At 40.2% G+C, this 72089-nt stretch overlaps 3 protein-coding genes across 3 annotated transcripts in view; all 3 read right to left on the bottom strand.

The window, feature by feature from the left end:
* Nucleotides 1-10373, bottom strand: part of MYH15 (myosin heavy chain 15) — a gene marked incomplete at both ends in the record, with an annotated part of 43440 nt that extends 33067 nt beyond the window's left edge. The window contains 10 exons of the mRNA XM_079543589.1: nt 404-502; nt 597-660; nt 1768-1860; nt 2438-2458; nt 3778-3871; nt 4718-4745; nt 5998-6154; nt 8468-8611; nt 9109-9212; nt 10283-10373. Of these exons, the coding sequence (XP_079399715.1) occupies nt 404-502; nt 597-660; nt 1768-1860; nt 2438-2458; nt 3778-3871; nt 4718-4745; nt 5998-6154; nt 8468-8611; nt 9109-9212; nt 10283-10373 (895 nt within the window). The remainder of the gene's footprint in view (nt 1-403; nt 503-596; nt 661-1767; nt 1861-2437; nt 2459-3777; nt 3872-4717; nt 4746-5997; nt 6155-8467; nt 8612-9108; nt 9213-10282) is intronic.
* Nucleotides 10374-35907: 25534 nt separating this feature from the next.
* CIP2A (cellular inhibitor of PP2A) lies at nt 35908-60187 on the bottom strand (the record flags this gene model as incomplete). The annotated part of the gene is made up of 21 exons (XM_079549661.1): nt 35908-36078; nt 37068-37207; nt 37719-37801; nt 42163-42276; nt 43750-43946; nt 44985-45095; nt 45179-45253; nt 46744-46936; nt 47342-47460; nt 48320-48419; nt 49125-49271; nt 50296-50450; nt 50920-51147; nt 52005-52080; nt 52678-52823; nt 52972-53094; nt 54048-54144; nt 54703-54797; nt 56288-56400; nt 57501-57648; nt 60041-60187. The coding sequence occupies 21 exons, from the start codon at nt 60185-60187 to the stop codon at nt 35908-35910; spliced, it is 2778 nt and encodes a 925-aa protein (XP_079405787.1).
* Nucleotides 60188-61825: 1638 nt separating this feature from the next.
* On the bottom strand, nt 61826-68320 carry SH2D1B (SH2 domain containing 1B; the record flags this gene model as incomplete). The annotated part of the gene is made up of 4 exons (XM_079549742.1): nt 61826-61863; nt 62973-63141; nt 64536-64599; nt 68187-68320. The coding sequence occupies 4 exons, from the start codon at nt 68318-68320 to the stop codon at nt 61826-61828; spliced, it is 405 nt and encodes a 134-aa protein (XP_079405868.1).
* Nucleotides 68321-72089: the final 3769 nt, after the last annotated feature.

Genomic DNA, 72089 nt, shown 5'->3' with positions numbered 1-72089 from the left:
CTTGAAATGTCTCCCATAATTAATTAGGCCACATACAAGCTAAGAGGATCAGGGACTTGACCACACGCTGTCAGAGTAAGCTTATCAGATGTTTAATGTGGCAATATAGTGACATTTTAATGCTTTTTACAAGATGTGCTAGATGTGTTTCTAGAACACAAAAGTGTTACTTGAATGACCAGTGAAGGCTTTATTCAGAGCATTAGGAGATGGGTACCTGAATCAGTACACAACAGAAAGATTTCTTTTGTTGCTGCCATTGGAACACCACCTTTAGTAGAGCCCATCAGTGGAGGTTCAGATTTGAGAAGTGGAAGCTTAAGGGCCTTTCTGAACACAAGTTTACTCCCTGGCCTCTCTTCAGCCAGTCTATTCAGCTAAAAACTGGTTCTTAAATGCTTACCCAGTAACTCCGGTTTCTTTCCTGATAAGATCTGGTAGAAGATGTGATAGTCTCTCTCACCCGGTTGCTGAAAAATCACTCGGGATTTCTCCAGTAAATCTAGTTGCACAGTGAGAAATTCAGTGAGAAAAGTTCTTCAACTTTCATATGAGCAATTGTATTTTTTTAAAAGAGGAGAGAGTTTGGTGCTTACAGATCTCAATATCAGCAGATGACAGCTTGCCTGTGGTTCCAAAATGGATTCGAATAAATTTACCCTAATTCACACAGAAGAATATTTTAATTAGTGAATACGAAGAGGGAAACATTGCTACAAGAAAGCAATCATTTGGATCAAAGAATTAGCTTATGCTAACTCCTTGGCTTTGCACAGGCAGATTTCCAATAATACCAAACAATGATATAATAGTTTTCCAAGCCTTAGTCTATACATACAGCTAAATAATTGACTTGTGGGGAAAGGATAATTGCACATCTTTCGGACAGGCTGAGATATGGGAAAGCACATGTTTTCCAGCTTCATGTTGCAGCTTTGCAGGAATGTGGGACTTAGAACAGTAAGCCAATAAGCCTGGCTAGGACATACAGGCTCTAGCTCTTTCTCTCTTTTTTTTTTTTTTTTTTTTTTTTTGACTCTCCCTTATCTGCAATCCTGACTTTTATGCTCCACTCAGTCAGAATGGTGCTATGCTATTTACCCTGATTTGCCTGTTAATTTTGAATATTTATACCAAAAATTAATTTAAAACAAATCAAACTAGCTTTCACCTAATTTATCATGCTCAAAGACATCAGCTTTTCTGAAATTAATCTGCATTCCAGCTGGAAAACTTACAACAACTGTATAGCTTCCCATAGATGCTTACAATCTCCGATTCTCTACATGACCCTTTCCAATTTCAGTTTTAATCAGATTTCTTAGGGAAAAGATGGGCTACAAACTCAGGCTATCATCCTTCATGCAACATCTTTTGGACCTCTGAGTCAACATCAACCAAATGTAACAGAAGGGTACCCCAGCAAACTGATCTCCTGTAGGTCTAATGGAAACAAGGACAGAGGCCCGAGCTTATAACCATACTGAAGAATGAGCAGGGATAGCTTACTGTGACAAAAAGGTAGGTAATGTGGACCGAAGGTGGGAGAATTGTTATTTATGAGTGTCTGCAGAGTGGGAAGGTCTTGCTTTTTTCTCTTTATTCCCTTCAGTATCTTTTCCTAGTCAGGTTCTTCTTTGTTATTCCTTCCACGTGAAGAAAACCCAACCATTTTAGCAGACAAAATTAGAAGCAATTTATGAAAGGATTATGGCAAAGATGTTATTAACTGGCCATTGTTGAAAGCACATTAGGTTACGGACTTACAAAACGTGAGGAGTTGTCATTTCTCAGGGTTTTGGCGTTTCCAAAAGCTTCTAGGGCTGGGTTTGCTTGAATGATTTGATCTTCCAAGGTTCCCTAAAAATCAAGGTTGAAATACTCTTGAGAAACATAGAGCCCAAAAACTCAGCCTTGGCTTTCTTTACAGGCAGAAAGCGTCCTTACCACAATGGTTTAGCCACACCAAAGGGGTGGCACAGTGTGAGTGATCTAACAGCACAGCTAGGACTAGGAGTCCTTGAAAATCCTCAACAGTTCAGTTGCTGCTTTGCTTTAGGTTTTTATAATTTATGCCATCTGCACACGAATGGTATCACTATGTCTTTCTGTGTGCTGTGTATGGAGTCTCTGGGGACATGCATGTGAACACATAGAGGAGATGGGCTGCTGAAGATTATGACAAGTACTGCAGTGAAATGCAGTAGTTTTGAAAGCGCTCAGACCTTGTAATGCCTGGAATTTTGGGAGATGAGAAAAGCATTATCTTCTGCTTGCAAAAACTTTAGTTTGCAGAAGAAAATTGCAACTGCCTTGGCTTCAGGGAACGTTTCAGTAGGGGAACCATGCAGAGTGAAATTCTGAGGTTCGTGGAGCAGAATGATAGCTAAATAGTGATTCTGTATGGAAAAGATAAAATAGCAAGCTGATTACTTACCCCAGTTTTGGTAGCTGGTTGCTGTCAAAAGAAAAAAAAAAAAAAAGATTAAAAAAAAACCAGCATGGGAACAAGAAGGCAGGCATCACAGAAGATAAACATTAGAAATGTTAGATGTCCAGTTGGTGCCAACATACCGTTAGAGATTTCTGAAGCCTTACTTTGCATTCACCACACGTCACAAAATAGCCAAGTGCAGTTCCTACTCAGCTTGTTATTTTAACCCCTAACCCAAATGTCTGAGTGCCTTTACTTTAGAGCTGTTCGAGAAGAAAGCACAAGGCTGACTAAGTAGACTGAGAAAAGAAGCTGGGACCAGGTGAAAAGCACTCACAAAAAGATGTAAATGCAAACAGACAAGTTTTAGATAATAAATCATGCTGCACTAGAACTCTTGGATTATTAGAAGCAAAGGATGATGATAGCAAAGATAAAATGTTACCTCAGCTGACAAATTACAAGGAAAAATTATCCAGCTGTGATATCTGTTATTAACACATCTGTTTCATGAGCACACCACATTTCAGACACCATTATGAGCATCTAGATCATTGCACATAAAAGGCTGGCTCTGGACCACTTAATCATTTCCTAAAAGAGCTTTGCAGACCTCAGATGAATGCATATTAGATTTTGGTGACATGAGGTGAATGTACAAGACCGGCTAAAATTTTGGCCTATGGTTCATAGGAGTCAGTTAATTCACCACAAAGAACTTTGAGCCTTGAAGTGCAATGAAGCAGATAGTGAATAAGCTCATAGCAACACAAGATAAAATGCAATGTGAATGAACTATTCACTGTAACTTTAGCACTTTTAAGCAGAACAGCACTTATCCAAAAGGAAATATAGAAAAGCTGATTTCAATTCTTTTGTCAAAACACTCCTATTTTCATGGTCATAAAAGGCTTTTTAACAAAACAGACATTCTGGTGAAAGCTAAGCTTTTTTGAAGACTTTTCCAGGTGAAAAAAATCAATTTTTTGGTATCCCCAAATTTTAACCAGCTATAATACATTCAGAAACATTTAATACATAGAAAAATTAAACTCCCAGGAAAAGCAGCAGCAACAAGCATTAGCTCAGAATGAGACGTCGTTTTGCGGCTCCACATGCAGCATGGCAAATTTGGAAGAGAATTACTTTTCTATCTTCAGAACCATATGGTCTTGGTAATGTCATTTAGAAGCATCAGTATCTTTTCCCAACAAACACTTATCCTAACCATGCCTGCTGAGGTTTAGCACGTGGTCTAGTGGTCAGGATGCAGATTTACAATGTTAGTTGCACACGACATAAATCTTAGAAGCCCGAAATAAAACAGCTGCTGGCAGACTTACATTTTTTTTACCAGGTTCACCCAGGGCTGCCACTGTGGCAAAGTACTGGATGACCCTTTTTGTGTTGACAGTCTTGCCAGCACCAGATTCTCCGCTATGGGAAGAAGGAAGAGAACATTACTATTGTTCCACCAGCATGCCCTTACCCATCCATCATCCCATCAGCTCCATGTACTGCACAGGCTTTTCTTAGAGTCACCAACTGATTTTTGTAGTCTGCTCATTTCAATGAAAATCATGTCAGTGGCACATAATGCTTCATGAGACTGCGTTCAGAAATCTCATACAAATGCACATTTCTTTGAGATTTCATTAAGGGCATGAAATTTTGTTACAAACATCCACACTCGGTATCTGAGGCATACCTCTGTACAGCTAATGAGTTAAAAACCAAAGGAAAACTGCAGCACTTTGCCAGCATCATCCATAGCATCCAGAAGCATATGTGAACTGTGGAGAGAGACATACAGCTCTCCATCTTTCATGCTTGCCAGTAAAAGTAAAGTAAAACTTCTTTTCTGTTTTGGTCATCTTCCTCCCTACAGATATGTCAACTCAGTGCTCTTAACTATGTTTTGCAGCTAGAACAACTGTGTTGAGAAGGAGTCTCTTGAGCCTGAAAAGGGCAGATATCAAGGACAACCCTGGAAGAATTTCTTTAACTGCCTGTGGAGTTGCTACCATGCCCACTTGGAATGAACACTAAATGGGGATCAGAAACAGGTTGGCCTCCAGCAAAGGAAATCCTCAGCTACTCCTTTCCAATGAGACTCAAAGCAGACATCAGATATCCAAAGTGCTAATTATTGACTTGGATTAAGTTCCAGGCAATTTAGCGGAGCTTTCAAGGGTCAACTTGTATTTCAGGGGGATTTTTTTTTTTCTTTGAAGTTTTTTTGCAGCGATAGAGTCTCAAATCAGTCAAAAGAGAAGCACTTACGTGATCAGCATAGACTGATTTTCCCGATCTGTGGATGAGAAAAAATGAGACAAACTTAGTGGGCTCTACTTTTTGCTTATTACCCTTGCAAATCAGCACCAACTAATCCAGAAGCAGTCCTGAAAGAGAAGCATAGGATCACAAGAAATGGTGATGGAAAAGAAAAAATAAGCCCCATGTAGTCCAGCTTTGAGCAGTGCCAATTCTACCCTTGCCCTGAATCTCCCTCTTGTGTTTTATTCAAGTCAGCACTAAACATCTGAGTCATGAATATTTCCTTATGTCTGGGAAACAATAAAATAGAAAGTAATTTCCTGTCGGCAAAACATTCATTTCTTTACTCCAGTGTAGGTTTCTGCTCACAACTGACCCCTTTGCCCTGCAGTATGCACCAGCACAAGCAATTCTACTGCTTGTTAACTGACCCTTCCTCACTATGTATTCTTGTTTGGTTAGCTATGCTACTGAAATAAAGTCTTAAAGCCTTCTTTCTGGTAATGGGCCTGAGCAGAAACAAGCATTTATAAGAACAGTTTTCAATCAGTATGTTAACAATCTAGTTGAGCAAATACGAAATAATATCACCTTCCTGAACCATTGTATCTAAATTCCTCTTCTCTGTTTTAACTCCAGAGATCCTGACCAGCTGCACATTGGGCAGCCTGGCGATATTTCACTCTTATGCAACAAACAGAGCACCTCTCTGCAGCCACATACAGACCTCATCTGCCCCAGCACCTCCTATCCTCTTGCATTTACCATTTTATGAAAACCAGGGTGAGAGCAGCGTGACTCCAATTCTACTGGGACTTTCTCGGCAGACTCCCAGTGGAAGCACATCACTGCTGCCCCCTGCTGAAACCCCCCCCCCCTTTTTTTTTTTCAGTAATTTGAAAGCTGGGGTGAGATTTTGCAAGACAATCTGGAGCTGGTTGCTCACAGTAGGCTCTCAGCCACGAGGCAATCAGACAATGCTGATCCATAGCAGGTTCCTGGGTGCGACATGTGCACAGCACCCTTCATGGCTGCCCTTCATTAACCTTTCAATATTTGTATCTGATGAGCATCAGAATGAGCTCGCTGCTGCCAGAACCTGCACGATGGGCAGGGGAGAGAAAACACAGTAATTAATACAATTATGGATGCAGACTCCCAGGCTCCTGTTGCTTGTTGAGTATCTGCACATTTGTTGTGCACTGCTCTCTCTAACGGCCATCTGGTATCAGTCACGTCTGCTAAATAAAGCAAAACTAAATTTAAAAGCAAGGAGTGCCACTTACTACGCAGCATGTCGTGGTATGCGTTATCAGCAATGGAGAAGATGTGAGGAGGGGCTTCTGAGCGCCTCTTGCCTTTGTAGGCAGCAACAACCTCCGGCTTATAGACAGGCAGCCACTTGTAGGGGTTTATAGTCACGCAGAACAAGCCTGAGTAGGTCTAGAGAGGAAAAACAGACAAGGAAGAAGAACAGCATCTCAACAAATGAGAAAAAGAAATCTGAGTAAACCAAGCAGAAACTGGCGTTGCCAGCTTTTATCAGACTTGGAATTCTGATTGGAAGTTTTAGAAATTCATATCAAAGGCTGAAATAGCAGTCTGCTAAGTGACTTCCTATTGGCAATCAATGACATCACTATTACAGATATTAATCACAGAACGGCCTGGGTTGAAAAGGACCACAATGATCATCTGGTTTCAACCCCCCTGCTGTGTGCAGGGTCGCCAACCAGCAGACCAGGCTGCCCAGAGCCACATCCAGCCTGGCCTTGAATGCCTTCAGGGATGGGGCATCCACAGCCTCCTTGGGCAACCTGTTCCAGTGTGTCACCGCCCTCTGTGCAAAAAATTTCCTTCTAAACCTCCCCTAACTTAGTTTAAAACCATTCGCCCTTGTCCTATCACTATCCACCTTCAGAAACAGCTGTTCCCCTTCTTGTTTATATGCTTCCTTCAAGTACTGGAAGGCCAAAATGAGGTCTCCCTGAAGCCCTCTTTTCTCCATGCTAAACAAGGCCAGTTCCCCCAACCTTTCTTCATAGGAGGGGTGCTCCTGAACCGCTTTCCAGAGGGGGGAAAAAGTGTTTCTAAGGTGATGATCAGACAACCTGCCCCTTTGGCAGAGCAGAGGAACAGCAAGGAGATCTACATCTGATTTTATGCCTGGCTGCCCAGCAAGAGCTGCTTCCTCTTGAAAACAGTAATTATGAAATAAAAATCACAGTTTTTCTATTTGAATTCTATTCTTAGGAAGAGAAATCTGGGAGAAAGAACTATTCTTAGAGGAAGAAGTCTGAGAGAAGCAATCTGTCATTACCAACTTGCTGTGAGCACCCTAGGAACAATTTCAGTTGGTTGGTTCAAAGAGAAAACTTGGACCAGGTTGCCCAGAGAGGTGGTGGATGCCCCATCCCTGGACACTCTCAAGGTCAAGCTGCGTGGGGCTCTGATCAACCTGATCGAGCTGTAGGTGACCTGTTCATTGCAAGGGAATTGAACTAGATGACCTTAAAAGTGTCTTCCAACTCAAACCATTCTATGATTTTGTGTAAACTTCATAGCAATGCTCTCCAAAGCTGTGGAGCTTTTTCAGTGTTTGGAAAAAAAAAAGGAATTGGTAACCTATCTAAAGTAATCCATGTTTATAGTGATTCTTTGGGCTTCCTACATCAGCCCACAGAACACAGTTCCAATTGTAACTCTAGGGAATTAGTGTTAGCTGGTAACTTTTCAGGTACTCAGTCTGGGTCCAAGCATAAAACTTCACAGAAACCAGATACTATATTGGCATAAACACAATATGCGTGTAGATTATTGAGTTAACAAATCCAGGAGCCTTCTTCCCAAAATAGCATTTGGACCTACTTCAGAATGCCCCTGTATGAGTCCTCAGTCCTAATTTTTAAGAGAAAAAAATCCAACCTATAAATGGATTAAAGCAAGATGACAAATGTCATTTTCTCTATAACGATCTATAACGATTATAACGATCTGCAAGACATAGCTGTGTTTTAGGACACACATGTTCATACAGGGGTCATTAGATGAATCCTGAAACTGTATAACAATCATAATTTAAACTGGATTCAGTCCCCCCATGAAAACCACAGACCTGAATAAGGATTGGCTAGAAAATTTGTAGATTGCCCTGACTGACTTCAAACACAGTTGGATGCAGTGCACTGAAGGCAAAAGTTTGGTCCTGTAAAAACTGATGCTACCCAAACTTGTTCTGGTGATGACAGAAATTACGTTAATGATGCCATGGGAAAGATACAGAGTGAGGAATAAAGCCAGAGTAAAACAAGGCAGATGCCAGCTGACTGAAAATGAAAGGAAGAAAATTACAGAACTAAAGATAGAAAGGTTCCTAGTTAAAAGAAGTTATATGTGTGCTCTAAGCTTGAGGCATTGTTTCTTAACAAGGAAATTGCTATGCCTAATAATGTCATGTATTAATATTAGAAGTAGAAAAATAAAATTGGTTTCCCAAAGGCCTTGACTGCGGAAAATATGTTCTATGACACCCCTTTCCCGGGCAAACAAGGAAAAACAGAACTTGACATCATCTTATTCACTTTTGTTTGTCTATATTCATTCAAATCTACTGCAAGAAACTTCTTTCCTTTTTGAGCAATTGAACCCTCAGTTTTATGGCATATGCAAGTTATAAGCTGAACGTGAAGAGCCTGTGTTCAAACATCATAGCACTTGAAATGCATGTTTCCAAATACACAAAGCAGGGACCCTTACATAAATCATCCAGTTGCTGTAGCGCTTCCTCAGGTTGTACAACACAGATGCCTCATTCAGATGGGTCAGCATAGCCATGTCCTCAATCATGTCAAATTTGGGAGGGTTCATTGACTGCACATCATCTTCTTTTATAGTCATGGTCTGCGAAGACAGATAGAGTATAGCAGGTCTAGAAAACACTTAGAATTCCAATCGATTCCCCTCCTTAGAAGTAAATTTATTATCTCTCTTGGAGAAGGTCCTCCCACTCAATGTGGTCTAAGTAATTCCATTTGTTTTCACAGACGTAAACAGAAGCAGGGAAGGCTGAGATGCTACAGGTAAGGAGAGTGGTATGGCTGTGAAGCCATGAGATTAAGTGTGGAGGAGTTTTACCTTCTGCCTCCTCCTAGGATTCAAACCTGGCTTGAATGGTCGCACATCTCTGCTTGCAGTGCTTTGCAGAAGTTGATGTGCCATCAAACTCCTCTTTTTCTCTTGCTGTTTCTTATTTGTCATCAGCTACTGAGGCTTCCTGTTCACAAGCTATTTCACAGATGATGTGAACCAGGCAGCAGAGCTTAAACTGAGCCAGGTTTGTTCTGGGGCTTGCTGCTCAGCCCTCCTTAGTCATGGGTCAGACAAAAATGCTTCCATACCCGTCCATCTGTTGTCTCAACAGTCACTTTGCCACCGCTGCTTTCTGTAATTTCAGCTTCAACATAAGCTTTCTTCTCATCAGGAACCCAACATTTTTTTTTCCCTGTGAAGTTAGGGAGAAGAAAGGCTCACAGACTTGTGTAGAATAATAACAGCATGCTGAATTGGGATTGGTAGGGTTAGTTTTACCACACAAGCAGCACAAAACCTCAGGGACCACAGCCAATCATAGAGCTGAGGGAGCTGCGTGCCAAAACAGAAGGCACAGGGCTCACAAATGTTGTCTCTCCTTTGAAACCACCACTTGGCTTCCCTAGATCCTCCCAGCACAAGGTGTCACAATATTTCACAAATGCTGGCTGAGTCTCAGCCTCCAAGGGAAATTCATAATCACTAGCACTGATGTGCAGAAGGAGGAACCGAGATCCAAGCCCAAATGAAGCTGTTCGCTAAAAACTCACACCAAACATTGCTATCTGAATGAGGAATTCAGCCCATGTTATTTGCCTGCCAGCTATCAGATTTAACCTTATTCCTGATACTCTCCTGAAGTTTGTCTTGAAAAACAGCAACATTAATAACTCACGCTGAGTTACGACTGCTGCTTTTTAGAAGTTTGGAGTATGTGTTCTAGACTTCAGATGGCTCATTATAGCCACTACTCTCAACAGAGCATTGCTGTGGTTGGCATATTTGCTCTTACTACTACACCTCAGATCTCATGTAAATGCATTTTGTGAAAAATAACTCTTGGAAAACTAAAACCTAGTACTGGTTTGCCTATAAAATGTATAAATCAAGCAGATGGAGACATCTGTTCACATCACAGAAATCCTTGCATTATCAGAACATCAGTGCATGATGATTTTCTCTCAAATGGACAAAGATGAAGAAGCAATCTCTCTCTTATCAGTACCATACAAATACATCTTAATTCTAAAACTAGCCAATTCTTAGTACCAGTTGATAGACTGCTTCTCTTCAGCACTATCAGGGGCTTCTTGTAGTTCTGCAGGAAAAAGGATCACAAAGTTGGTTGCCAGCTACCTCAGAAAGCAGCAATAACAACAGGGCTTTGCATCCTGGTTTGTTCTGCATTTCCCAAATATATTATGGATGCAACCCTTATCTGGGTTAGCTGGCCACTGTCACCTAAACGGTACTGCAACTCACCATCGAAGGCAACAGTTTGTGCCATCATCAGCTCCTTCTCACTCTTTCGGAGAAAGGGAGCAGCCTCCCCGAATTCCGTCATGTCCATCATCTTGGCAAGGTTTTAAGGTTGTACAGCTCAAGGAGGAGAAAGAAAAGGACCTGGTCTACAAAAAGAAGAGAAAAAATTGTATTTCTTGGACCAGAATGTGGCAGGTGGCTGATTAAAATGGCCTAATTTGAAACGGCAATATCATCTGCAGATTTGTGGCTTTACTGCACCCTTAGCTAAACCCTTGTCCAGCTCAGTTTAAAGCCAGCCAGATCCTGCGTGGTTCAAAACTCTGATACTGGTTGCAGTTATCTCTACAGGAGAATTCAATCTTCTTATGGCATGAAAGTTGCTTTAAAGCAGCAGATGAAAGGCACCACTTGAAGCTGTGACTCTGAAAACCCCACACCAGACCACACCTCAGATCCTCCTGGGCAGCTGCTTACTTGAAATGCCAGCACAAGGCTCCAGGGACACAGCCCCATGCTCCTGGTGGAGAAAGCTGTTGCTGGAGCTGGGTACAGCTGGTGTCCCAGCAGTGCTGCTCTCAGATGGTGCCCTTCAGACTGGCAGAAACCCAGGGCTCACCCACTGTGAGTATCCCCGTGCAGCAGGGCAGGGCAGAGGGCAAACTGCAATGCTGGAACAATGGCTTTGAAGTTCTTCACATTAATCCGAGTTCATTACTCCATCTTAATGCCTACAATGCTTGTTTTCTCAGATAACACAGCCATGGTGTTTAGGGATTTCTTATTGTGAAAGAAAGGCCAGGGCATGCTCACATAAGTGCAACTGATCTGCTGGGTTTCTGAGCATTAAGGTGCTAACTGGTTATCCTATTCTTAATTCTATCATTTAGAGAGCATAGACAACTCAAATCAGTGATGCTTTATATGATGAAAATTTTGTAAGTACAAATCATCTTTAAGGAAAATTAGTCTAAGCAGCTCTATCCAGCTTTTTAGTAGGAGTTAATTTGATTCCTGTGTCCTTTCTTCAACAACTGCATCAATGAGTTGACATACACACACAGGTATGTATAAAAATGTACACACACACATATAGAAAATACTCAGGGTGATGCCCACAGAACATCCAGGGAGTTCCATTGCTAAAAGGTGTCCAACCCCTTCCAGCTCCATTCCCCAGTTTAAGAATTTTAGGAATTCTCTCTTTCAGTTCAAGATACTATTTAATTACTATCTGAAGCTTCATAAGTGACCCTCACATATTATCTTTTCCCTTACTCTATTTATTATCCAGAACAGCTGAAAAAGTTTCAAGAACCCTCTCAAGACAAACACTGCAGTCTTTTAAAATTTAATTCAATTACTTCTAAGAAATTGCTATACATCTAAAAGCTCTTCATCAACGAAGGCAGTTCTTTTTTCCACAGCATATTTCTCTTGAGGAGTGCAAAGACCTAAGACAGCAGAGCTATTTAATGTTTAACATCCATCCCTCTGCCCCTGCCACCCCTGCCACAGTGCAAGCTTAGGATCTTTGAGTTTGGGTCTACATAAGCACAAATGTCAGCAACTATTTTAACATCATCTGAAATGAGCAAAATTCCCTACTGGAAACAACTCAAAACTAGCATGGCAAAGTCCCTCTCCCATGGGAAGTGTGTTTAGCTCAGCTCTGATTGGGCACAGAAAGGATATCACACATCTAAACAGAAGAGCGTTAGAACTTTCCACATTAAATATGCAAAGATAAGAAGTGCCACTTCAGTCATTACCCCTAGGATTCAGGAGATATTCTTACATGTCCAAATATAATAATCCAGACCATTCCTGTGTAGACCCACCCCATTTGCAGACCACTTTGGGACAACTGTTCAGCTATACTTTCTGATACAATTTTGTCTTAATATATATTTAGGGCTTACCACTATGGCAAGCACTTTATAAAGCAGGGTGTAGCACAGTGCTGCTGCAGATGGGAGAGAATCCCTTTTTCTGCAGTAGTCTCATGTGTCAGGATTTAAGACAGAGCCCAAAGCCCACTGAAGCACTAAACAAGCCAATCCATTGAAAGATATGAGAAACTGGAAGTGCTTGGCTTATGGTCAAAGCATCATTTGCAAAAACGACTATAGTGAGGAAGGACAAGGCAGAGCAAAAGACATTCACTTTCCTTGGTAACGCCTACTCTCTTTAGAGGGTCAGAATTGTAACACAAAGCTAAGTGGCACACCCAGAAGTACCAATAATTTGGTGATGCATTCAAGCTTGGAAAGGAGGGACCTTGTCTTTCTCTACTGTGGCTGTTGGAAGAGCTACCACAGTGCTGGGAGCTCATCTGCCATAGCATCAAAAACCATCATTGTTTGCCTTCAAAGGGAAAATCAGTAAATCTCCAAGGGTGGGTCTAAAGAAGTCCTTGAAAAAACAGGCTGCTTAAAATTATGAACTACATAAGTCATCATCGTCTCTTGCAGATGACAGAGAAGACACAAACATGACTTGCAACTACTGGTCAACCAATCCACTCAGATACACGATTACAAGTGACTTGACACTGTCCTAAGTAGCTGACTAAATGAGTTCACTGGTGTCACAAAAGAAGCACCTATTTTCCATCCTATTATTCAAGCAGCAGCATCACAGGACAACCAACACAGTGCTATAGGTTTAGAGGTACAACTACTAATAAAACTTAAGCCCCGTGAAAAATGTATCGCACCGAAACTATGGCAAAGTGTTAGAGCACAGCTGGGCACACGCATTCAGAAGTGAGAGAGGTTGGTACTCACCCTGCAAAGCACACACAAAGTGTCACCGCTCTGCCTGGTCCAGACTTTATATACACCACCTCAAGGTCACCAGCGATGGCTTTATAAAGGCATTGGGCCTTTCCTTTATGCCTATATTTGTCTGTCGGATGAGGAGACAATGCCTGAGCAGGGAGCACGCGTGGCCAAGGGACAGAAGGAATGCCAGAGGGGGAGTGCTCTGCGCCTGCTGCCCCTTGTCGCTCCATTCCTGATCCATGACTTCATGGGAGAAAACTTCCCTGCCTTTCCACTGTGTTTGTACAGGAGCAAGGCTTGCTTCCCCGCATGCCTGAGGGTTTGATTAGTGTTGGCTTGGGGAGGGAGGAATCAAGGTCTGCACAGATGTAACTCGCCTAGGAAGTGAGAAGCAGAACTTCTTGTGCAAGAAGCAAGTGATTTTAAAGGGAATTTTGTAATGTGAGCCAAACAGCCTTCAAATAACAAAGCTAGGATATGCATTCTCAAATCCCAACCAAAAATCTTAAATCCCCTTGCTGGGCCTCAGAGAATAACAACTAAATCTGTTGGCTTAGGTTTGAAATAAACAGGTATTCTGCTGCTTATAAGAAAGGCAAGATGGAGAAGGTTTTTAAGAAAACATTGATTCTGCCTGGAAAGTGAACTACAGGTAATGAATAAAGTAAGCATCAATTTTAGTGAGTGCTTTGCTTCAGAAAACTTATTTATGAGACTGAATTTAGGTCTTCTTATTATCAACTCATTTTTCCTGTTAAACAAGTGCCGTAAGTAACACAGGTCTCCTTTCACCTTAGTACATAAAAAGCAAAATAACTGACACGTTCAAATCGATTTGCCTGTATCAGCATGGGTAGATATACAGGTTTCTTTTGATTCCAGCATAAACTGAATATAAAAGCTCAAAGGAAAAACAAATACTGTGGGCAATGCTTATTTTCCACAAGGGAATTAGGGTTCCATAAAACTCAATTCCAAGGAAGAGGGGAGAAGCAGGGAGGGAGCTTACCTACAGCTTCATTGAATTCTTAGATACCCACAGGAACAAATGGTTTTGTTTGTCACCAGGCAAGAAGAAAAATATTTGCATACCAAATCTGCTATTTTTAAAGCTGCTGCCTTGAGGACTGGGAGATGATGGGTTGCACAAAGTAATTACAGAAGAAATTGAGGGATTTGTGGATGTGATGGACTTAAAGACAGGAGACTCAGGATCTGAGTGCTTCAGTGACCTGGTATTTTTAGCGTTTGGGGAATGCAACCAAGAGGCAGAGAATAGCTACTGCTTCACTAGAGAAATGCCACCTTCAGAAGGATATAAGCTAAAGAGAGGGCCCTCTGCTAAAGCTCAGGATGAAGCTTTCAATCCTGAATTGATCTGTAAAAGCAACCCAAGCTTCAGCTGAAAATGAGCTGTGTGTCACACTCTGGCACTCGACTGGTGGTCAAGCTCTTCTCATTTTTGCCCTTAAATCAGCATCACTTCCCACCATGCTACTTTATAAGTACTCAGTGCTCTGTAGCATGGATGTATTTTGAGGTTGGATTCAACTGTTGTTTTTATACTTGACAACAAAGGAAACAGAGCTCACACTCCCAACTGAAGTGAAAAGTGAGTGACTCTGTAAAGATCAAGGAGACACTCCCAACCACGTAATTCAAAATGAAGTAAATTGCGTTCATCACCTGGATTCCAGGATACTTTTAACCTACTGTCAGGGCTAAGAATATGATTATTTCAAGCCACGAGCACATAGCACACTGCTGCTCTCTCCCTCTTGCTCCTTCCTAGCACTACCAGCAGTTTTACTTCTAAGCACAGTATTCCCATTACCACCTACTTCGCGTAGAAGGCATCTTTTACAAATACTCTGTTATCACTTACATGTTTTCTGTTCTGCAAACATTCAGCTTCTGTCAGCCCTGCATGAACACTGCAGTCTCTCTCCCACGCCTCCTTTGCTTTTCTGGGGCTGTAAACAGCTGTTTCTGTAGCTGATACCATTGCATTTTTAATGCATTTGTCACTTAAAAGGGACACAAGACAGCAGTGGGTCAAAATGTGATGAATTTATTTTCCTTGCTGACCTGGTGTGAGTTAGCCATGCACATGCTATTCCTGCCTTTCTGGAGTTTATTAGCTTTGTGTTAATAAGAAGCAGAATTGACAGTGTATTTCCCCTAGATTACATTTGTAGTGGTGACAACCAAAGACACTTGTCTCTCGCAGGAGCTACTTTTAGAAAGGTTAATGCTGGTCACTATTTCTAAGGAAGCAAGGGCCTTTGATAAGAAGTGCTTGTGACAAACCTATTTTTAATAACGCTGCATATTGGAAAAGAATGTAATAACATTTATCAGCTCCAGACACAGATAGTGTCAATAGCGTGGCCTTACACAGAAAAAGTGACACCGGGGATCCATAAAAGCCCAGTTATGAAACCCTTTCCATTTTATTAGAAAAAAAATCAACGAGTTTACTGTCTTATGATGAAACTGGCCTTTAGACAAGTGTCTAAAGCAGTGCAGTGCAATAACCTGTTACTCTTGAAGAGACGGATCAGTGAGATAGACGAAGAGGAATGCAAGATATAGCTGCTAGTAGAAAGCATCTCCTGAGCCGCTGTGCTCTGCACTGCTCTGTAAGCGAGCAGGAAGACTGTCCCTGAGAAACCATACCTAAAGTGATTATCATAGCTTTTTTGTGGTCATTGATCCTTGCTGCTGTTTCAAGGGTACACGGGAACAAATAAAAACTACCTAGGTACTCTTTGAAAAAACAAGTCATCCACACAAGAATGCTTCTGGTGGAAGGAAAACATGAGCACCACATCCAGCAGCACATCCAAGTCCATGCTGTACGGGCAGACACATTTTCTCTAGTGAAGAAACAGTTTAACTCTTCAAGCTGCTGAGACCCCAAAGAGGAATTAGAAGGAGAGATAAGCTTAATCTTAAAAATAGTTATGCTCCGCTACATCTCTAGAAGATGAGAAAATTGGCACTAGCCATTCCATTTAAAGTTTACGACTGCCAGATTTGGGTTATTGGAAGGGGAGATTTCATGGTTTGTGTATGCTTTTTTGCCCCTTCTACTGCAGTACATACTCAAGCAGTGGGCACAGATGTCTGCGTTCTAGGGAGGGAGCAGTAGATCATCCTGTTTCTTTCAGGATGATCATTTTAGGTAGTTTCCTCTGTTTAACTCTTTGCCTATAGTGACTGTGTGGTGCACAAGTTTGCCATCGGTCGTATAAAGGAAGTTTTTATGGAAAACGTCTTCTTCCATGCCACTGGACCAGGGGAAATTATTTCTGAGTCAGCCACAGAAATGCTTACGTGCCTTCTGAACCACTGAAACTCATGACCTATGGCTATCAGTATGCAGATCCCCGAGCCCGAGTATCTTCTCATGCTTTGAACTGATAGAAGCCACTAGCAGGGGACAAATGCAGGAAAATGCATGAGGCCAGCAGCTGGGTTGTGGAGCTTGGCTTGCTTCCCTGCTGGATGTGCAGCATCTGAGAGCTGTCACGGGTGCCTATCCCTGCTGACACGTGGCCATCACACTATCACTGGGATGTTTGAATAGGTCAGGGCTCTAATGGGGAGCACATCTCCTGGGAGCAACACTGGCGGCACTCAGAGTGAGGATTATTTAGTACTAATAAATCAGCACTGGCCTGCCTCATAGCCCCACGAAAAATAAGAGAGGTGAAAAGGGGAAGTGAGCCTCAGAATGTAATTGGCCTTAGTTCTTTGGCTGTAGAGATGTGCTGGGGAAGGGAAAGTCTACCACACGCCTTCCAGAAGTTGGCATTCCCTCTCCTTCCTCCAAAAAGTTTCCAACTGCCCAGTTTCCAACCTTCCCTGCAGTGAGGTCAGAGCCTGCACAATGGCATGGCTGCAGAACTGCTGTGCATCCTTTTACTGGCCTCCACACGCACCCATTGCTTTCATTTAGTTCTTTTCCCCAGTACCCTTTTACACTGCTCTGCGTTATTCTTAACCCTGGGGGAAGGCAAGGAGTTAAACGCCTCAATAACATACGGAATTAGTTCAGGTTAATCTTTTCAGTATTCATTAACTAAGCATTTATTTGCACAGCACGTCATTAGAATTCCTGTAGCCCACTCACCTGCTTTATTACGCACTACCGAAGCTTCTAGTCTGAAATGCTGTAGCCTTGATCAAGGGAGAAAAGAAAAAAAAAAAAAAAAAGAGTCATCAATTTCTCTCAAGGGCTGTATTAGGCAGCCCAAACAGGAAGCAGGGTGCTGCATTGGGCAGCCAGCCCGGGACTTTGATGCTTTCTCTCTGCTCTGCAAATTACATTTCCATGTCAATACGCAGCACTGCCCTCAGATACTTGGAGGCCTTCAGATACAACATATCCCAGCGCTCAGTGTCAACCTGCTGCAAGACAGCCTCCCTATGTCTTCTCTGTGCTGCAGCCTTAAGGATATAGGGCCTAGGTTAAGTGAGGTAGAGAAGGGCGTAGGTCTTGCTGGTTGCCCATTTTTGCTGCTGTTTATTTTTCAAAGGAGGTGAGGAGGAAAAGAAAGAAAACTTTTCTGCCTCTCTAGACACAAGTAATTTTTCAGTGTTTTGCTTCTGTAACTCTGCCTCTTAGCTCGACTCCTTGTCAAGGATTGTTTTCTATCTTGCTGCCATATTTATCTTATGCCAAAAGCAAACTATACAAAAAAAAAAAAAAAAAGCACCAACAGTTCAATCGGGGAAAGAATTGCTTTGCAGAGATACTTAACATTAGAAGAGCTGAGAAAATAGACCCTGTGTGATGGATGTGACACTAAATAGCAAGGAGCCACCGTGGGAAGCCAGCTGTGTGATTCCTCAGTATTTACATCCAATAAGCAAAGACAAGATGCTTTTTTCTTGCTGAACTGATCACCTCAGCTAGGAAGCAGCCAAAGATAGAAAAAACAAACCTGGGTTTTAAAAAAAAAAAAAACCTATTTCCAGAAACATTGCATCCTGCCATGGTCCAATGACTAAAATTGACAGACAAGAAACATCAAACACCTCCAAAAATGGACATACCATCCTTCTCTGTAGTGGCAACCACTGTTTGATGTGTATGTATAAATATATATACTTCAGTCTGTGTATATTCAAACACACACATATGCATGCATACTTATGTGAAAAAAAAGTTTATATTCCCACCTTTCTCCTCCCAACTGTGGTGTTCTACACTTACAGCTCAATGCTTGATAAAAGGGATTTTTTTCTGCAGAGATACGTACTGACATAGAGAACTGATCATAGAATCATAGAATGGTTTGGGTTGGAAGGTACCTTTAAGATCACCTAGTTCCAACCCCCTGCTATAGGCAGGGACACTTCCCTCTAGAACAGTTGCTCAAAGCCCCATCCATCCTGGCATTGAATGCCTCCAAGGAGGGGGCATTCACAGCCTCACTGGGCAACCTGTTCCTATGCCTCACCACCCTCACAGTAAAGAATTTCTTTCTATTGTCTAGTCTAAGTCTACTCTGTTATGATGCTAAATCTACCTGTTATGGTGGGGTAACAAAACATCAGCTGAAACTGCAGTGAGGTTACCAGGTTACGTGCCTTGCTCTTCAGCCATTCCTGTTGGAACAGAACTGATTTAAAATTCCTTTTTTTTTTTTTTTTTTTTTTTTTTTTTTAATTTAAACATGCATTATATCTTCAAAAGGAAAAAACGAAGGAGGTGGAAAAAAAAAAAAAAAAAAAAAAAAAAAAATCAAACGATGTACTTGAGATGTATTGCACAGAGCCAAGGTACCTGCCACACACACAGCTTTAGGCACTTCGGTATTGCAATGCTCCAGAAGAGAAAAGCGAAAGAAGAAAAGAAATACCACTTCTGGCAGAACGAGGTAAAGACTGACTGCTGTGAAAACACTGAGCAAGAATGGAACTTATGCCCTGCATCAGAGGGGACCTCTGAAGCCTTGCATTAAATACTATAGCTCAGTGGCATGGAAACACCAAACAACTCATTTGACAGGACCACCAGCCCAGCTGAGTAACTTGTTAAATTTTCATCAAAGTTCACCCAACAGGAAACCTCAGGCTTTGATCCAGCACATCCCACAGAAACATCTCACCAGCAGCTCACTCCATTCTAACCTATTTATTTGCCAAAAGATCAATTGGGAACAGCCTCAATTCATAGGGCTGCATCTGCACGGCCCCGTGTGCAAGGCTGTTGGTCTCACCTCTCCCAGTGCTGTCCTGTACCTCTGCCATTATCCCAGTAACAGTTCCTGCACAGCAACAGCTGACTGTTTTTATTGGTGTAGCAGAGAGAAATGTATATCATTTTTAAAATCGTCCCTGACATTTTTCAGAGAATCCAAACTTACAGCAGAAGGCTGAGCTGCAAAATCTGACACAGAATTTTAACAAAAATATCGGCTATTTTGGGGTATGAAAACATGTTATGGAAAAAAAAAAAAAAAAAGAAACTTTATAAGGTGGATTGTTCTGTCTCTTGCTTGTGAGGATGCTCTGGTTCTGCTGGAAACTCTGGTCCTTCTTGTCATGCTGCAGTTGGTAAACAGGGATTTTTCAGAGCAGAAAAACCCCACTTCACTAGTCACCTAAACATGCACCAGAAGAATGTTAGAGAAGGAATTGCAAGACAATTTCCATTGCATTTCCAGCATAATTTACACCTACACTCATCCTTTACTGACATGCCTTCATCCTTCACAATGAGTGATCCTTAGAATAATCATAGAGTCACAGAATGGCCTGGGTTGAAAAGGACCACAAAGATCATACAGTTTCAACCCCCCTGCTGTGTGCAGGGTTGCCAACCAGCAGACCAGGCTGCCCAGAGCCACATCCAGCCTGGCCTTGAATGCCTCCAGGGATGGGGCATCCACAGCCTCCTTGGGCAACCTGTTCCAGTGCGTCACCACCCTCTGTATGAAAAACTTCCTCCTAATATCTAACCTAAACCTCCCTTGTCTCAGTTTAAAAGCATCCCCCTTTGTCCTATCACTATCCACCCTCATAAACAGCCATTCCTCCTCCTGTTTATATGCTCCCTTCAAGTACTGGAAGGCCACATTGAGGTCTCCTTGGATGTCATGGTGATATGAAAATTATTGATTCTTTCTAGAAAAGAAAAGTTAATTGAAGCAAAGGTAAGGGCTGCATCCTGATTAGCAACAAGGTGTGTAGTTCCTGCTGCTGTCTCACTGTGGAGTTACAAAACTAATTGCCTCCATAGAAGATGGATTAAGCAAATCAACAGCAAAAAGCTGAAGAGCATGACAGCATGCTCAGGGAGCTGCAGTCTCCATGGTAAGACACTTCTGACCAAATGAGTTATCTCTTGGTCTAAAGAGAAGTGTCTTTAACAGTGTAAAAGCAAATGGCAAGCCACTCTTGCCAGACTAGTTTATTCTGAATCAGGGAGAAAATCAAGATGTGAAAGGCAGACTTTACATTTTGAAAGGATAAGGAGCAACAGCACTGAGTGGCACTGTTGTTCAAAATAGAATAGGCAAATACAGTCAAATATAATAGCAAACCCATTATAATTCAAGCTACAGCACATTAAAATTTGACTCACTGTACACTGAATACACAGACTTGAATTGTAGCTACTTGCAGTGATCTCAACATTATAATGAATACACTTGAACTACGTCCAGTTTTCTATTGCCACACTGGGGGGTGTGGGCTTGGAATGATTGAAAAAAAAAAAAAAAAAAAAAAGCACAACAAAAACACAAACATTCAAATTGGAATGCAAGTTGAATTTATTTCAAGAAGAGAAGGAATCAGAAGGCAGATGTGGATCCCTTCCACTTAGCTAATGAAACACTGAGTCTGAGCCCATCGGTAAGCACCAGCTTTGTCCCATGGCCATTGAATGCAAACAGGTCTAACTGATTTGAACACAGGGCACGTGTAGAGTTCAAAGAGGAAAGAAAACATTAACCAGAAAGGAAGCAGTCCTTCAGACTGCAGCTTCAATATGCGTTTTAGCGAGCATTACAGGCTATAAAAAAAGTTTGAAAGAGCACTTTTGTACCATGTAAAAAAGAAAGGTTGCAAAAGGGTAAATGGTACAAAACCCTCTGCTCTCTTTCCATTCCCCATCTCGCAGCCTGTTTGTTAGCAGTAACAACATGCGACATATCACACAGGGCTCTGCTGAGATGAGCTCCAGACCTCTGACACTAAATCACTGATAAAGTCATAATGTGGAGGGGGAAAAAAAAAGGCTAAGTCTCTTCACAATAACCAAGCCTTGGTAGCAAGTAATGGCTGCCTTAATCCAGCTGTCTCCATTAAATGTCTCCCACCACTGTTATCACAACCAGAGGTGAAAAAGGCATTAGCAAAGGCAAGATATTTTTGCTCAGCACTCTCTGAATAGAGTTTTGTCTGCCTCACAGTTTCCAACTCAGCAACTGAAGGACAAGAAGAGAGTGCCTGTGCACCAGGGCATGCAGGAGGACTATCAGCCAGCTGTGAGAGCCACAAAGAGCCAAACAGTAATCATTCAGCTTTGCCTTTACATATGAAAACCCTTTAATTTTTCTTAGCATCATCTCCTCATTCTCCCTGCCTTAAGGCAAACAAGGAATCTGTTTGTGATCTCTCTCCACACCATTCTCTTTTTTGGAGCTGATGGAAAAGGATGGCAGAAGGACAGCAGTGTGGGATGTCAGCACTTGTGGCTTTGCGTGTAGAAAATAAAAGGCAACCCTATAAGGGCAATGAATGATAATTAGCAGACATCATTTCATTCTTACTCCTCCTTTATTCATTACTGTCTTCAGAGACTCCCACTTTCTCCCTCAAAATAAAACCCTCTTCGAAACAACAGGCAGAACGCACTACCTTCGATGTCTTACAGCCTGACAGAACATGTTAAGCACCAACATTTGTTTAACATTCTCAAGATCCAGCACTTGTCATTTCTGGGTTTACCAGTCTGAAATCCCAAAACAGGAAGCCAGCACTTGCTGAGAGAGTACCTTCCTAGCCATGAAGAATTAGGGATCTTAAATAATAACAACAAATAAATGATAATAATAATAATAAATCAACTAAAACCCAATAAGCTTGAAAATCCTGTGTGAACTGATAATGGGAACTGTTCATTAGTATTAAAAATTACACAGAGGATGCACCATCCTCCTGCACTGACAGCATCTCTGATCAGGCTGCCTAGCTAAACTCAGCCTGGTATTTATGCATTCGACTTAAAGAGAAACACTTCTTACTGATAGAATTAAAACTAGGAACATGAAGAGGGATAAGACAAGGTTGCTGCGGCTATTTTCAAACCAAGCTCTTCAAATCAAGCATCACTGATTCAGGAATCTATGTGGTCAGATTAAAAGAAACTCGAGTAAATTAAAACAGATAAGATACAGCAAGGGTGCTCGAACAGCCTTAGTGCTGCCATACAGCAAAGATAGGCCATGACTAAGGCAATTGTTTCTGTTACTAGCTTTATTAAAGCTGATTCCACCTTTCCTGAAGTCATTAAATGAATGATTGCTAGCTTTACATTCATTTTAACAGGCTTTCATTTCTACCTTTTTTTTTTTTTTTTTTTTTTTCTTTCCCCCCTTTCTTTCTTCCTCCAGGAAGTTCCTATTTCTAGAATCATTAAGGTTGGAAAAGATCTCTCAGGTCACCTAGTCCAACCATCAGACCATCCCCACTACACCCACTTACCACGTCCCTCAGAGCCACATCCACACAGTTCTTGAACACCTCCAGGGATGGTGACTCCAACACCTCCCTGTGTAGCCTGTGCCAATGCCTCACTGCTCTTTATGAATATACTTTTTTCCTAATCTCAAATCTGAAAATTCCAGGACTACGGTGAGACTCAACAAGCAACACAGGCTGCTGCTGTGCACCAGATTTCTGGCAATCTGGAGAAGCACAGAGCCAAACAGCACAGGACTATTTTAAGAATAGAGCTACTGAAGAAGTGTAAAGCAAGCAGCAATTGCCAGTCCTCTAAACAGGTTTTCACCTACTTTGCGTGACTGGAGCCTTGCAAAGTAGCCAGATCTACTCGCAGACTTCGTTTTTGCTTTGCAGCGGGAGAACACATACAGAGATATGGAATTGAGATCCTACTTTGAGTCCTGTTGGCACTGAACTTCTGCTGCTTTCTGTGGTTCTGTCTCATTTCCACCAGCAGCCAAGTTTCAGTGGTACAGGGGACATTCCCTGCAGTAGTAAGTGAGTCACTCAACTATTAAGGTATTCAACTTTTAAGGACAAAAGCAAAGTGGCACAGTTAATCCAGCAGTGAAAATGTACATATGCTTTCTCTCCCCCATGAGTGGCATTTCAGCCAGCAACTTGCTTGCCTGCAGATAAGTTTGCAGAAGTCTCTTAAGGTTTTGCATTATTTCTGATACCGCATTGGACTACTGGCCGTAGCCTGGTTATACCCTATACGTAGCATCAAATACAGCCACTGCTGATATTTTAGCATAATTATTTCTAATTACTTTATATACATGCACTCACAAGATTTCAATTATTTATAATTACATGGAAAGTTTCAAGTTTTATTCTGCTAAGATCATTCAGAACTCAGTAAAAGCCACAAATGCTTAATTTTTGAAATGACAGTTTCTTATGAATTTGAACTCAGGCTAATTAAAGAACTTGCAGATTCCAACAACCTAACCTCGTTTCAAAAGGCAAATCTTTAAGCTTGCAGAAAATATGCTCTACTTTCCATTAAGATTAAAGATTCAGCCTCCACTTTAAGCGCAAAAACTTCTGCTCCAAGGTACAAACAGCCTCCTGAGGACACCCAGCTCCATTGCTCATACTCATATAAAAATCTCAGCACTGGATACAGCCTTCAGTGGAGCAGCCTGGGGTAAGTACCTTCCCCTACTCAGCAGTTATCTTCGTACTGTATGAATAGAGAAAACAACGACCAGCTCTGACAGCCACTGGCAGTCACCTTGCAGCATAATAGCGGAAAATGAGTTTGGTAGATATCCACAGTAACACTAGATTCAATTGATAACTTCAACAAGGGAAAATAAAATCTTTCGTCATAGCCAACAAAAATAAAACTTACGGTTGTGTGGAACTCTCACCAGCTACAGTTACTTTTACCCTCCCTGATCCATTCCAATGACACTTATCATAGGGAAAGTCAAAGCAATAGCCCTACAAGTCAGTTGCTGGAAACCAACATAGGCAGAAATTAGCTTTGTCATATTCTGTACTGTAACTGTATACACAGGTGGGCAGTGATAGGAACAAGGGGAAATGGTTTTAAATTAAGTCAGGGGAGGTTTAGGTTAGATATTAGGAGGAAATTTTTCACGCAGAGGTGGTGGCACACTGGAACAGGTTGCCCAAGGAGGCTGTGGATGCCCCATCCCTGGAGGCATTCAAGGCCAGGCTGGATGTGGTTCTGGGCAGCCTGGTTTGGTGGTTGGTTACCCTACACATAGCAGGGGGTTGAAACTGGATGATCTTTGTGGTCCTTTTCAACCCACGCCATTCTATAATTCTGTATACCAGAGCCCATTTGGCCAACCAGTCCATGGTCATCATGTGACATTTCTTCCTCGGTGAGAATATCAGTAGTGGCACAGAGGCAAGGAAGCTGAGCTCACCTTTTGTGGAACAAAAAGTGCCTTCGGGAGGACAAAGGACCCAAAGTTTTGCGGCATTCATCATGCATTGTTTTAAAATGCACAAAAACTTTCAAGTCATTGACTGGCATGAACAAAGTTGGATTTTAGCTCAGCAGCTTCACGCAGCTGCCAGCAGTGAGTTACCTTCCTATACAAACGAAGTTAACGTGCACAGCTATCATTGGATTGATTTCTCCATGCAGAATGAGCAAAACATACAGCCATAGTAACCAGATCCTCCCTCCAAGTTCTCCTGCTCTTCTGAAGGACAGGTATGCATGGATCTGTGAGGAGGAGCTTACATTTCTCCTGATTGCAAGAACATGGGCAGGAGAGCTGGCTCTGCTGTTCTGTGACATGCTGCTGCAATGACATGGAGTGACCTTGCCTATCGGCCTGTAAGTGGTTTTCCAACATGTCACATGTATCTGTTATCGATCCACTTGAGTCCATATAGAACAGCCAATATTTTTTCTGCTTAATAGGGTTACTGAAAATACAACAGTAATGTGCAGTAATATCTCCAAACAAAAGTCCCAGTTGAGGTATTAAAAGACATTGGAAAACAATTTGAATGAATTCATGGAGTTTAACAGTGAGATGAGCTTATAACTAGCCTTACATTAGCATTTTGTTGGCCTAAAAATCTCACATCTGACGACACTTAGCATGTAGTGTTTGAAAGATAGAAGTGTGTCAGAGCCTTTAACACAAGATAAAAAAATCCAGTCTCACTTGCACACATCAGCATGTATAAGTGTTGGCACCCAAGATATGAGCTCAAGCCCCAGACATACTAAGTTTTTATCCATTTCAAAACAGGTAAAAATAAATACATCCTTTCTTACCCATTATGGAGACAAAAACATTTTAAAGAGGAAAGTTCACTTGCACTTCAAAGAGCAGAGCTGAGCAAGGTTACCTCATAGTGCATACAGCAAACACTGTTTCAGCTGGAGATCATTGCACACAGCTGTGTTTATATATAATTAATATTCAGCTGGTAGCAGAGCTGTGCCTAGAAGAGGGTAAGTCCTACCTCCATCTCCAGAAAGTGCTAAAGAGATAGCAGAGACCTTTGCGTGAAGGAAGAGTATGGGTAGTTTAAGAGAAATCTCAAAGCTCTTGCAATTTTCTGCTGTTCCACACTACCTTGCTGAATGGAGTGGAAGCTGACCATCAGTATGAACAGTGTAAAGCAACAAATTTTACCTGTCAGTAAAAGAGATTTGACCTTAATTGCTGAGCTCAACTTTACCTTGGGCTATGGACAAGTGCAGAAGATGTTACCAAAGTCCAGCTGGCACATAATAATAATCTGTTGATTATTATTGATCAACATAATAATGTGTTGATCATCCCAAAGGTGTGAGGCATCTAACATCCCAAAGGGGTGCCCATCTAACAAAAACCTACCAGTTGCTATCAGTGGTATGAATAATCAAGCCTTAATATTTCATCCATTTGGGGTTCTCATCCAATGTCTCCATGTTAGATTCATCTGTGACGGAGTCTGGGAGAAATCCAGGAAAATATTATCACTGAACAACAGCCAAAGTCTGGCACTCGTCTCTACCTGCTTTAAATTTTTAATCGCACTTCAACACTATGATGAATGGAAAGTACTTAGCAGAGATTAGCACCATTCCTTTCATTTCTCCTTGGATCACTTTCTACCTTAAAGTCTGAGAAATGGGAGAATTTGGGGGAGGTGATATTCCAGTTTCTGTAATGCAAGTCATCTCATCATGGGTGATCTTCAGGGTCCCTTCCAACTCAAACCATTCTATGATTCTATGATTTAGCAGTCTATTGTACTCATCCTTGCGTGCAGACTCAATAAGCTAGTAGAATTATATCTGCCGTTTAGGTCTAGCTCCTGTCCTTTCTTCACATCAACTCATAAATAAAGATAATGGTAGCAGGCTGAGTTGTTAGAATTCTAATAAACAAGGCTTAGGAGCAGGAGAGAAAGGGGGAAGGAAAAATGCTATTTGAGTACTCCTGGCTTCAGAAATAGAACTAAAATGGGAGGCTGCACGACCTCTCTCCAGCACCTGCCTGCGCAAACTCCCTGCTCAGCAACGTGATTAGATGCTATTTTCCCCCAGGGCTCTGCCTCACTGTGCATGAGGGAGGCCTGCATATGAGGGAGGCCTGAGTGGGAAGGAAGGCAGGCAGGTGACGGGGCAGATACTGCTGTCGGCTTGCCCCCTTCACTCTGTATCAGCAACACTTCTACATGACTCAGAAGTGAAAAAAAGGAGGATGATTTTGAGATCCAAGTAACTGCTGGCTGCGTGAGCAAGCCAGTACACTTTGCCACAGAGCAGCTGTGTGATAGCAAGCGAGGCATTCACACTAACCTTCAGACAGGCAGTCACTATAGCTGGCTGTATTTTCAGTGAAACTAGGTTGAAAGTAGGGTCTTCCATCTAGGGAAGAATACCTGCACACGTCAGTATGGGCTGGGGGCTGACATGATGGAGAGGAGCACTGCAGAGAAGGACCTAGTAATCCTGGTGGATTATCAGGTTGGCAATGAGTCAGCAGCGTGCCCTTGTGGCCAAGAAGGCCAGTTGTATCTTGGGGTGCATTAAAAGCGCATGGCCAGCAGGTCAAGAGAGGTCCTTGATCTAGATCCTCCCTCTATGCTCTGCCCTGATGAGGCCACATCTGGAATACCTTGTCCTGGACTCCCCAGTTCAAGAAATATAGGGATCCTCTTGAAAGAGTTCAGCAGAGGGGCACAAGGATAATTAAGGACCTGGAGCATCTCTTGTATGAGGAAAGACTGAGAGACTGAAAGACCTGAGACTGTTCAGCCTGGGGAAGAGAAGGCTGAATGTCATTGCTCTTCATACGTATTTTAAGGGCAGGGGCCAAGTAGATGAGGCAAGACTCTTTTCAGAGATGTGCAGCAACAGAAAAAGGGGCAACAGCCACAAACTGGAGCACAGGAAGTTCCATACAAACATGAGGAAGAACTCCTTTACGTTGAGGACAACAGAGCACTGGCAAAGGCTGCCCAGGGAGGCTGTGGAGTCTCCTTCTCTGGAGGTATCCAAGACCTGCCTGGATACTTTCCTCTGCTATAGCAGGGGCTCGGACTCAGTGATCTCTAGAGGCCCCCTGCAGCTCTGTGAAATGCTCTTGTCTTGCAGAAGCCTGCAAGAAATGCTGAGTAGAAGCATGAATGTACTGTGTGCCACGGACACAGCCAGTGCTACCAAGAACCACTTTTTAGAGATATAGATACTTGTATAAAGGCATATTTGTTCATGCATGTATAAAATAGTGAGTTTTGACATTTCACATAAGGAACTTGACAAACCTCTGTTTGTTTCTTGGATCTCTGCTGGTAACATAAGGGAATTGTGGGGAGGTACATTATGATAAGTACTATAATGAAGTTAAGTGATGAATAGGAGGCTATGCATTAGATATTTTATTTTCATTTGATATATAGCTACAGGTCAGGTTCTCCACATATGCACAAGTGCTTGGGCACAGGCAGCAGATGTCCAAGCATGTACTGTTGTGGCCACATCCAGCTCACAGGGAGAGTGGCAATGTTTATCTTGGCATTGCTCAAGGCCTGTAACCCCTCCAGGGAAATACAGCCACCTTGTACCTGTCAGCCCAAAGATTGTACTTCTTAAGTGCACCAAGCCTAAAAATATATGGCACTTCAGCCGTGGACACTGAACAGGTCAAGGAGTGACAAAAGCCTTGTGTGCACAGGATTCTGCTTCCCAGTGTACTGACACCTCCCCAGTAAAAGATGCTTTTGTTCTTGCCAGTGAAAGGCATGAAGGAATTTGCTTGGCCTTTGCAGAATTACACGCAAGGCAACAACAAAGAACCTGTATTAATTTGCCTCACCTTGAACATAAAGAAAATTAAGGGCCTCTTTTAAAACTTAGATTCAAATTCAATTGCTAGATACGTGATAAAGCAAAGACGTTTTGCTCAGCCTTATCCTCAAGAGATAAAAAGAGAAACAATTAAGGCACTTGATATGGCACACAAGCAGCAGAAAGGGCTCTTGACGATGGCCCCAACCCCCATTAAGATTAAACAAAATATTGTAACTGAGCAGCACTAGACTTTTTTTCACTGGGGCTTATTGTAAGCCTCTGGATTTTTAAATTACAACGGCCTTTTACTTCCTTCAAAGGTTGTAAGACTTTTTTGGCTGCACTGTAAAACACGGCCGAAATGCAACGCTTGAGTATCAATATGAGCAAATAATACATCCAAATAGATTATTGTGAAGTAAAACTGAGCCAAAACAACAGCTGCTTACCCACAAAATGAATTTTTAATAACTTAATGCAGCGCAAACCCCTAAAACACATTGTAAGCTCGGTTACTTGGAAGAAAACTCACTAAAGCAATATTTACTCTCTCATAAAGGCTCAGATACATATGAGGGAACCAAGGGCTAGCCCTTCCTGCTATGCGGGATATCTCAGCATTGCGAGGTGTCTGCTTTCCACGCAGAGATAACCTTCTCAGAGATGTACTTTGGCTCAAAGGGACGGGATCCTACAGAATGTAATCAGTGCGTATTAGGTGACAGCCTGCAGGCTGGAGTAAGAACAAAGGCTCCGCAACACAAGTCAGCCACATTAAAAGAAAACTGCAACCAATTATTATGCTGCAGTGGCTTAGCCAAGGAAATCTGGGGTTTTTCCATTCCTATCAACTTATTTAAGACAATATTCTCCCTTTCCCTCCACCCCACTTTTCACTTCCTGGAATATGCTGGGAACATCCCACAAGATCACAGTTCTACTTGCCATCTACCTGGGTTCCCTAGCTCACTACAAGGGGTGTATAATCCATCTTCATGTTTATCAGACACTGAAGAGTTTGTTTCTGAGACTTCTTGCCAAGAGCTCCCGGAATTCCCTACTTTTATTTGCAGACAAATGCGATAAAGCCAAACAAAACTGGAAAAGAAGGAAAACACTGTCTCTCCTTCTTCGTTCCCTTTTACAAGACAGCAAAATGCTTCAGCAAGCAAACACCAGCTCACCAGCCCAGACAGCTGTCAAAGAGCAGTATGCCAAAAGGGACACAAGGTTGTTCCTTAGGAAGACAAGTTTAAGAGACTGCAAGGATGAGAACCTCAGGCACAGCACATTTAGGCAGAAGGTGGGTACAAAAATGAAGATCATATCACCCTATTATTTCTCTTCAGGGATGGCTACCTCCTTTGATTAAGATGTTGCCTATTTTCTGCAGTGACCAAACAATTCAGATTTTTTTTTTTTTTTTTAAGTTGAATGAGGGAAGATTTAGGTTGGATATCAGGGTTCTAGTAAAGTTCTTTACTATGAGAGTGGTTATCAGGGTTCTAGTAAAGTTCTTTACTATGAGAGTGGTGAGATGCTGGAAGCTCAGTTACTTGGAAGAAGCTGTCCAGAGAGGCTGTAGATGCCCCATCCCTGGAGGTGTTCAAGGCCAGGTGGATGGAGCCCTGTGCAGCCTGGTCTAGTATTAAATAGGGAGGTTGGTGGCCCTGCCTGTGGAGGGGTGGTTGGAGATTCGTGATCCTTGAGGTCCCTTCCAACCCAGGCAATTCTGTGATTCTGGGATTTGCCATTGGAAAATGGAAAAGCTCCTTGCTCCAGCTGTTAGGCTTGGTCCAGGATTACCAGGATATTTGCATGAATAGCTATACAGTTTTCAGTTCAGCAAAATTCAGCCTCATATGTTATACCTCATTCCTGTGTACTCCTAGAAAATGATCCAGTTTATCTGGCATAGAGATACAAAAATGCATCACTAGGGTTGTAAAGACAACAGACTGATCCCACCTTCATCGCCCTGCAGAAGGGAAACTGGGGAGAAAGTCGGATGGGAAGCCTGTTTCAGAGAGCGGACAAAATTGATGATCTCAAAAATAACAAGATGGGAGTGCACAGAGCACTTTGTTTACATACAAACCAGATTTGCAAGGTTGAAAGCATTTTTTGTGAAACAAGTATTTGTCTAAAATATATATTTGGCTGCTAACAATAACTACTTGTAAGAAAAAGCAGAAAACACCTTCTTAAATGTTTACAAGACCGCTTAAGCCAAACCAGACCCATAAGGCTGAGTGTCATAGTTTCAATAGAATTTGTTTCATTTTCACTTGCAGTTGTTTCAGAAAAGTGCACTGTTAAAGAATTCCTGGAGAAGTACACACTCATGTCTGAATCAAGAAAATCATAAGCACAAACAGTGCATCACTCCTGGTCAGCAGTTAACGCTTCAGGTACCGATGAAGGAGTACAGTAAGTGGATTTTCAGACTTCTTAATGCAGAATTTTATATTTTGCTTACACTACTTCTAAATAAGTCCTATGATTTACAAACAGTACGACTTTCTGAGTATCCATCAAAGAGGTTAACTGTATCACTCATTTTAGAGAGATTTACTTACCACCGCTTGCACTTAGGATCACTTCTTAAAGCAGTGCCTGGCATTCAATTTGTAAGGCTCAAAAGCTGTATTATTTGTGCAGGACGTTAGTCAGAGCATGAAGGGAAAAAAAAAATCCAGCCAAGCTTTCTGATTTTTGAGTGGTCCTGTGTGGAGCTAGGAATTGGACTCGATGATTCCTGATGATCCTTTCCAACTTAGGATATACTATGACAAAGATTCATATGCCTGTGAGGAAAGGTTTTTTGTTTAGCGTACGTTACATTGCCCATTCGATAACACAAGTAGAACAACATAGATATTTTGACCATGCCAATAAAGATATGTTCTGTCTTGTTGGTAACAGCAGTGAGCATGGCAGGAGGACAATGTTGGCATGTGAACTGGTTCAGGAAAAGCTTTGTGTTCCATTTTGTTCACAAAGATGACCAACCGTTCTTACTTCGAAGTTTGAGTGAAGCCAACTTTTTTATCCAGAGATGGAAAAGACTCCATACTATCAGATCCAAATAGCACACAAGAGAAGATTCCAGATTTAAATGCAAGCTAGACTTCATCAGGTAAAAGCAAGGGGTAGAGCACAGTGCCTTAGAGTCAGTGGTGAAAGGGGTGGAGAGATGGGAAAGTACGAAAAAGTGAAAGCCTGGAATAAATCAACAGCAGGGAGGCAGAAAAAGAGCAGAGGACACAGAGTTAAGACCAAAGAGAAGGGGAACAGTAAGATGAAGACAACATAGAACATATTATGTGTTGAAGGGCATCAGCTCACAACTGTTCATTGTCTCATCATCTCAAAGAGGTACATCAAAAATGAGCTGAATAGAACAGCAATCAAAAGCTATAGAAAAAGAACTATTTTTTTCCACCAGCAGGACTCATGTACAAAGCTATTCAGAGCCACATGCAGAGTGAAAACCTTCTCCAGATTATATAGGATAAAAGGCATCCACTGTCAGATAAAAAGTACTAGAGTGCCCAATAATGAGATTTGATGGCGCTTTGAGTTAAGACAGCTCAAGTGTCTCTGCACTTGTAAAACAGGCAATTGACAACCTGACACAACACACACATAATTAAAAATCGACTCTATTGAGGAGCTGTTCGTTGTGCCAGATGCTCTCTGCACTAACTGAGAGAGCCTGTGGAAAAAAAATATAGTCCAATAGCACACTATGTGCAACAAGAACTGCCCAGGGTGTAAAAAGTGACTGATTTATTTTTCTTTTATTTATATATCATAGACCATAGAATGGCTTGGGTTGCAAGGGACCTCAAGGATCAAGTTCCAACCCCATTGCCACTGTCAGGGCTGCCAGCTGCTAGATCAAGTGCTAGATAAAACTGCTCAGAGCCCCATCCAACCTGGATTTAAACATCTCCAGGGATGGGGCATTCACAGCCTCTATGAGTAACCTGTTTCAGAACCTCACCACTCTCTCAGTAAAAAACCTCCCCTTGACATCCAATCTAACCCTTCCTTCCTTGAGTTTAAAACAATTCCCCCTTGTCCTGTCACTATCTACCCTTGTAAAAAGATTTCCATCTTGTTTATAAACTACCTTTTAATATTGGAAGGCCTCAATGAGGTCTCCCCACAGCTTTCTCTTTTCTAAGCTGAGCAAATTCCTTCAGCCTCTCTTCATAGGAGAGGTGCACCAACCCTGGATCGTCTTCGTGGCCCTCCCCTGGACCCTCTCCAAAAGCCCCATATCTTTCCTGTGTTGGGAATCCCAGACTGGACGCATTACTCCAGCTGGGGTCTCATGAGGACAGAACAGAAGGGGACAATCAACTTCCTCACCCTTCTTCTGATGGAACCCTACAATACCATTAGCCTTCCATGTTGCAAGTGCACACGCCTCAGGTTGCTAAGCTTTTCATTTACCAGGACCCCTGTGTTCAGCTCTGGTGAGGCCGCACCTCAAGTACTGTGTCCAATTTTGGGCCCCTCACTGCAAGAAAGACATTGAGGCCCTGGAGCAGGTTCAAAGAAGTGCAACAAAGCTGATGAGGGGTCTGGAGCACAGGCCTCATGAGGAGCAGCTGAAGGAGCTGGGATTGTTCAGTCTGGAGGAGGCTCAGGGGAGACCTTAGAGAGAGCAATAACTGCCAGATGGGAGGTTTTAATGAGCTGGGGGTCTGCCTCTTCTCTCCTGTAATTAGTGACAGAATTAGAGGGAATGGCTTCAAGCTGTGCCAGGAGAAATTCAGGCTCAACGTTAGGAAATACTACTTCTCTGAAAGAGTGGTCAGGCACTGGAATGGGCTGCCCAGGGAGGTGGTGGAGTCACTGACCCTAGAGGAGTTCAAGGAATGTTTGCATGTTGCGTTGAGGGATATGATTTAGTGAGAACTACTGGTGACAGGGGGATGGTCGGACTAGATGATCTTGTAGGTCTTTTCCAATCTTGGCGTTTCTGTGATTCCGTGAGTCCTAAGTCCTTCTCAGCAGGGCTACTCTCAAGAAGTTCATCTCCCAGTTTGTATATACATCTGGGATTACTTCGACCCAAGTGCAACACTTTGCATTTTGCTTTGTTGAACCCCATTAAGTTCACCAGGGCCCACCTTTCTAGTTTATCAAAGTCCCTCTGGACGGCATCCCTTTCTTCTGCTGTATCAACACAACACAGTGAGAAGTGCTACATATTTTGAAAAAAATTTTAAATAGAAACCAATTTATTTGCTAGTTCTGTTATCCACTACTCATTACTGACTGAGAAAACACTGCCAGGAAGGAACACAGAAATACTGTCAAGGCAGCTAGACATGTCTACACATTTATTTGTCGTGTGTCCCAACAGAGTTCAGTGACACTTGGCTTAGAAAAGCATATTGACACAGCACATTTTTCCAAGGGGAAAAAAAAAAAAAAAAAAAGCAACAATCAATATTTGTATACTACAATACAAATATTTTACTGTGGATTGTATAATGTAAACTCCAAGGATTCATCATCTAATATTTTCTGGGCCCATGAGCCTCATAACAGTACAACCTTACTTTGTTGAGCAGCATGCCATTTTGGCCCTCCAGTGCACCGTCTGAAATCAAAGTTAAACCATCATTTATCAGTTTTAATTAGTAACATGCTTGACATTTTCTACTTGATTTTTTTTTTTTTTTTAAGAGTAGCTTGTGGCAGAAAGTGAGAAAAAAAGCATTCAGCTGCCCTTTCCCTGTGACCGAGAGACTGAAATAGTAACGAATTCATGTCTGCAAACTTACTTTGACTCTCAAAGTTCTTGATCCACTACACTAAAGTAGAAATTTATAGTTAATGAGGCTTTCTTTCCCAATTGGGTTTGCAAAACTAACAGAAACCCTCAACTCAGCATTTTTAACACCTATTTTCTGATCATTCTAAGCAATAATGATGTTTTATGCAAAAAGTGAGCCAAACAACATGTTTTATATACTAATTTACCTCACTTAACAGAATACATAAGACACAGAGCAATTTGTTTTTTATTCACCTAGTCTTCACGGAGACCAGAACAACCATAAGTTAAAGCTGTAGACGTTAAGACATAAAAATAAGTACATTTTAGAAACAGGTTAAAATAGATACAATTCATATGACTTGTATAATTGCAAGTGAATGCACAAGATTATACTTAGTTGTGAGTTGAGCAGATTCAGTAAAACGTCTGTGACACAACGGAAGGTTTTAAGACCTAGTCATAACAAATTAGATACAAATAAAACCAGTAATGCTACAGAAGAGGACATATACGAAATAAACTCTGGTAGTTCTACCAAAATACATACATTAATGAAGAAATTCTGACAACTGCTAAAAGACATTCATGTCATATCTGAACTAAGGACAGGAAAGTGTTCAGCCATGCATATGAAAGTATCCTTTAGAAGAAATTTCCTAAATAGTTATACTATAAAAAATATATGAAATCCTGTTTGAGCAGAAAGTGGCAACGTTGACAGCAGCTAACAAAATATCAGATAGGACTGTTAAAAAACTGCAGAATCTTTTGCAAGAATGAAAAAAGTGACGTAGGAAAGCATTACCTAGTATTTAAGAAATATTTTTGCATTCATGTATTTCATTTTAGCATGCTTTCTCTAAATGTTTCTACTTTTAAAAAAAAAATCACTCAAATTCAGTGCTCTGCTTGCTCAAATTAATCTCCTCAAAATTAGAAACACATCCGCATATTTATTTCAGAAAGTATTTGCACTAATATGCTGAAAAACAGCTTTCAATATAACACATTCTAATTAACATAATCCATTTCATTTCTATTCTTGTGCCTTAGGCATCAGAAAGCAACGCTGCACAAATAATAGGTGGTATTCAGAAGAGTGAAAATTATCAAGATTAAATGATGAAAGCACTTACCCTATGAAAAATGCTTTCCTGATGGCCAATAGCAGAGTAAACTAACAAAAAGGCTGAGTGACTCCCATTTTGCTATCTATCCACTTAGGAAGGTTAGTCACCAACAATAGTTATATCCAAGTCCCAGTACAAATAAATAATAGATCTACCAAGATCGTCAGAACATCTATTTGCTGTACAGTAGCTCAGTGTTTTCAAAAAGAACTTCCATAATTCTATCTTTTATTCTCAATTGATATTGAGCTACTGCAGTTTTTAGGTGACTCTTCTTTAGCCAGATAGTATATTAGCTGCATGTTTTAAAAAGTTTTTGTACATACATTAATTCGTATGTATTTCCTACTATAACCTAGATGACAAGAGCCCTATAAACTGAGGTTCACTGCTTCTGTGCTTAACTTGCCACCACTTAGACTGTGAATCATTGCAATCATAGCGGAATGTTTGTTCAGTTCTTCCTTCTGTAATTTTACAAGTGCTTCTTTTTCTTCCAAGCGTACTTCCAATTGGGATTTTTGAACTTCCAGAGAAGATGCCTGCAGAAACAGCCAAAATGTTACTATGCACTCCATCATTAACTGAAAAAACATACGGTAAAAGCTAAGTAGTCTGGTGATGAGTTTAAGCAAGCAATTAATTACAACTTTGTTTCAGAAATACTTTTTTCAGGTGTACATTTGGTGTACATGGACGTTTTACAGCAACTGATGCAATTCAAAACACTGCATACCAATGGGATGCACTAAACCCCACTTTATCATTCTTCTATTTAAGTAACAAAAATGTTCACAGTTCATCCATCCATGTTTCATTTCAGTCCACACACTGATAAATATTTACCAAGAAGATGGGAAGTATTTGCTGTATACTACATAGCATTGTCCTAGGGAGTGGGAATACTGTAAATGCTTTGACAGACTGCATACTTCTTTGTGATTACTGATTAGCTTTTATGTAAAAGGAACCACACATTATCCTGTTAACTTCGGAGTATGGCCAAACTGGTCTCTATTTCTGCTTTGAGAGAAGACATTCTTTTTCTTGGAGATGAAAATGTTTTATTAGAATTTCCAAGATCAAGAAAATCAGAAGTGTTCTGGTACATCCCTATGCAGTATCCTAATGCAGACTGCAAGAAAGGGGAAGAAAAAAAACAGTAACAAAAAAACAACAAATAACTCGGATTTTATATATATAATAACTCTACTCACAGTAGACAGCTAGAAACTGAAGAGGAATGTGCTGTTTACTTACTTAATATTGCACCAAAGTTTTTTTTTTCTTTCCAAATACAATGTAGACTATGTTTCGCACAGCCCCTAGACTCTGACTTTGCTCTTAAATTCAAGCTCAGCTATTAGAAACTCAAAAGCTATATAATTAAGAGTTCATTCTTCTTCACTATAGGGTCAATTCTAGTTTTATTGAGTCACTTCGAAATCGAAATAATGATTATTCAGCTCTATCAGTCATATAGATACTTAAAACTCCAGTCTGTAGCGTGCAGGTGGAAATAATTCCTTACCTTAATACTCAGTTCCTTCCTCGCTTGTTCTGTTTTGCTCAACTCCTTTCTAAGAACATCAACAGTTTCTTCCATATTGTTTTTTTCTTTCTGTTGAGCTTTCAGTTTTTCTTCCAGAACTTTCATTTTCTGTTGCAAGCCTTACAAAAAACAACATGTTAAAACATGGGTTGTCCATCTTAAAAAAAGAGATACTGTATTGCCTCAGAAACAAGTATATACACATTTTTAGTACTGAACATAGCTGCTAATAAGTGCACTACTGAGTGCCACCTACTGCTAAGTTTTAGCAGTTGCTTTTTGGTACTTGCTGAAGAGTTAAATTGAACTCTTTCAATTTGCGATTCCCACAGAAAATGGGTCTAAATGGACATGCTGTGAAGAGAAAGCACAAATCATGCTGTGTATGGATTTAGTGAAATCAATATAGTCTTGGAAAAAATATATTTATATAGTCTTGGAAAAATATATCTATATTTTCTTAAATACACAAAGATATATCTGTCTCATCAACTGTCAAATTACACATGGCTGGCTACCCTTTAGATTTACAAGTTACTAAGAAAAACATTGCTGCTTTTCTACAGCACATAACAGCATCTTTTAAATTGAGCTTTGTAGGTATAATGACTTTTTAGTTAAATGACTTACTTGCTATTTTGCTATCTCTATCATGTAGCTGTTGCTGTAGTTGTTTTCTATGTTCTTCAGATTCTACCAACTGTGCAGCAGTCCTAATATTGAAGAGAGAAATTTTTAATTCCCAAAGCAAAATACATCACCATTTCTTTGCTCTAAGAAGCTAGAACGATTTTCACATCATTTGTAACTCTTGTCAGGAGCTTAAAAATCAAATCAACAAAAAGATGAATTTGCCAGGTGTGAGCCCAGTCTTTTTCTTTTTTCCCTCTCATGAAAATTATTTATCTCCCTTAATCTAAGACAATGTGGAAATTTCTGGAAATGTTTCTTTTTCCTACAGCCTAGACTGTTGCTCTTGATTACAGCCACAAGACATTCAGGATCACATGGCAGAAATGAAATCCCCTTTCAACCTGAGTCAGAATTCACTGCCATTAGCGACTGACAATATGGGCTTTTAGCTCTTGGTACGCTCCTGAATTGACAATGCCACTACTAAAACCTTGTTTCAGGTAAGTGTTATCATCTGTGTGCACACATCTGTGCATAAGGATTTTCTGCTACCATACTAAACATTTCCAAACAACTGTGCAACATGCAGGAAAAAAAATGAAGTCAAAAGACCTCACTGTAGCTCATACATAAGTTTGCTGCAGTCTTTACTAGTTAGAATAATATTTAGATCTTACAAAATATATAGGCACTGTCATCCGCCAGTGTTACAGCTGTAACCCAAGCACTTCAAACTCCATTAAGTTAAATTACTGTCTCCATTGCTAGCTAGCATAACTTTTAAGGCATATTCCATCTCCCATTTGCCCCATTTAGGTGACACCTATTGTTATTCTTGCTGGCCTGTTTATCCACTTTCTTATCTGCAGCCTCTGGCAACAAGAGGGGAAAAGGATAGTTCAGTCTGTTTTATGTAACTAATCAAGAATATTTATACAGCAACTGCTATCCCATTTGCCTTAAAAAAGGGAGATCCTTCTCAGAACACTTCCCCAATTATACTCAGCTGCATATTGCTCCAATGAAAGTAGGTGCCCACATTTATTCACAAGCAAATGCATCTGAATGAAAGTCTTCCATTTGAATCAGAACTCAAGGCAGAAGTCAAGAGCAGTCCCAGTCACTAAACAAGGCAAGAAGCTGGAAGGATGAAGCGAACTTTGAAATCAAGAGTAGCACTTTATCTCTGAAGTGAATGTAGGGTCTGACGGTAAGCATATTTTAAAAACGTGTTCTGCAAAATTAAGTATCAAACATTCTCAAATAAGAGCCCTACTTATTTAGCTAAGAGGGTGAAAGATACACCAAGTCTCTATCTTAAGCCATCAGAAAGAAAAAAAGTTATAATTTGTTCTCAACAAGACAGAAGTAGCACTAGCTTTATAGTTGAAGCACCAAGGATGGTATGTCAGTCATCCCTATTTCTAGTATAATTTTGAAGTGTATTAATTTATTAGGTTCTCTCCCCCCCACCTTGTCCCTATTCTCTTGTTCTTCCAGAAAACAGAATCACAGAACTGTAGGGGTTGGAAGGGACCTCTAGAGATCATTGATCCAACCCTTCTGTTAAAGCTGGTTGCCTACAGCAGGTCACACAGGTCAGTGGTTCCTGATCATTTCCAGAGAAGGAGACAAACATAACATCTAAGTACTTCTGCTGATATCTGACGATGTTACAGAGAAACCTTGTAGGACAAAAAGGAATATGTGAAAATCTTGGCTCACAACAACAGTTAAGAATCCAGTGACTACCAAGACACTCTCTCCTTCCTCCCAACAAAAATGCACTCCCAAAATGACTTCTTTTCATTTGTTTTTTAAATTCCTACTGTTGCTGCAGTCTGTAGGGATCCCCTCCTGCTCTGAACCGACACAAGAGAAAAAATAAAATCACAGAAATCACTAATACAGATTCTCATCTAATATACACATAGAAAACCACTCTAAAGGATCTATTACTTCTTCTAGCTACACTTAGAATCATTTAATGGTTTGGGTCGGAAGGGATCTTCACGATTATTTAGTTCCAACCACCTGCTATAGGCAGGGACAACTCATACTACAGGTTGCTCAAAGTCCCCATCCAGCCAGGCCTAGAATGCTTCCAATGAGGGGGCATCCACAACTTTGCTGGGCAACCTGTTCCAGTGTCTCACTACTCTACAGATGACTACTACTTGCAGATGACACCAAATTGGCTGGAAGCGTGGATCTGCCTGGGGGTAGCGAGGCCCTACAGAGGGACCTGGACAGGCTGGAGAGCTGGGCTGAAGCCAATGGGATGAGTTTCAACAAGGCCAAATGCCGGGTCCTGCACTTCAGCTACAACAACCCCAGGCGACGCTACAGGCTTGGGGCGGTGTGGCTGGAGGACTGCGTAGAGGAAACGACCTGGGGATACTGATTGATGCTCGGCTGAACATGAGCCGACAGTGTGCCCAGGTGGCCAAGAAGGCCAATGGCATCCTGGCTTGCATCAAAAACAGCGTTGCAAGCAGGAGCAGAGAGGTGATTGTTCCCCTATATTCAGCACTAGTGAGGCCGCACCTCGAGTACTGTGTCCAGTTTTGGGCCCCTCACTGCAAGAAAGATATTGAGGCCCTGGAACGTGTTCAAAGGAGGGCAACAAAGCTGGTGAGGGGTCTGGAACACAGGCCGTATGAGGAGAGGCTGAAGGAGCTGGGAATGTTCAGCCTGGAGAAGAGGAGGCTCAGGGGAGACCTCATTGCTCTCTATAACTTCGTGAAGGGAGGTTGTAGTGAGCTGGGGGTCGGCCTCTTCTCTCGTGTCATTAGTGATAGGACCAGAGGGAATGGCTTCAAGCTACGGCAGGGGAGATTCAGGCTGGACATGAGGAAGTATTACTTTTCAGAAAGGGTGGTCAGGCACTGGAATGGACTGCCCAGGGAGGTGGTGGAGTCACCGAGCCTGGGGGTGTTCAAGGAAAGGCTGGATGTTGTGCTGAGGGACATGGTTTAGTGGGAGCTATTGGGAATAGGTGAACGGTTGGACTGGATGATCTCTTAGGTCTTTTCCAACCTTGGTGATTCTATGATTCTATGATTCTACTCTCATACTAAACAATTTCTTCGTAATATCTAGTCTAAATCTACCCTCTTCCAGTTTAAAACTATTTCCCTATGTCCTGTTGCTACGTTCCCTTATAAAAAGTGCCTCCCCCAGCTTTCCTGTAGGCCCCCTTCAGGTACTGGAAGGGCACTATAAGGTCTACTCAGAGCCTTCTCCCCTCCAGGCTGAAGAGCTGCAACTCTCTTAGCCTGTCCTCACAGGGGAGGTGCTTCAGCCCTCTGATTATCTTTGCAGCTCTCCTCCGGACCTGCTCCAACAACTCCATGTTACTCCTGTGTTGGAGGCCCCAGAACTGAAAGCAGTACTCCAGATAGGGTCTCACGAGAGCAGAGTAGAAAGGCAGAATCACCTCCCTCGACCTGCTGGTAACACTTCTTCTGATGCACCCCAGGATATGGTTGGCCTTCTGGGCTGCAAGCACACATTGTTGGCTCATATTGAATCTCTCATCAATTGACAACCTCTAATCTTCCTCCTCAGGGCTGCTCTCAAGCCATTCTCCACCCAACCTGCATCTGTACTTGAGACTGCCCCAACCCAGGTGCAGGACCTTGCACTTGGCTTTGTTAAACTTCAAGGACCCATCTCTCAAGCCGATCCAGGCCACTCTGGATGGCATCCCTTCCCTTTGGTACATCAACTGCACCATTCAGCTCAGTGTCATCTGCAAACTTGCTGAGGGTGCACTCAAACCCACTGTCCATGTCACCTACAGAGATGTGAAATAAAACCGGTCCCAGCAGTGATCCCTGAGGAACGCCACTCATCACCGGTCTTCACCTGAACACCGAGACAGTGACTGTAATGGTATGACCATCCAGCCAACTCCTTATCCAGCCAGCGGTCTATCCATCAAATCCTTTTTTTTTTTTCAATTTGGTGACCATGATGTCATGTCAGACAGAGCCAAACGCTTTTGCACAGATAGATGGCATCAGTTGCTCTTCCTTTAGCCACTGACGCTGTAACTCCATCACAAAAGGCCACCAAGTTAGTCAGCCATGACTTACCCTTGGTGAAACTATGTTGGTTAACAACAATCACCTTGTTTTTATTTTCCATGAGCCTTAGTAGAGCCTTCAAGACGATCCGCTCCATGATCTTGCCAGACACAGAAGTGAGACTGACTGGCCTGTACTTCCCTGGATCTTACTTTTTTCCCTTCTTGAAATATGTTTCCCCTTTTCCAGTCAGTGGGAATTTCACCAGACTGCCATGACCTTTCAAATATGATGGATAATAGACCTCTAATATGCTACTTGAAGCACAGATAATTGACAAATTGAATGCTAAAGTGCTATTTAATTTTACTGTTTTTCTTTAATTTGCTTAGAGACTGAACCTAGCTTACCTGTCATTCTGCTGCTTCAGTGATTCATTTTGTTTCTTCATTGCTTCAATTTCCTTATTTAGGGAATTGCATGTAATCTGTAGATCTTTATATTGTCTTTCAGTTGTTTCATACCTACAAATAAATTAGAGGCTTATGGTGGAAGATAAGTGCTTTTGAAAAGCTTTTAGTTTAATAGTTTGTAAAAAAAATACTTGACTTCTCTTGTTCAGCCACTCCACTCAAGTTAAAAACAAGACACATTTTTTAAATGTACATACTTGGGGGGAAAAAAAAAAAGCTTCATTAATTATTATTGATCTTCCCTCCTTCCTCCAGTATAAAACTCTTCAAGAATAACAAAAAAAAACAAAAAAACCCAACAGAGACATATTTAAATGTTCGATACGAACAAAATGTTACAAATAAACTTTTTGTAGTCACTTTTTTTAAGAGATCCCCTGAGACACTTTTCAGTTCTACAGTGCTCAAGTTTCTGGAACTTGAAAATACTGAAGATGGTGCAAAGTGCAATTTACAAAAGTTTGAGGCAGATCTCACGCTCAAAGCAAATCACTTTACTGCTTTCCGAAAGGAAAACTCTCTCCTCCCATGTCAGCTTTCTGGTTATGTTTAAGGAACAGCACTTAAAGTCTGCAGATTGAGAAAGCAAGTTTTTACTTTATAAAACCAGTGTAAAAATCACTAAGCTATTTTATTCCTACTTTGGGAATTTATACTATAATTTATAATTTATATAATTTATATAATTTATACTTTGGGCTTTTACATAATAGATTAAAAGATGCTTTCTTCCAAACAATTGCTCATAGAGCATACAATTAAATACAACTCAAGCAGAAAAGGAGGAACTTCCACAGTGACTATACTAGATGTATGCATCTCGTCCATTATGGATTTTCCTGAACAAACATTTTTCCTCCTTGAATGACTATTATTGGCAGAGATATAACTTCAAAATTTCTAATACAATTCCTGCACCTGTTGTAAAGCAAGTAAATTGCTCTCAATTTTACCAGCTTCTTTGCCTTGCTGACACCTAGTGATGAAAACAACTCATGCAAGTTGAGATGCCAAAGCTCTTTTGAGCCTTTATTCTTCCTAAGCATGTTATTTCTCCATTAAAAATTTCTACCCTTACGTACTTTTTATGTCTCCCATGCCCTAGGTGTTTTTTAGCCTACAATCCTGAGGAAATAATGCTTATAAATAATTTAAGACACACACAGTACATCTTTCCTCCCTACATCACTTGATTTCAGTCAGGCTTACTACAGAAGCAATCAAACATGCAAACTCCTACATTAAACAAACATATTTTGCTGACTGTTTCTCTAGACAGTTTATAGCACGTCATCAAGACAGCATAAAAGGTAAAGAAAGAAGCCAAGAGCATGCTGTAGTACCATTAGAAATTAAGCTCTGTTGGTTTGTTTTAGAAAGCAATACACAAAATTCTTGTCATTCCCTGAATTAGATCTTCAACATCTACTACTTCAGTTCTCATCCAGTTTAACCAGGCCATTGAGGACCTTCATCATTCTAGCTGAATATTTCAAATTTCCTTTAAGATCCTGAGCTTCTTACCTCTGAAGAAGATCAACTGATGATTTTTTTAGCATTTCATGTTCCTCAGCAACTGTTTGTAATTTCCTGTTGTGTTGAAAGAGCTGTTCAATATCAGTCTGTGCCCTTTCAGATTCTACCTGCTGAGCTTTCAGCAAAACATTAAGTTCTTCATTTTTTCGTTCTGCGTCCTTCAGCATTGCAGCAAGAGTTCGGGCCTTTCAGTGGAAAACATCCCCCAAGAGAAAAAGCAATTACAAACATTTCTGTCTTATAAATCACGTCTTAATTGGCATATTTGAGGTCATACATCTAACACTAAAATGCCATCAGCTACGTTAAGAAAATAGTTTCTGTCTCCTAGTATTAAATACAAATTAATTAATTCATTCTAATTTCCTTCAGCTCCCTCTATAGCCAGTGCTAGAAGTGAAGAAAAAAAGTAAAATATGATATAGTTTAGCCATTGCTTCCATAATTTGCAACCCAAATTATCAAATCTTTATTTGAATAACAGAAATTATGAACCTTCAAAGCACACCTCAAATAAAGCTTGCATCACTGCAGTATATATTTGAGAGTTAGTCTTCTATGAAATGACAAGTAGTTAAAAGGCACAAACAGTAAACCATTCATCATGTACCAGTAATATTTACATAGAATACTAGTAAGTGGTTTTATTCATTTTTAAATCTACTACCATTAAATAACACTAATGGTTAACAAATGTTCAAGTACAGTAAGACGGTTTTGTTGGCTTCTAATATGAAAGGGCATTAAAGAAAAGAGTTCCAAAGAAACATCTCGTTTTTCTTTGCATTGTTTGCATTGTGTTTAATTGAAAATTAAGATTGTCCTAATTTTTAAGTATAGGTTAGTTAAACAGTATAGAGTTTCCACATGTGCAAATACAGTCAAAGCTACCCAGACAGTCTTTACTTTGCCCCAAAACACTGGGGAAATGGTTTTAAGTTGAAGGGGGGAAGATTTAGGTTGGATGTCAAGGGGTAGTTCTTTACCAAGAGAGTGGTGAGGTGCTGGAACAGGCTGCCCAGAAAGGCTGTGGATGCCTTGGCACTGGAGGTGTTCAAGGCCTTGGATGGTGCACTGGGCAGTCTGGTCTAGTATTAGATATGGAGTTTAGCAGCCCTGTCTGCTGCAGGGGGCTTGGAGCTTCATGATCCTTGAGGTCCCTTCCAACCCAGGCCATTCTATGATTCTATGATACCAGAATCCCAGAAGGAGATCACACTCACCTCAGATTCTGCCTGAGCCCTTTGACATCGGTACTGAGCCATCAGTCTGTCAGCCTGAGCCAGAGCCAGAGCCTTTGCTTCCAAAAGGTCTTGAAGCCGAGTTTCCTTTGACTGTGCAAAGGAAGAATGTTATTCATTAACATAATCTGAATCTACCAACAGCATTGTATCCATACACATTAGGTTGTACTCACAGCTAATGATGAAAGCTTCTGCTCATAGATATCCATTATGTCAGAAATCCTCATGTCAGTGATTGGTTCCTTAACCTGTGGAAACGTTTTGCAATTACTGCTACTATAAATTTGCATTTACTTGGACAGATAATGCGTCTGAAAAGCTTAGTTTTGTGAACTTTAATCTGTCCACTAGAGTTTTTTTTAATTTTATATTAATCTCTGAGACTGACTACTTAATTATATTCATTTGACTTTTGCAGAAAGCCTGTAAAATAAATTTACTAGGGTGAAGATTACTCATCTTCAGAGGCAGAGGCCTATCAAGTCAAATCAATCATATACTATGAAAAGATAATATAATGACTGTAACTTTGTTCCTATTCTTTGCTACTGGTCTATTCTTTGCTGCAGAATTAGCAATCCCCTCATAGAACATTTGCCTCAATATCAACAATCAAAAATGCAAAGATGAAAATACTGTTCACAATACACAGCCTTCTCAGCATTTAGACCATCAGAAAAGGTTGAAGCTCTGAAAGAATACTAACTGGAACAGAAATTGTTAGTTTAATCCATGAAATTACTAGAGGAGTACTTCACATGTATTGTTCAAGAAGTCAATTAGTTCATTAGAATATGCCCGAGTCAAGTAAGTATGCAACTGGGTAACTTTAGATTTTTTTTTCCCTTAGGCAGTACTATAATAATGCCAATTTTGAGCAGGCATTCATGTGCTCTATCCTGGGACTAAGTGTAAGCTATTTCTCTGTTCATAAAATGGACACCTACTAAAAACGTACCCTCTCTGCACTGTTTTGAACCATTGTGCAAGATATATACTTTTGGGCATATTAACAGTAGCTCCCACATAGCTCCAGTTTCTTTTCCTGCTTGCAAAGATGCAGTAACACATAAAAGCACATAGAACTGACTACAAGAAAAGCTTCTGTAAGTTCCCTTCATTTTCTCTCCGCAGTAATACTACTGAAAGTGATTCATATGTTTTTATACATATTTGAGCCTCGTGGAACACTGATGAAGCATCAGGTATTTCAAGTGATCAAGTAAACTAATTTTTAATTAATGCACTGTTCAAGGAAAGTTCTACTACTTAGAAGGCCTAAGAAAAGATTCATTGAACACTAATGTTTTCTCTACTTCAAAAATTTAAAGAGCTGCATGAGCTGTCACAAGACTGGGAGCTGCCGCATGTAATGCCATTAGGTACTTTGACTGTGCTGACTTCCATTAATGCATACAGAGCCATGCACTTAGGAAGGGGGAACTCCCTGTACACACCCCACCAACTCCAGCTACTTGCAACTATATCTGACACCTACCTCCACACCCAGCATTTAGGGAAAGGGGTGGGAAACCCAATCAGAGAAGGGAATTCCAACAGGGAGCCCAACTTACAATACTTCACAAAGAAACATCACTGACCTCTGCTCAAGAGCTCAGTAGAAGAACTCTTAAAAAGGTAGGAACATAAACTGAGCTCAACTGATATACACACTAGCCTAATACTCTGATTAAAAACAGTCAAATATGTAGCAAAGATAACATAAAATTATACTAACTTCTAGTCCAGAATGAAGTTTTTGTATTAATTCCTGAACACTTGAAGTTATGGATTCATCACCATTAGCACAAGATGAAGAACTTCTCACTGTAACGTTGCTGATCAAGGGTGACTGCAGTTGGATTCTTTTTGATGCGTGTTCTTTTTCCTGTTGTCTGTAAGCATTATTTGCAGCAATGCTTTCACCAAGCCTGTGAAAACATGACTGATATTAAAAACAATCTGCTTCAAATACTGCTGCAAGGATTGAAGACGAGAAATATTTCACAGCATAATTAACTTATCTTTCATTGAAAAGACAGACTAGAGAAATAATTACATTTGAATTATCACACAAACTTGAGAAAAGTTAATCCTGAGATACAGAAGTCACTATTATACTGTCAAGGATCCGCTGTTAGTTGTGTACCAGTCAGTACCACCTCCTCCAGCCTCTAAAACCACTACTGTCTCTTACCTTTAGATTAGGAGGAAATGACAATTTTTCTTAAAGTTTCTGTCTCATATAAACTGGAAGTAATAACTCAAGAAACGTGAGCATCACTAAGGTTATAAAAACATCAAATCTTATCGGATTATCACAAAAATAAACTTACACTATAGCAGGAAAATCTGGTAAGGGTGCAGCCTCAAACAATATTCTAAGTCCTACTTGGACTTGTTCTCTGTAGTCTGACGTTAAAGCAAACGTCAAAGGTGTAATCAAGCGCTGATCCTAAACAAGAAACTATTTTGGTCAGCACAATACACAACAGTCAAAAACAACAACAACAAAAAAACAACCCCAGACATCACAATACCAAGGCCTATGAGAACAGACACAAATCTACCCTTCTAAATACTGGTCTTCTACATTTCAGAATGCTAAGGTTAACGAAACGATTTAAAAAAGAAAAATACACTTCACATTTTGAAGTGTTTAGAAATTTGTTTTCTGTAGTCAACATGACCCCTAAAGAGACTACATAATTCCTTCAAATTTTCATCGGCTTGATTTTCATCATAAAGGGTCACAAGCTTAAGTTTTATGAGGATTTTCCAATAACTTTAAAACTCTCATTGTAAACAATTCCCATTCTTCAAAGAAAACTCTCCCAAACAATATGAAATGCTTGACTATCCAGATTATTTTCTATCTACAGAGCAAGCATCTTGACCAACAGAAACCAAATACTTACCTGTGCAAAGTCACAGAGTAGGTGGATATGTTTCATGCTAAATAACCTCAAAAGCTATTCAACTACATAGCTGTGTTAACTTTTTCTTATCCCTCACTACCCTCAAACCACAATCCTAATGTGGCTTTAGAAGGATAATTCTTAACAGGCAACTGAAATATTTCACGTGCTTTACTGAAATAAGAGATGTAATAGCAAATTAGTCTTGTTTTAGAAGAATTAACAAGATTAAGTTCTTAATCTTTAAGAACTGTAGCTTTTCCCTAAAATTTTTAGCGTGACAGAGATAAGCATGAAAAAAGATTCAGAGCTACAATGACTAGAACTCCAAAATACTTTCCTTCACAGATACCCTTTATAAGACATTTTACTTTATAAGACACTTCAAACTCATACCTGTAGGATTTTGTAGAAGCTGACTTCCATACCAGGCACATCCTGCTTCAGTCTGCTCATAAGATCAAGTGTTTTCAAAATAATATCAGCAGCAAGTTTGCTTTTAAATACACAAAAGCAAAGTGGAAAAAAGGCAAACAAATTTGTCAGATCAGCACTGATAAATAAATTAAGACAAAGCAAACATGTACCTTCATAAATAAACCATCTCTAGCAAGTCATGAGTGCCAATACCATGAGAGATCATTCAGCTCCTTAGATGCTCTGTTGAGCTTTTCCAGCATACTGTGGATAGCAGTGAAGCTTAAAGCACTTTCACCTTGAAAGTAAAGAGGTTTTAATCACAGGTCAATTTTATTTTATTGGGCATATAACTATTAGTTTTATTGACATTCAAGTCAATGACTCTGAACTGAAGGGAGGTGTTTTCTGTTGTTTTGTTTTTTTCTTCCCCCACTGCAACCATAGCTTCCTTCTTTCCCTAGTACTGGTGGATGATATTGTTTCTGAAAAGCAACAACTCAGATAAACTTGTGGATGAGGTTTAAAAATCACTGTACCACATAAATGGAACTCCAACCTACACACAAAACAATACCAGAATGTTTAGGCTAGGTTTATTCATTGAACTGACTAGCATGTTACATCCTATTGGTATAAAAATACTAAATTTGATTTTAAAACAGTGTAGACTTATTTGCATTTAAATAGTAATTTCAACTATGGTATACTTTCTACTGGAACAATATCACAACTCTCAAAAAAGTCTATGTAAATTAAATTTTAGATAAATTTTTGTGCTCACCACATTTTAGAGTCCACTACCTTTGTCCCAAAACCAGCATCAATCCCACTATAGGTAAACTGGTGTTCGATTAGAGACACACATTGGCTGGCAGTCAGGAGCTTTGAGGCATGCATTTTCAGTACGTCGTCTCTACACAGCAGTAGGCTGAGTTAAGAATAAAACTTTATCTATGCTTAGGTATTGGCACCATAAGGCACTGTTTTAATAATAAAAGAGAAGCTAGCATATCAAAGCACGTTACACTCCAAAAATGCTTTTGAAGCCCAATTGCATAAACCTCTTAGGTCATGCTTAACACACATGTCAACTGTTCTGTTCAACTGTTCAATTAAAAAAAAAGTATGCACTTGGAAACAGACAGCCAAGGAAACTACAATAATATGAGTTGCATAAAGAAGATGAACAAGAGGGATTGAACAACCAGTACCTAAAAAAAGGACTAGTTCTAAGGGAGAGCCAGTCAAGACACTTCTTCACAGAATTCAGCTGAGATGCCAGACTACATCCTGCAGTTGTGTTCTCCTTATTTCATTACACCAAATTCAGAAAAGCAACACAGAAGCAGAAGGCAGCATGTTTCTCAAGGAATTCACAGCTGGATTCTTGAAGATGACTTGATATATTTGCTTACTCACCAAACTCACCCCAAATCTGGTCCAAATCCTGTCACAGACAGGAGGTTAGATTGAAAAACTGCTCTTAAATTCTAATGAAAGAAGTCCCATTTAAAACAGGGAGTATAAAACGAAACAATTTCACATCATTCTTCCTCTTGCTTCACTGATGAAAACTGTCACCAGTTTTGGCTGGACACTGCAATGGACTTAGCTAGACCAAAATATTACACCGATTAAGAAGAAGCCCACCCAAATGCCTCTTGTAATTTCAATAGAAAACACTCATTTTTTAATCTGTAAAGTGCTTCTATACTGTTGAACAATCACCATGTTTTATTTGGAATCCCTGTACTGCACAATAATTTCACAGCAATTATAAAGCTACTAAGGGTCCTTCAAGATGACAGTCCTAAGTAAGATTAGTACAGTTATTGCCATTAACAGCTGTTAGAGTGACCCAAGATGGATATTTCTTCTAATGCCTTAGAGCAGATGATAGTGGAGAAGTAATAAATTAGCAGACAATAGGCACATAAAAAAGGATATCTGTGAGAACGTTAATAGCCTTGACCATTCTTTCACACTTTTTCTTCACTAACAGCTCATCCACAATCTGTTCTGGCATCTGAAGATGATCAAGAAGAACAGGCAGCAAAAGATCCACAAAGTGTTCAGCTGAGGCACTGTTCCCACTACTAACAACATCCTGTAATAAACAAATTTTATGTCAATATTTAGAACTACAGAATAAGGAAGACAAATCGATTCTACTCCTTGTACTCAAGCTTGTATTCAAGTTTTCCCAGACTATTTCTATTTCAGGTTTAAGACTTATGATCAGTATCATACTGGAGAATCAAGTTTAACAAATAATGCTGGAAAAGCAGAAACTCACTTCTACAAGTCCTTGAAAACAAGTACTGAATAGTTTTGTTTCTACTTCATGAACAGCCAACATAATTTTCAGAAAAGATATCTTTCTAATACAGTCCTCAAAATATATTTCTAATGTGCTTAAAAACAGATGTTTGATAAAGTATGGAATTTTAAAAACATTTCTGGTATATTTTTACGTCCCATTTTTCAAGTAAAACACTAATAAATACTTAAAAATTGATCAAAGCAAAACTGTAACAGCTAAGTAGCACTTTATGCTCAATCATTAACATTCATACCTCAAAGACCTCTTTGAATAGCTGCAGTGCTAGAACTGAACAGTCTTCAGAGCCTTCCAATGGTTGGTTTGACAAATGCACCAATGCAACAGATGGTTCAAAAGTCTTTGAGCGAGTCACAAATCTGGTATTTCCAGAGACTGGCAAGCCAGATGGTTCCAGTATTGCCTGCCGCAGGGTATGACGCAGTTCTACCACAGAACAGAAGGCAAGCAGCAGTTCTAAGATCTGTATGAAGTGAATGAAAGAGTTCAAATACTTCTAAACCAGCTACTCATAAAAATTGCAACTCCCGTGGCACAAATCTAAGAGATATCTAAGTTATAAACAATTGCTCTTGACATTTTAGAATTCTATGAAGGATATTTTTTCTGTGAAGTCAAGTCAGCAGCACAATCCATTAGACTAGTGATTAAAAATAATTATAAAAAAGGACCAACTGCTCTCTAATTACTCCTCAGTTGTAGAAATGCTATTCTGAGATACAGACAGATAGCCGTGAGATGAAGACCCCTGGAAAGCTCCATGTCAACACACTTCTCAATTATAACCAACAATCAACAAAAAAACCCCATACGTAGAAACATTAGCTTTCATCATTTATTATGCTGCAAAAATGCTTTGATTAGAAAAGTTTAAGATTGGTCAACATATATCTTTGAAACATATTCAGGACAAATCATATTTTAGCATTTAGCACCACGTAGCCAATGTTTTAATTATGTAAAGTGGTAGTGAGACAAAGTTGAATGCAGTAGAGAAATGCTTAACCCAACGTGACATCAAATTGTCCAAATACTGTGGAATAATGTGTTTCTAAGCTTTTAGAACTACTAGGAAATAAATACCAAGCAAAAAAAAAAAAAAAAAAAAAAAAAAAACCAACCAATAACCCACAAATAAACAAATTCAACCATAAAGTCTTTTGAAGAATTAGATTTAAGCTGATAAACATTGTAGGGTCAATAAAGAGTCCTTATGTCAATTTACTTCATTATCAGTTCTCACACACAAGGAATCTATTTATGGCTACAGATGTGGAATTATATTATGACTTGTATCCTCTTGGTCTTCTGATGAAGTACCTTAGATAATGAATCTGGATCCTTTCCATGAAGGAGATCTAATACTTGACCAAGGCATGAGGTGAAGTGCTCATATCTACAGCACAGATGGAAGGAAAGATGGAAAAAAATAATTTAGTATCAATAATTTGGTATCAATATCTAATAATGTTCAAGTAATGAATACCTGAGTCCAATTTTCTTTTTACCCCCAAACACTTCAAGCACAGTAATACTTTTGATGGTGTAGTTTCAATGCAATATAAGCTAAATTTTAAAAATATTCTCAGAATTAGAACAAGTATTTTTACTGCTAGAGATTTGGATTGAAGTTCAGCAACTAAGTTTGGCTAGTGGAATGTGCAGAACCAGTAGACAAGCATTTCACATAACAACTCTGTGATGCACTGCAGGAAAATTCTTATCACTTTGCCAGCACTACTACACTTCAAAATATTGAAGGACTATAAAAAAAAAACATGATAGCTATGCATCAGATTGTCTGACCACCAATACTGACCAAAGAATTATTGAACACAATCATTAAACATTTCTTAAGCAGCAATTAAAGCGCAGGTTTTGATTCATGCTTCTGTGTAAAACAGGTAACACAAGAACCCTTTAGCTTCAGATACAGCAGATACTCACCTAGTAACACTCAAGAAGCAACCATGAATTTTTAATGAAGCCATACCTGCTAAGATAATCTGCAACTTTGGGGTTTTTCAGAAGATCCATAAGTAGATCAACAGAGTATTTTCTTGTTAGAGTACCATCTCCATTTACAACAATATTGAATATTAACTGAAAAGTCTGATGGATATTCCGTGCATGAAAGAGCTGAAAGGAAAAATAAAATTATGCATGTGAACATGCTTTGCTTGCTCAGGTCTCTTGCATATAAAAATTAGCTAGAATTATTTTCTGAGTTTGGCCAATAGATTTATCAGCAACTTGAAAATAAAACTGATTTCAAAATATCACTTACTTTTTCTCCTACTTCTTCATTTAAAGTCAGGCTTGATAATATTGAAAGTGCAAATACAACCACAGTCAAACTGCTGTGCGCCAGGAAACTTATTAAGGTACGATAGAAACTCTTCACGTTATTCTAAAACACACAGAAGCACAGGCATTAAAAACTATATTTTGTTCTGTAAGAGCACCAAACTTACATATTGCAAATATTTATAAACAAGAGATACAAATAATGAATAACACAGAAATATGCCATGACAAATGTTCTCTAGGAAATTTATTTTAGTATTCTTCTACTGCACAGTTACAGAGGATGACATCAATGACTAAATTCCCTGTTGAATTTGTTGAATTTGTGTAGGATAGAATGAAAAAAATAGGAAGGAATTACATCATTATTTTACAGGCTGATGAGAAAGTCACGTCACTAACATCTCTAAGATAAAACAACCACTGAAAATTAACCCTATCTCCTATCTGCTCTTTGAACAGACTTGGACATAGTTATTTCTTTTTTTGTCCTGCATTTGTTCCAAGGTAAGTAGTACATCGTTCAGTGCCATGTAGACGAGTTTGTATTCCTCCACCGAGGAAATAAGCTGTTTGCATTGACTGATGAACAGACACACTGCATAGATCAGATTTGGATGTGTATTTGAAGATTCAAAGGTCCTGACCACTAAAAGATCAGTGGTATTTTATTGATTTATCTTTCGAAAGAGCAAGTCTCTTTCCAGGCCAAACTTATTACAGCTTAGAATAAATATATATACTATAACAACATTTAGTTCTTCTAAGGAAGAGATACTCAAACATCAGGTTCACCTTTTGCCTGTAGAGAACAGCTGGAATAACTGAATGCATAATGCAAGCCTGTGCAACAACACAGCAACAAAAAACAAAAGAGAACACACAGCTTTCAGTTCTACTGGTTGTATCCTCGAATGTGAGAGAAATAGCCACCGTTGTTTGACAAAACAGTGAACAACAAGGTCAGGATTATTACTGCTGCAAAAAAGAGCTCAGTGAAGTAACTCACTCTCACCCCTAAGTCAGAGGATCACTCCACTAAAACAAAAGACTTACCAAAGATTTTATCTGAGTTTGAATAGATAAGTTGTGACGACAGAGATTTGCCAGAAGTCCTAAGCATGGTATTGTTAGCTCATCTTCTGTGGACTGACTTAAAAGAAAAATCCGGAGGTTTAAACAAAGATGTTTTCATTAAAGCATCCAGAGATTAGTTACAGTAAAATTGCTTTTTTTTTTGTGTATGTAAGTTACCATTCTTCCAAGAAAAGTGCAACTAACATTTGCAGACCCCAGACTTCAGGCAGATTTTAACTGAGCTTAAGAGGAAGAACAAGTATCAAAATAAATGCTATCAGAGGTCCTTTACTGCCGGTGTCTAACAGTCATTGGACTTGCACAAAATTTGTATTCTTCTAGAAGAAGTATGTTTACAGTGACAAGAATGACTTTTTTTTTCTAGCTTTTGTCTTTGTTAGCTCACCCTCCCTGGGGATGGGCTAAGAAGCCAATTAATATTCAGCCACCTAAAGTTGCACAGCCATAACATTAACAACCTTTAAAATGTGTTCCAGAAACATCGCTGGCAACTTCAGAGCAAAAATATCACAGCACCCTCTGCAGACCATGTTAGTGCAATAGGCTCATGGGCTTCAGAAGGGTTAGAAATCTAGCTAGGTATTTCAAAAGAAATGAATGAACACAAACTTACACATGATGCATTAGAAATGAAATCAGTTCATTGATGTTGGCACCAGCACAAAAGACGGGAACGTTGTAGGTTAGCCTCTGCAGCAACTGAATACTCTGAGGAAACAAAGAGCTATTCACAAGCCTTTCCATCAGAATCTCACTGAAAAATGTTAAGTACATAAGGTATTTTCTTACAGCTGAAACTAAATAGAGACATAAAGCACGACAAATCGATTCATTTTTCAATTGTAATGTTAACATCACAATTACACATGCTGCTGCAAGCACACTGAGTAATATCCTACCACACTGATCTCCACGTACTTAATAAAAGACCAAACATATTAGTGAGGTTTTATTTTGGCAACTTTAACCCATCCAATTCTCCCCTTTTTCCTCATCATTCAATTCTCCATTCTGTCAGTGAAAGACCTAGAAGATTCACAAAAAATCCAAAAGCACTTTGCAGCCTCTAGCAGGAATTATGTTTATAATAAAACAGGTGTGTTGTAAGGACTGCCAAGAGATCTAATTAATGATAGTACTGTCTTTCATCCGGGATTATTGGGCATATAACTTATTTAAATGTGACATGAGTATACTCAGACATGACAAAAACCACAGCATAGCTAAGGATAGCAGCTGAAATAAAATCTTACTGTGTAGAATAGCTGACATAAGAGTTTAAAGGTCTTATAAATGGGTTATTTGGTGGCTACAAAATCTTTTCCCTTGACTGACAAGTCAAGTGGGATTCTTAAAGCTTCTGGAACTCCTAGTACTTTGAGAAGCATGCAAAACATTAGAAAAGTTGCACTGCACTGGATGCTTGACTAATCTTCCCACTGAGTAAGGGCAATGTAGCTGATAGCAAACTACTTTTCTTTTTTTCTTTTTTTTTTTTTTCTTTCCGTATGCAGAAAAGAGATGTGACCACAGATGGCCAGCAAATACATGCTGAAAGCTGAAACCTACATATGAGAAAACCTGTATGTATTTAAGGAGGGGGAGGGGGGAGCCCAACTTTATTGTTTAGCACACAGAAATTATAGGTGCAAGTTGGTGAAACTGGCCTGGGATATGTAACATATTCACTGAAAATAAATAAATGAAGCAATAATATAATGATTTCTGCACTAGGCTCCTAAAAGTAGGCTTCCATTAGCACAGTCCCTTTTATTCGACAGCAGATACCACTGACTAAAGAGAAGGAGGCACATACACTCTGCAAACCTCCAGAGAGCCAGCAGCCACAGCCCTTTGCTCCTTCACAATTGCCAACCTACTGATTAGACAAAACAATATTCAAATTTTTGTTAGGAACCTTAGAATGAATTAAAAATAAAATGAAAAACAGAATGAAAAATAAGCTTCCAAGCTCTCAATCAGTAGTGTCACACAGCAGAAGCTTCCAATTTAAAAATGCTTTCTCTTTTTTTCTTCAAATGTATTAGAACAGGTAAGAAGCACAAGCAATATTGCAGACAGAATACATAGAATCTGCAGTGCTAAAATCCTGTCACACTAGACTCACACAGCAAACAAAACATCCAGCTTGTCAACTTTTACTCAGTAAGCAAACATTAAGCATTAATTCCTGTCACCTGTAATAAGACTGGATCACTAAGATTAGTAGAACTTCGATGAACTACTCCTGCCAGCACACTGGTCAGACTATAGGTATCCCGAAGAGCTTCTCTTGTCTCATTGTCTGAAGCTAGAATTTAAGAAATATTTAAGAACAAACAAACAAACCAAAAAAAACCCACCAACCCACAATCATATGTAACAGCAAAAGCAATTATCATTTTAGCAACTGATCTAAGCATAACCTAAAGTCTTTCATCAGTTTTCCATAATATATTTCACAAATAATTACAAACCACAACTCCTATACACTTGAATCTCCACCTCACTTCTGAACTTACAGTCAGTTAAGACCTTTCCTTGAAATGTTTGGACAGTGAAGAAAGCATCCATCCCCTCCCAACAAAGTTTAAGCTTTATCTGAAATCTTGAATCCTGCACTTGAGAAGCTTTAAAGCTCAAAATCAATGACATTAGTTTCCTCCTTCATGCCAAAATAGGCAAGCAAACTAAAACTAATAACTTGATAAGGTTATATAGCAACAGTAATACAAAAAAAATCTGTTCTGCTTAGACTCAGAAAAGACATAGCCAACAAGGAACTCAGATAAAACAACAGATCAATTGGAGGAGAACTGATTCTTAAAGTTTTCCAGAATCCAAGAGGTTGGGAAATACATTTATGAAGCCCAACAATGTATCATTTTACAGTAATCATTAAAAAAGAGAAGATAAACAATGGGTCATCCTAAACAACTTAAATCTCAAAGAACTACCCATATCTAACAAGAAAGCCTAAGTTGAGGGATAAGAGAATTTTTTCCCCATACATATAACCTACATATGCCGTTATGGTGAGCACAGAGCTCCATCGTTAAATGAAGAAGTCACACTTCTATGAAAGAAAATCAACCCCAACAAACAAATGAAATGCTCTAGGATCTGTTTTCTAACTGGGAAACTTGAAGCATGTGGGCCTAGGACAATTCTGACAAATACGAAACATTGTCATTTCACAATAATGATTTCACATCTGTTTTGAACAGTGGTTTAACACCTTTATCTGATCTTGAATGTATTGTCTAGTGGATCAGGCAAGCACTTCAAAAGCTCCTTATTTTTCATACCTTTGGTTTTTCTAAGAAGTTCATCACACATGCCACAGAATCAACACCTGCCTTGTCTTCTCTTTCTAAGACCCAAGATTTAATGTTAAAATGCAAACCTTACCTAGCTGTGATAGTAAAGTCACCAAAGACAATGTCAGAGAAGGATCTATATTAGCGTCCTCGAGGAGTTCTACTAGGCAATTAAGACATTCACTTGGTAGAATCTGGTTGGAAGCAAATAATCTTGTAAGCTTCAGTCCTGAGATTACCTGGAGATAAAAAGGAGAAAAAACTTACTTAACTGCTAGGTCTCATTCCTCTGTATGCACCTCTGGTACTTCAACTCAATAACCTCTTTTCTGAAGAACTGGACTGAAATACAAAGGTTTTATTCTGCTTAAAGATAAGTCGTAATAGATTGGTGCTGTTTTGTGAGAACTCTATGCTTATAATGAAAAATGGAATCCTGAGTCAAAGAAAAACCCATTTAAAGGGATATTAAAAGTAATAGACCTGCATATAATTGGACTTGTGTTATATATGCATGATAGAACAATGTAACTTTTTTTTTTTTTCCATATCCTCTGTGTACTTTCCCACAATAGATCACAGAAGGAAGTTAACTGCAGAATCACTGAAGTTGGAAAAGATTATGAATGGCATATCCTGTCTGACAAACCTGATTTTGTTCTATGACAAGGTGACCCGCTTAGTGGACAAAGGTAAGGCTGTCGATGTAGTCTACCTGGACTTCAGTAAAGCCTTTGACACTGTCCCCCACAACATCCTCATGGAGAAGCTGGCTGCCCATTGTTTGGATGGGCATATGCTCTGCTTGGTGAAATACCAGCTGGATGGCTGAGCCCAAAGAGTTATGGTCAATGAAGTTAAATCCAGTTGGTGGCCGGTAACGAGCAGTGTCAATCAGGACTCAGCAGTGAGGCTGCTTCTGTTCAACACCTTTATTAATGATCTTGATGAGGGAATTGAGGTGCACCCTCAGTAAGTTTGCAGATGACACCAAGTTGGGAGGGAGCGTTGATCTGCCAGAGGGGAGGAAGGCACTACAGAGGGATCTGTATCAATGGGATCGATAACTGGATCGATGGGCCAAGGAAAACCATAAGAGTTTCAAGAGTTTCAAGGGCCAAGTGTCAGGTCCTGCATTTTGGTCACAACAACCCCATGCAACTCTACAGGCTTGGGGAGGAGTAGCTAGAAAGCTGCCTGACAGAAAGGGACCTTGGTGTACCAATGAACAGTCAGCTGAATACGAGCCAGCAGTGTGCCCAGGTGGCCAAGACGGTCAAAGGCTTGTACCAGAAATGGTGTGATGAGCAGAACTAGGGAAGTAATCCTGCCCCTGTACTTGGCTTTAGTGTAGGCCCCACCTTGAGTACTGCGTTCAGTTTTGGGCACCTCAATAAAGAAAGAGGTGCTGGAGCAGGTTCAAAGAAGGGCAACAATGCTTGTGAAGGGCTTGGAGAGTATGTCCTAAGAGGAGAGACTGAAGGAACTGGGAAAGAAAAGGCTGAGGCTCCGACCTTATTGCTCTTTTCAAATACTTGAAAGGTGATTGCAGCAGGAACAGAGCTGGTCTCTTCTCGCTGGTGACAGGATGAGGGGAAAAGGGCTCAGGCTGTGCCAGAGTAAGTTTAGGTTGGATATGAGGAAAAACTTCCTTACAGAACAGGTTGTTAAGCACTGGAGTAGGCTCCCCAGGGAGGTGGTTGAGTCACCACCTCTTAATGTGTTTAAAAACCATTTGGATGTGGTGCTCAGGAACATGATTTAGCAGAGGGTTGTTAGAGTTAGGATAGTATGGTTAGGTTGCGGGTAGACTTAATAATCTTGAAGGTCCCTTCCAACCTGAGCAATTCTATCTAGTCTAACAATCAATCCATTGCCACCACACACACACTAATCATGTTCCTCAGTGCCACATCTACACAGTTCTTGAAGGGTTAAGCCAAATAACATCTTCTATATTGATGTTTTAGTAACTATGATTTTTAAGAAAATCTGTATTTGAGAAAGGTAATGCAGATGAAGCAGCTCCGTCACTGTCCCAGTCACTCACCACAGTACAATGCCAGCTATAAGGGCTGCATCAGGACAGCAAAAGGTATGGGTGGCTACAGCAGCTGGCATCCGTGAATACACATCACTTGAAACCGGCTAAAGGCAGGTACAAGGCAAGTTCATCGCTCAAACTGTATTTTTAAGCTGGGAAATCAAAATGATCTTCATGGGCCAGAGAGAAGAAGCATGCCTGACTTCTGTGAATAGCACACACATATGTAAACATCCAGTACATCTGTGTGCATGTATATACAAAAAGAGCATAAAACGCTACGATAAAGGACAAAGTAATAGTACGAGGGACAGAAATAAGCTGTTTCTCCCTCCCCCGCCCCGCAGGAGACAACCCCGACAGGGGGTTTCTCAGTCTCCACACGCTGAGCCGAGAGGGAGGCCGCGGCCGCCTCGAGGCTGAGTCGGCCGAGCCCACGGCAGTTCGGAGCCCAGGCCGACCGCCAAGGAGTGGAGCCAGACGCGGCCAGGCTGAACAGGGCCGAGAAGAGCCGCTCACGCACCTACGCCCGAGAGAACGAACGCCGCGGCCAACCCCTCGCTCGGACCAAGGCGCTCCGCTCTCACCTCCAGGCTGCGCTGGACCAAAGCAGCGTTGGACGGCGTCTTAGCAGCCCGGTACTGCGTGGCTGCCAGGAGCAGGGACTTCATACAACCTGAAGCATCCATGACGCCCCGAAACGTTCCCTCAGAGGCGCGAGCGACATACCCCATTCGTACTTCCCGCCGCCGCCGCCATTTTGACGGCAGCGCCCACTGAACGGGAGTGCCCGCCTACCCGCGGGGCACGGCGGGAGGCAGCACCGCCATCTTCCTGCCGGAGGCACGGAATGGGAGTGGCAGGGGCGGTGCCGTGGTGTGGTCTGTCGTGGTGTGTCGTGAGGCAGTTCTGTCGGGATGGACGTTAGTTTGCCTGAGTAAAAGCTGTAGTGTTGCATGCAGTTAAACACGGAGCTGCTGTGTGATACCGCAGTCTAACACAAATGATAGCCCAGTTTCAGGCTCTGCAATGTACAGGGACACCTACAGCTAGGTCATGTTGCTCAAAGCCCCGTCCAGCCTCACACTGATTGTCTCCAGGGATGGGGCATCCACCACCTCTTTGGGCAACCTCATCACCTTCATTGTAAAAAACTTCTTATGTCCAACCTAAATGTCCCCGCTTTTAGTTTGAAACCATTTCCCCTTGTCCTGACACAACAGACCCTGCTAAGGAAAGTCCTTCAATAAACAGTAAAGATACATAATAAGATATAAGTCAATCTGGTATTAGTAAGAAATCTAACTGATATTACTAATACAAATACTCATACAAATTGATGTAGCTGAAATACTACCCATATATCCCCACTAAGAAGTAACATCATGAACAAAATAACGATTTAGAAGTTTAAAGCATCAAATGATGTCAATGGAATTTTTATTGCATATATTTTTCATCAACATGTATCAGTTTTGCCATAAGCTACTGCTTTATGAACGTTCATTTATTATATTCACAATGCTTTCTAACACTCACAAAATCACAGAATCATAGACATTGGAAGGGATGTCTGAGATTATCTGGTCTGTGTATGTCTGACCTACTAAATTTATTTTGTTGTCCTCTTTTTCTTATATTTTAATTATTATTAAAAAAATGCTACTTATATAAATTAACTATATTATATATTTTACATGTGGCCCAAGACAATTCCTCTTCACTCACTGTGGCCCAGGCACTCCGAAAGGTTGGACACCCATGAGTCCAAACCCCAGCTAAAGCACTTCTCTACAGCTGGTTGCACAAGAAAGCATCCAGACAAGTCTTGAATATCTCCTGAGAAGAAACCTGCCTCTCTGGGCGGCGTGTGCCAGTTCTCTGTCACCCTCAAAGTATAAAAGATCTCCCTCATGTTCATATGGAACTTTCCATGTTCCAGTTTGTGCCCATTGTCCCTTGTCCTGTTGCTAGACACCACTGAAGAGAGCCTCGCCCCATCTACTTGACAGCTGTCTTTACATATATGATTTATAAAATAACAGATTGTATGTTTCAGCAATAGGCATCTTGGAAAGTTTGCTAAAAAAAACCCAACAAATACACAAGCAAATAAGTATGCACATCCTTTCCCCCATATAATTATCCACATGTCAGGAAAACTAATTCTCTTAATGATGCACAAAAAATACATAGTACTTTGAGCTGGATCTACTGGGGCAAAATGCAGTTGCTCTGTTAATCTACAAAAAGCACTAATTCCAGAGGTATAGATACATAGCTTTGAATGTCCAACTGTTAACTCTCTCCAGTTGATGTGCTGTGGCACAGCCTAAGATGGAGTCTTTCCAATTCATCAGGTTGCAGATCATTCAAGGTAAGACATCAACATAATCACTTTCATCAATTTCTGTAAAGAAATAAAGAAAAAAACAGATCTTGTCATTGCTAATTGCTTTTCTGAAAGACTCCTCTAAGCAAGATGGCATGTTGTCATGTTGCTATGTAGATACAGTTAATTCAGTTTGATTTCTCAGTATTCTGTCTGCTATTTCAGAACTAGTGTTTAGACTTAGTTTCCTATGTACTGGGTCTTCCAGGCCACTCCACATGTGGAAGCAAAGCCGGTATTGCCCTTTCTAAATCAGCAAGCTCTGTAATTAAATGGTTGTATCCACATGAGACCCTGTCTTCCTGAGAAAGTTAAATGTCCTAAATCATATATAGTCAGTAATTCAGATCAATAGCACAGGTAGCTATGACTGTAGTGTAAGACAGCTTTTGTTCTGTAGATGAATATTCCCAACAGAAAAGCCCTTAGCTGGGAGGAGACCTTGAAAAAACACCTTAGACCTTGTTAGAGTTTTTATTGTTGTTATTTGTTTAGAATCCAGGGAAAAGGCAGAAACAGAACACTTGTAGCCACCCCCAGAAAAGTGGTTCTTGGTCTAGAACACAGTGTTAAAAGCTGGCTAAAAACCAGTACCACTAGTGAACCCCAGCGACTAAACTATCTGATTCCAGATCTGTGATCCTGAGCACAAATCTGTATAATTCTTATTTTCAACATGATAACTAAAAAAGGTCATGTTCTAACACAAATCACAATAATCTACAAGCTAGATTTTGGTATAAAAGTAGTTTTTGATCTGGACAACAAAGTAAAGGACAGCCTCAACTCTCACTGAGATATAAGGGCCTGTCAGCTTGCCAGAAACACATTGTGTAAAATTGTTTCATAGCTTTCTGTAGTCTGATCACTGATACTCATGGAGTGAGTTTTGGGCAATACCATGCTTTGCCATCTGTACCTTTTTTAGTTTTATTCTGTTAATTTATGGTGGATGAGTGTATGTAACCTGTGACCTAGAACTAAGCAGTTTCCAGTGAACGTAAAAAAGAAGGAAGAATCTTGAATTTCTGTCCATGCAAACTTGTCTCAGAGGACACATAGCAATTATTCACCTGTCAATGCAATCGTTGTCTTAATGAAACGACAGACTAAACTAGACTTCTCACCATCATAAACGTCTTCATTTCCTAACTTGAGCTTCTGGCTTCTTCGTGAGGAGCTTGTTTTCTTGACTGGGTAGCGAAGCTTTGTGACTAGCCCTTGGTTTGGCTTTTCATAGTTATATATTAAATCCTTTAGCGTTCTGAAGACCTTTTCTGGAACGCCTTCAGAAGTCTGTAAGGAAAGAAAAACCAAGTTTGTTTGAAGCTGTATTTGTAATCTGTAATGAAAAGAACTGTGCATAACTTGTTCACCAAAGGACATTTCGTAAACCTGTATGGTGACAGAATACTGTTCTAAACACAAGAGGGACACCTGTGTGGTGGAGTGGTTATGGTACCAGGCATAACCTCCTTCACCAGCCCTGCTTGTGTGTGCTGCAGCCAAGGGAAAGCTATTCAGTGCTCCCTGCCTGGCTTCAGATCACAGGCTTCCCATCCTAGCAAGGACAAATTTTACCTCCTTCATTCCAATGGCTGATGTCTGTAACCATCCCCCTCATGGCCCTGCAGGTCTGACTATGTCTCAGCTCTTCCTTTTGGGAATTCCTGAAGGGGCTTAAAACAAAATTCAATTGTTTCACATCATATTTAGCTGTTCAGAAAAAAAAAAAAGGGGATTTCAGTCAACTACAGTCCAAGTGCTATGAAATTTAACTCTTCATCACAAGCCATGTGTTTTACTCTTTCCTTGCAAAAGAACAGAACCAGTTGCTGCCTCCTGGGAAGCCAAGGAGATCACAGTCCCCAGGCAAGTGTCTTGCTCCCTGCATGTGTCCTTCAAGACTTGGTCTATGTCACCAAAGAAGTTTTATGATATTGCTGTCCCGGAAAACCACTTAAACATAGATCCCTACCAAGACTACTGAAGAAGTTTCATACTCAGTGTTAAAATGGTGATGAGGATAAGCAAACTATTTTCTGTATGTATTCTGGGGGTTTAAGCTCTAGAAATTATTGCTATGGAATCAAAACTAAAACTGATAACAATTTTTCGGTTGAAGATCTAAAACCATTCACCACTACTGCTTCTAGATAGTCTAGTAGATATTATGACTCCTGTAGCTATTTCTTTATTACTAAATACGATAAAATACAAAGTTTAAGCTTGGCTCAATCCTCTACAGCATTGCTCAGTAGAGTGAAAGCATTACAGACTTCCCTCTGGTCTTAGAAAACAAACTTATGGAGAACATATTTAATTCCAATTTAAAATGTTGGATTTGGACAACTATGCAACAAGCAGAAGCCAAGTGTTTTATGCTATATTAGCATGAATGAGAAAGGACACCTGCAGAAGCCGCTAATGCATCTGGGGGCTCAAATGAGCACCAGCTTTCACTTAACAGCAACAAAATGTAATGGAATATTGGTGGGAAAGTTTAACTTCTACTACCATACCACCGACATCCACCTCTGACATTGCTGGCCATCATAATAAAATAGGAGGCATTACTTTCAGAGGAGGCTTCCTGTTTTATAAGGTAATATTTTCAAGTATATTATTTTTAAAAATTCATTAAAATTTAAAATAATGAAGTCTTTACAGATGAAATGAGATTTGCTTACCTGTATTTTATAATTTCCTTCATATTCCCTGAAGATACGATAAGTGTAGATGACTTTTTCGAAGCTGTGAAAAACATTGTTGTATACATTAAGTTTGTGTCAACTGTCAGACCACAGGAAAGGGCTTAGACTACTACAGCTGAATATGTCACTCAGGTATTGGTTTTGTTTGCTTGCTTGTTGTTTTTTTTTTTTTTGCTTGGGAGAGATCTTGAGCGATCATGTTCACATCAGCTAACTGCCTGAGCTCTCCTCCTGCTTCTTAGGTCCATTTTTTATGTTGAGTTAAGTTTCATATGACTACAGCTTCAATAAAACAAATCTGGTAATTCAAAGTAATGAAAATGCTTCTGGTTACGTCCAGAAACAGCTGGAAGTTGCTGTTACTTGTTCATAGACAGTAAAGCACAAAACAAAGCCTAGAAACCCACTGAAAGCTGCTATGCATGTAAAAGAAGAGTCTTTGCTTCTATAGGATGCCTAATTTCTTGCTCACCATCAGCAGAATTGCTTTACTGTGTTAGAAACCATTTTGTGCAAATGTCAATATGGAACAAAACGCAGGCAAAGGGCAGACTCATGCATCATTGATAACCGCAGTGTCTCCATCAGCAGCGAGACAAAGGGGAGATGTAGCTTGGATGTCTCTCAGACTCCAGCAAGGTTAGACCTACTATCATACAGCCTTTTTAGGCTGGAATGACGTTGTTAACATGTACCACTTCTAAAAAAATTGGAGCTACTGTGAAGACCGAAATTGCTACAGGGGAAAGTGGAGTATCCTTCTTTCCCTGAATTCATACCCTAGGGGAAAAGGAACGTGCTTCAAACTATCAACTCCATAAGAAACGTCGCCTTTCAGAACACTGATCTGCACCTTAAAACAGGAGAGAATTACCTGGGATATGACACAAGATTACCATGTTATATGGAAACAAGAACAGTGGCGTGAAGTGGCATTCTGAAAGGCTGTCTTGGGGAATGTCTTCTACTGTACTATAGAAGTTGGGAAGGATGGGAGAGGAGAGAGAGTGAAAACCACATTAGTCAAAGTAGCAGTAAGGAATGATTCTGTAAGAAAACCTGCAGTTCACTTTTCATATGAGATCTACTGGCATTCTTCTGTAGAGAACAGGTGATTTATTTGCTGTGGCATACACAGGAGTGAGAAGTTGTAGAATGCTTTTTCTGTAACCAGCTTTCCCTGGGTGAACACACAGGTAATCCTCCCACTGAGCCATCTATGCTTCCATCTGTATGCTTCCAGATGCAATCACTATTTCAAACTCATATTTGATTTGACTAGATATGATACTGGCCACTTAACAATGAGCATATCCAGAAGAGAAGATATGATATTAGGGACAAACTAGTGGGCTAAGTCTCTGACTCACAATGCTAAAAGAAAAAACAATGGAGGAAGGAATGGAAACAGATGCTGGGACTGGAAATATCTGCAATAGCATTATCAACATGTGATTGTGAATTAGTCTGTATAAGACTGAGATACAAAAGCAAAACAAATGGGATTCTAGAGTTCAAATATTAAGAACAGTTTTCATGTTTTGAAATATGTTTACTCTAAAATTTGCAGATAACTTACAAAGTAAACCCAGCTCAGGCCTTCATATAAATAATTTGATTCCATATACTTTCCATTTTTCATCTGTTTTTCTTGCCTTCCAATGTGATACTTCTCTAAACTGTATCTTGCAGTTGTTTACAAGAAGAATGTTGAATTCTTGGAGAAATGTCAATAGAAAATGTCCTCCACCCACCAGCACACAAAATGACAACATGGGCTCTACTTTTAGGAAATTATTCTTCTTTAGTATTTCCTAGAATTTTGATTATTATTATTTTAATAATATTCAAGTGTTAGAACATTAAGGATACTGATGGCTTTGGACACATTTTATCAACAGAAATGAAAACTTTTTATCAAATATAGCAATGACAGCTGCTCAGAAGATGAACTGGAAATCATGATAATCACAAAAAAAGGCAGTAAAGCTGCAAAGAGATATAAACCACAATAAAACAGCAACAAAAAAAACCAATATCTGAAAACAGGTAATTTTAGTTAGTACGCATGTTTATTGGAAAGATTTCAGCTATAGCTAAATGAATTCAGCTGAGATGAGAGGGAGAATCTTAGGGCAAAAACCTAGTTATGGGGACTTGTATGTAAACGGATGTTTGTTCTGCAAAGAACCTGCTCTGCTCTCTGAAGAATTTACTGTGGACTGGGACTAGTTCTAACTTCCACTCAGAAAAGATTAACTTTGACTACCTCTTTTTTTTTTTTTTTTTTTTTTTTTTTCCCTCCATGAGGTACCTGAAAACATTCACAAGTATCTGGTTTATGAGCATTTATAAAAGTCAGCCTTCATTCTTTAAACATAATATGCAAGTAAAAATAAGACATCAAAGTGGAAAACAATAATCGAAATGGTTGTTTCTAAACTTACTCTGAGTCAATCAAAATTTGAGAAGTCATTGTCTGTATATTACTTGGCTGCTACAGTTATTTTAACATAAAATGAACATGAAACTGCCATTACAATGAAAACTTCTAATTCCAAATAAACTATTAAATGCTTATAAACAGCTGCATATTATCATTCAAATTAACAAACTAACTGGTGTGAGGACAAGGGAGATCTTGTAGACTCGTAACTGATTTGTATCTCATCTGCCATTTCTCCTTATTCGTCTTTGTTATTCCCGGATGATCTTTTCTTCTACTCACCAACCCAGCACTACTCCGTTTCCTCCTCCCTTTTTCTCCCTTCTCCTTTGATTTGTTTCAAAACCAGTGAGATTTTGATTATTGATAAAAAATATTTCCTGACATTTCTAAGCTAATTAAATGTTGTGCTATTTTTTTTTTTCATGTCACTCTCAAACACACCATCAAGGAAAGTGTAAAATTTTATAGGTTCACGCAAAAAGGACTAGTGACTAGTTCATAAACTCTGAACATATTAAGAAGAGATTGATTACTTATGAAAAACGTAAAAGAGTCTTTATGAACAGGAAAAAAATACTGTTCCCAACAGGAAAAGAAAATAATCCAATTTTAGTTGTTTTAAGCTAAGCAGTTTTCTGTTCCTATCTTGTTCATGGGCTTGTCATGAATTTGAGTAGGACATGACATCTTTCTGTCTCAGCTTATCTTCTTACAACAGATAAACTTTGTGGGAAACACAAGGCTAATGTTTCATCACATAATCAGCATGCATATGAAGAAGAAAATATTTTATATCCTACTGTGAGACTTTTCTGTGTCTCAGTAGTGCTACAATGGTATTTACTCCTTTTATAACAGAGGTAGCAACTTTGAGTGAGGTTCTTCTCACCGTGTTTTAGCAGGCTAAGGTATTTTCTCTGGGCTCTCTCTGTTGTCTGCAGAGAGACAACAGCATCAGCAGACAACAGCAGTTCATCCATTCGCTGTTGTATGAATTGTTTTTACAAATGCCACCCATTCACCACTCACTGTAAAGAAAATCTAAGGCAACTAACATCGCTTGAATACATCTATGGACATATTGTTAACAAGGAAGAACTATTAATGTTAGAAAAGGAGAATTCTTAGTTTTGAATCTATTTGAAAACTCATGAGAAATTTAGTATTAAAATACTTACAAAACACACAGACACAAAGCTCCAGCCACACTTTCACTCTCTCGTATTAAATAACTACCATTCTTTCCTTTCTTGCACAGCAGTTCTTCACATGCTTTTCTTGATATCTTTCCATGAAAAAATGGGAAATCCATGGACAAACAGAAACAAGATCTCTTGTCTTTCAGACCAATTCTAGAAAAAGCCAGAAGACTAGCATTAAAAGAAGACTTATTCTAAAAGCAGCTGTTGAGAAATGAAACTGGAGGTGTGAAGTACGGTCATGGCTTCATGTTGCTGTAATTGGTCTGTCTGTAGTGCAGTTAGTCATCAGCTTAATGCTAATGAGCACAGTGAGGGCGGGAAATGGGAAATGATTCTTCTGCACTGTTAACAGTCCATGTCAGAAGAAAAGACTCTTCTGGCACATTGTACGACAGAGCTAACATTTGGTTTGTGTATCACGTTTCTAAGCTATGCAGTAGTTTAGCAGACACCTAAGCACAGTCACATTTTAAAGTTAACTTTTATATTTGAAGATCCTCAAAGCCTTGCTGAACTGCACCCTTTAGCACAGCTGTTGGTTGTTGTTGCTGTTCTTACGGTTTAATGGATTATCCGAGTTTCAGTGAAAGTTGGTCAGCAATATTTGAGAATTAAATTTTTCAAGAGGTGTTCTTTCTGCTGCCTCCTTCTCATTTTTAAAGTGTAACAATTTTATCAAGAAGTTCTGCTATGTCTATGTCATGATTTAGAAAACATGGTAGGAAGGAGACGATGGTCAGACAGTGCCTTTTGGTAGCCTTAGGAAGCTGCTGTCAGTTCAGTGAGGGCAGGATACAGCCGTGTGAAGAACTGCTGCTCCCTGATGGAGGAAATGCTGCCCAGCTCTATGGGAGATGCTCTCACAGGCACTTAATGCTTTCCTCACTGGAAGGCAAGGACTGGGAAAGGGTGGAGAGCAAACGGACCTAGAGAAGCAAGAGATAAAAGCCAGGCTGAGCAGTATTAGTGAAGGGAACTGAGTGAGGACCTAAAGATATAGGAGTAGCTGTGATTCAGAATGTGAGACTGGAAAGAAAACAAGCACTGGCCTTGCAGATAGAGTGGGTTTAAGTTACCAGGGAAAGGGGACGGAACAGAGAAAGCAGGAGAGACAGTCTTCAAAGCTGAGGAAAAGGATTAGGGACTGCTGCAATACAGTCTGATTTCAAAGTCAAAACAGTCCAAGTCCACAAGAGCTGGAACTGGATGGGGTCTTCTTGATTTCAGAGATCACTGTTTGCATGTACACTTCCCAGTTTTGTAACCTGAGGACAACTCTGAAGTTCTCATAATGTGTCACCATTTCTCTATCACGACGCAGTACTGGTGATGTCCTTGCTTCACGGCAATGATCCCACAGCACCATGACAGTTGCTTACGCTATCAGTGCTAGTGGCATTGTGCTTTTGTTGTACAGTTCTGGGATCCACCTTGCTCACGATCCTTCACAATGGTACCATAAGCGATAGTTGGCTATTTTCTCTCTTCTTCTTTTACAGATCCTCCTCCATTTAACAAAAATTCCAAGAAACTTGTGAGTGCAAGTACTCAGCAGTTAGATGTCAGAGTTACAACATGCTACTGGCAGAATTCCAGTTTTCTTCCTTTTGTGCGAGTGAAGTGTGACAATGGATCAGGTATAATAAGGGCTGGTGGTCAATAATATGAATGTGTGTATAGTTTTCTATATATCTCACAAATGTAAAATTTTCCTGGGGCAGTGCGAGGTGGGTGGCCCAGAATTCCAGCTGTGAAAAGGAACAGCAGCAGTTGCTTAACACTGCCCAGCTTCAGATACATTATTTCTCTCCTTTGCAGTGATAGGAAAGCTAACAAGCAACAAAATAAATAAATAAAACTAATATAAAGTATCCAAAGGAGGATTACGGAAACAGGGAACAGTCTAAAGGGTAAAGATGTATGAGGCACAGATGATGTTGCTGGGCTTGTCCAGCATAAAGCAAAGTAGGCTGAGTGGAGGCCTGATGGCGGCTGCAGTTCCTCCAGAGAGCGGAGGGGCAGCGCTGAGCTCTGTCTGCGTGACAGCGACGGGGCCCGAGGGAACGGCATGGAGCTGTGTCAGGGGAGGGCAGCTGGGGGTGAGGGACAGGGTCTGCACCACAGGGTGGTCATGCTCTGGAACAGGATGCCAGGGCATGGGCACGGCTTCAAGCTGCCAGAGTACAAGGAGCATTTTGGACAACGCTCTCAGACATAAGGATTGAATTTTGTGTGATCCTGTGTGGAGTTGGAGTTCCTTCCAGCTCAGGATATTTTATGATTCAAATGGAATGATTCCTCTTTTGGGAACATAATGGTAACATGTTCTTCCCTAAGGACCTCATAATCTACATGCAGAAACAGAATACAATAAAATCGGTCAGTCTTGCAGGCCTGCATCTACGAGGCTATTTAAACGGAAGTGGCAGCCACACGTTACCCACTGATCACTTAGTCAGGTGCTCCTCTGCTGATAAAAAGCCCATGAGAAGAAAGTGCTGTGCAAATGCCATAATGGCCATGCTTCTCCTTTTGCATAATGGTTGTGGTTGGGGTTGAACCTTAAGCAAGACAACTAACTTCTACTTTCCCACTGTGCTAGGGTACAACAGGTCTTTGATCTGGAACTTTCACAAGAGCGTTGCCAAACAGTTTTTGTTTTGTGGCCTTTACAGGATTGTTATGGTTTGTTACTCAAGTCACCAGTTAGAAACAGAGAGGGTCTACTCACAATGTTACAGTTCCAAATAGTGCCATCACAGAATCTAAATCTGAAATCAGATCTAGAATCCAGAAATAAACGTCACTTTATTCTTAGAATATGGCATCAGATAAGGGGAAGCAGATAACAGGGTTTGGATGGAGAAAACCGACCACTAGCAGGAAGAAAATGTATGGACAGGAGATTCTGTGTGAGGCAGCAACAGCAGCCACAAAAACTGGAGGAACAAAGGAGAGAAGAAACAAAGTTACAAAGAGGATCCTGAAAAACATGAAAGAGAAGAAGCAGTGGATCTGAAAAAAGTGAAAAATACTGAGTTGGAACTGGGGCATAGAAGATAGTTTATATACAGGGGCTTTGATGAAAGGGAATATATCAGAAGGACCTTGTAGCAATTTCAAGAGACACAAGAGGATGAGTAATTTTGGAATAGCAGTTGAGAGAATGGCTAATATTGTAGTGCTATAACAGCTAAGGAGTAATAGCAAATTAATGAAAAAATGTTCTTTTTCATTTCTGTAATGCTTATAATACTAAAAGACAACCAACCAACCAGAACCAAAGCAAACAGAAAAAAAAACAAAACAAACAAACAAACAAAAACAAACAAACAAAAAAACACAGAAAAACTAAAACGAAACAAAGAAAGAGAATAGGGATAAGTAGACAGGAGCTTGAGGATACCAAAAAGGAAGATTTGAAAAGGGAAAATTCACTTTAAAGGGAAAAAGGAGTTAGCTGTGACAATTCAGTATTCCAAACAGAAAAAGCTTTTGAAGAGAATGAAACAAGTACAGCAGAAGGAGCAAAATTGGGAGAAGGGCTTATATAACTAAAAGACACTGGAATGAACACTAAAGACTAGTAGATTTTGTAATAACTGAATGTAATTAAAGACAATCATAATTACCCATGTTCATTAATACATGTAACTTCCTTCTGTATTTCAAGGTCCTGGGCAGTTACTGAATTCATATAGTACTGGAGTAACTGTACTGATGAAAAGGACATTCAACTCTGGATACTACTACTGACAATACTCTGGTCAATCTTCTTTGTTTTCAAGTCTGAAAACCACTGAATCAAATAATCTTTAGAATTTTCTGTGAGCCAGAATTTGGGCACCTACAAGGGCCAAGTGTTATAATAAACATGCT

This window comes from Tetrao urogallus, assembly GCF_951394365.1.
Source record: "Tetrao urogallus genome assembly, chromosome: 1".
NCBI classification, from domain to species: domain Eukaryota; kingdom Metazoa; phylum Chordata; class Aves; order Galliformes; family Phasianidae; genus Tetrao; species Tetrao urogallus.
This window is presented reverse-complemented; position numbering and strand designations above follow the sequence as displayed.